Genomic DNA, 72,089 nt, shown 5'->3' on the forward strand with positions numbered 1-72,089 from the left:
CTCTTACAATAGTAATATGGTAAAAGACTAGTTCTTACCAAGGTTCATATTTTTAAAATTTAAGTTTAAACATATTTAAATTCATGTTTTAGAACTTTCACTTAATCTGGCCAAAGTCTTGTGAATAGATCTTTGGTGTTTTCCAGAAAAAATAAACTATTTGAATCCTATCACCATATTGAAATATTCTTCCAAAGTTTTAATTCCCTGTCATTTCTCCTCCATTTATCTGAAGCTGCTATTCAGAATTTTAAGTAATTCATTTACATAAGAATTCTTTTCTTAGCTCCAGACAGTGTGGATATTGCTATGCAGATTAAAGTGTATTCATATAAAGTCTTGAGGGAAAAAAAAATTAAAAAAGCAAAAAATAAATCCCCAGGAGCCAAAATCAGATTAAAGATCTAATAAGTTACAGGGAACTCATATGTGCTACAGCTGCTACAGAAATGTGAAAATATCATCAGGTAGAATGCAATTTAGATAAAATGTTCTACTGTATATGTATTTATTAGTTTTCTTTATCCTGGGATAGGAATTTACCATTTTATATATCTACTCCAAATTACTATGCATTTTGTACAATTTCTATGATTTGATTGTGCAAAGATAATCATACAGAAATGTAGTTTATCAAACAAAGGAATATGCAAAATGATTTCCCGCCTGCATAAAATCTCACTAGCCAAATATTTTTTAAGAAAAGACAATAAATCTGAAACAAAGAACCTAACATATTCTAGTCCTTTAAGCATTTTAAATTTTTCTAACCAAGAAAACAACTCTTGCTGAATTCCTTGTCAGAAAATCCAATAAAAATTTTATTAAAATGAACAGTCACTAAAATGAATGTTTAAAGCAAATACTTTGTATGATTTAATAAGAATAAAGCTTCATAAAAAACATTTTGGTTCCTCATTAAAAGATCAATAAGACAGTAAAAATTGTTTAGTGCAACACCCACTAATTAGGCTTTGAAGAATACTGTATGGTTAGAAGAAACCATTAATAGAAAAGCAAAATGAAAATAGATACTACTTTAGAATAACATTAAGATGAATAATGGTTTCATTATGTAGTTAAAACACATAACTTCAGACTTGATACATGGACCAAAAAGTTATGGAGCAACTATATATGAAAGGTTTCCTCAAGTGACCTAATTTCAAAACAAATAATGTTTAGAAGGAAAATTTATTCATGAACAAGGAAAAACCCTTACATTATGACAAACATAATAGGAAACACTCGATTTTGAATAAGCCTAGCAATATATTGTTAGCAGTCAAGCAGAAGTATAGCACTTAATTATTACAATAAACTCAGTCCAGTTTCATACTATCTTAGAGGAAAAAAAAAAAAAAACAAGAACACCTTTACACTGTCTCTTCAGAAAAACAAAGCAACATTGTAATTGGTAACCCTTCACAAAACTATCAGCAATGATCTGCATTTTGTCTAGAAATATATTTGAAAGACAAGTAAAAATGTTATAATAATATGAAACATACTTCTATAATATTGGGGATTTTTGAAAATAAAAATGGTATTATTTTTCAAAGTGTCTTTTAAAAACCATATAAATATGCTCCATGAATTATGATAAGAGGGGTAACATTTTTTAAAGTAAATACACATTACCCTTTTTCAACTTAGGTTTTGAACATTAAAAGTTATTTATTGTATATATTTGTATATATACTTAATATATATTGGATATAGAATGTATTCTTCATAACCCTGTAATGTGAGGATGTTTTATACTTCTGTTTCTATTTTGCTTCACAGAATGCTCTGACATGAGCATTACTGAGTGTATCGATTGCTACCTTGAACTGATTAAATGTTTACAACATTTCTTTTGACATATTCTCCTTTAATAACTTCTCTGAAACTAAAGGAAGATACATAAATAATATCAAAACTTAATGGGCAGTGCACACTTTCTAAGAAGCACACAGTGAGAAATCAATAGATTTCCTCTTTTCAAAGCTCTGAATCAATTATTTTAGCTAAAAAGCTATGCAAGCAAGAAATGCTAAATAAAGCATATGCTTAACTGCTTCCTATGCGCCTTACTATGCTCTCGCTTAGTCATCCTTGTATGGCATGAAGGCTCTCAACTTGTAAGAACAAAGTAAAAAAAATCCAACGCCTATAGTCTTCCACACCTCTTTAATAGGGGAACCCTCCCATGCTATCTTTGTTTCTTCTTAAAAGTATTTTTAGTATAAATTCTCCTACTGTCATTATCTCTTTAAAAAATTCAGAGAAATCTTCAGAGAAGACTTTACATGCCATATGCTAGACAGAAGTCTAATAACATATAAATACATATATATACCAAACCAAAGAACAAGGGCAATAATTAAACTAACTAAATAAATAACAACTACATAAAAAATGGTGAAAGAATATGGGCAGAGCCAACAGACATATGGAAAAAAAATGTTCAAAGTCACTGATTAGCAGAGAAATGCAAACAGAGACAGCAACATGATACGACTTCACTCTTGTGGAAATACTGTACATTAGAAAGGACAGTAACAACAAATGTCCCAGAGAATGTGGAGGAAACAGAACCCTCTACACTGCTGGTGGGAATGCAAATTGGGCCAAGCCCTGTGGAAAACAGACTGCAGACTTCAAAGAATGCTAGAAATGGATCTATGCTCTGACCTGGCAATTCCTCTCCTCCAGATTTATCTGAAAGAAACAAAAACATCTATGTGAAGAGACCAATGCATGTTTATATTCATAGCCTTACAGTTTGTAATATCCCCAAACTTGGAAACAACTGAGATTCCCAATGACAAATCACTGACAAAGAACATTTTGATAAATACACACTGCAGGATATTATGGAGCTGTTAAAAAGAGCCATATCCTATGCCACACCTTGGACAGAACTTGAAAGTATTATGTTGAGTTAGGTAAGCCAGAAAGAAAAGGACAAAGACCAGATGCTTTCACTCCTAGGTGGAAGCTACAAAGTAAGCACAGTAAGGGAAAACATAAGGTTAAACTTAGACAAAGGGTAGTGTATTATACCAAAACAAAGGGCTCTCAGGAAAGATGGAACAAGATGGAATGGAGGGATCCTGGATATCTAGTATATGATGGGAAACAGAGACTTAGGGAGTGTACAGATCTTGAAGGTATCAAGATAAATCAAGAGAAGATTGAATAACAAATTATCTGTCACAGGCAGAACTTAAACAAGGACAGAAAAGGAAACCACAAAGTAAAACATGGACTGGGTTTGGTGTATTGGGGAAAGAGGGCATGAAGAGGGCTGGAAGGGGTCATTTGTGGTGCTGAGGGAAAAGGACCTAAGTTGGTGGTGTTTTGCAGCTATCTCACACAGGGAGATGAAAAATTGTACCCATATCTCAACAACAATTGTACTGTAAACCATTAATCTCCCAGTAAAATTATTTTTTAAAAAAAAGGCCAAGATACACGTTTCCTCTGATTCCTCATAGCTGTTAGTGCAAAATTACTGAGGTTCAACCTTCTGAAAAATAGATGGAAACTCATGGACAGCCAGTTGCTGATAGAGATAAACACTACCAACCATAATTCTTACATTTCTCTATGAATAAATACAAAGTTCAACATGTTTAGAAGATCTCAGCTACCACAGGGAGAAAGAATTTGGGTACGATTCCAGACTCAGAACTTACTATACACAGTGGTTTTTAAAAGAAATCAAAAGCCAACAGAAACATGTATTTATAGAATACTTTAGTATCTCTGCCAGTATGAAGGTCCATGGTTTTTTGTTTGTTGAACTATTTATTGGTAGATAATACTCTGCCTCAGAGAGTTGATGACTGTGTCAAATCCACTTTTCTTCACAGCATTTCAAATTTCACATATGAGGATAAACATTAACTCAGTTAATATTTATTTTATTGTGTAAAAAGTAATGCCAGAGTTCTGAGACTTAGCTGTAGGAAGATTACAAGCAAAATTGTGATACTGAAAGGACACATTTTTTTTTAAATTTCTTTATTGGGGGAATGTTTTACAGTCAGCAGCAAATACAGTAGCTTGTACATGCATAACATTTCTCAGTTTTCCACATAACAATACAGCCTCCACTATGTCCTCTGTCATTCTTTTCCAGGACCTGTACTCTCCTCCCCACCAGTGTTAGTGACCCCATAGCATGAGACTGACAACAACAACAACAGCAACAAATGCAAGAGACTGGGTGCTAGGGACTATGGAGCAGCAGCAGCTGAGTTTCTCTCTTCTGCTCTCCCGGGTCAACTAGGAATACCAAAGAAGACCACCTGGGACTGCAACAAGGCAAGACTAGAACAACTTCAGGAATCCACCAAACTACCAGTGAGTGCAAACACATGTGGATCTTGGACAGGGAGGAGCCTAAGGAGAGATTGAGTGGCTGATAACAGTCCAACAGTTTACCAGTTGAGGCACCAACTCCAGTCTGCTTTACTAACAAAAAGAGTGCTGAAGGGAGGAGAGGACTCCCCTAAGACTCACCAAACGCAACTGTGAATCTCCAATGCTACTGCCCTCAGAGGCTGGAGCAGCAGGGGGGAGGCCCTATGCTGACATTTGGGAACTTCTGACTGACCAGGAAACTCAGGAGAAGAGCTACACCTCGGTGGCCTAGCAGTGGGGCTGTATAGTGAGAGCCTTTACACATTTTTCTCCTGATGAGAATATGACGAATTGCCTCAGAACCTACAGACTATAAAGGGGACTTGTTTAGAAACTCACAGGGCCCAGCAGTGCTGCCCGGCTTGGCAGAGAAGCTGAATTGAGCCTGGAGCTTTTGATCCTTGGGATGTGAGAGTATCTTTGCATAACCACTGTGATATCTCTCCCCCACCCTACTTTATCTCTTGGTCAGGAGTGAGTGATTAAGCTAAGAAGCCTACTTATAGTTTCACAGCCCTCAGGCCCCATAGCCTACAGGGAAGAAAAAGAACAAAAGAGGCTTTTAACAGCCTCTGTGCTTCATCACAGGGATTGAAATAATATTGAAACAACTGTTAATCTCCACAACTGAGGCTTTTAACAGCCTCTGTGCTTCATCTCAGGGATTGAAATAATATTAAAACAATTGTTAATCTCCACAACTGTGACTTCTTTAAGTATCTTATTTAGACACAAGTCAATCCAGGCAAAATTGAGCAGTAATTTGAAAAGTTCTGAGAAAGGGACCTCAGAACATACTATATAGAATGGTTAATCCAACAAGAAGAAATATTGGAGAAATAAAACTGACAAAACTGGGGGAAAGAAAGAGACCAGTAGAGAAAAAACTAAGCCGAACCTAGACTGGAGTTGGTGTATTGCACCAAAGTAAAAGACTCTGGAGTTGGTGGGGAGGAGAGTACAGATCCTGGAAAAGAATGAAATAGGATGTAGTGGAGGCTGTATAGTTATGTGGAAAATGAAAAATGTTATGCATGTACAAATTATTGTATTTGCTGTCAACTTTAAAACATTATCCCTCCAATAAAGAAATTATAAAAAGAAAATAAGAAAACCATACAAAAGATCAACGAAAGTAAATGTTTGTTCTTCAAAAGAGTGAATAAAATCAACAAACCTTTAGGCAAACTCACAAAACAAAAAAAGGAGAAGACCTGTGGTCATTACGACAGGTCCCCTGCATTGCTTGACACTGTGGTCTATTTACACAATCATTGTTTTGCCTGAGACCAGCCCTGCCTGCAGGGTATTGGTTTAATCTCCACTGTTTAGAACCTTCACAATAGCTGCTATGGAAGCTGCTACCTTCCTGCTCTCCTAGCCATTTCCTTTTCCCACTTGCCACTTCCATTCAAAAGATATAAAAGGCACTGTCTCTGATCAATAAAGGCATTGCATTGTGTTCCCGCTCAGCCACGAGTTCCTGTTGTCTTCTCTCCTCTGCGACAGAACCCTACATCTGGCGCCTGAACAGGGACCTAACCCACCCATTTCCCAGATAAGTATACAGCGTTTGGCTCTCTGCAGCCTCCTGTTTTATGAAGGCACTGTGATTCTTTTTTTCCCTTTTATTATTTTTCTGAGACCCCCCCCCCCCACCATGGATGACCTTCCTCCTTATGAAGAGGTCTCCCAAACCCTCTACTCTTTTTTCTCTATACAGATTTTATATCTCTGGGACATTTTGCTCAGGGCTGCACCCTGGATCCTCTTGACCATGGTCGCAGCTTTCAGGGGATATGCAGGGCACCCTCCCAAAAGGCTAAGGGACCTTGAGGTTGAGATCAAAGAGTTAAGGGAGATGGTCATTGCGCTTACCCAGCACTATACTCTAGAGAAAGCAAAGCCTGTCCCGATCCTGACCCACCCTAAGCCCTCTGCATTTTTCCCCAAGGCTCCCATTTTGGCAGAAACGTGTCCAGCTTCTCTGTCAGCCACCACCACTGCTTATCCGGTGACTTCCACTTCTGCGACTCCACACCCACTGCTACACCTCTATTGGACACAGAATACCTTTGCCGGATTTATGATGGAGCTTTTCCTCTGGAGCAAGTCCACACATTTCCAGTAAACATTGCCCCCAATAGACAAAAACCTCAGCATACAGCATACAGGAGTATATTAAAAAGATTATTCATCATGACAAAGTAGGGTTTATCCCACGGATGCAAGATTGGTTTAATATATGTAAATCAATCAACATGATCCACTACATCAATAAAAGCAAGACTAAAAACCACATGGTCATATCAATTGATGCAGAGAAAGCCTTTGACAAAATACAACATCCATTTATGATGATCAGAATGCTACAAAAAATGGAAAACTCCTCAAGATAGTGGAGTCTATATGTAGCAAATCTACATCCTACTCAATGAAAAACTGGAAGTATTTCCCCTCAGATCAGGTACTGGACAGGGCTTTCCACTATCACCATTACTATTCAATATAGTGTTGGAAGTTCTTGCCATAGCAATCAGGCAGGAGCAAGGAACTAAAGGAATACAGATTGGAAGAGAAGAAATCAAACTCTCCCTATTTGCAGACGACATGATAGTATACATAGAAAAACCTAAGGAATACAGCAAGAAGCTTCTGGCAATCATCAGGCAACACAGTAAGGTGGTAGGTTACAAAATTAGCATACAAAAGTAAGTGGCATTCCTCTACGTACACACTAAGTTAGAAGAAGTTGAAATCCACATATCAACTCCTTTTACTATAGCAAAAAAAACAATAAAACATCTAAGAATAAACCTAACCAAAGAAGTGAAAGACTTGTATACTGAATATAAACCCAAGCCCACTCTCAAATAAATGAGTGTTTGTACCAAGATACTCCCCGAATCCTCTTTCTTTATCATGCAGTCTCTAGAGCTGGTGATAGGGCCTCAGTAAGCTTGCCTCCTGGCTGGAACCACCCCACATGAGCCCCAGCACAAATACAAAAGTAAATTCCAAGTAGATCAAGGACTTGGATGTTAGATCAGAAACTATCAAATATTTAGCAGGAAATGTTGGCAGAACTCTTTTACATATAAATTTTAAAGACATCTTCAATGTAAAGAATCCAATTACAAAGAAGTCTAAGACAAGTATAAACCTATGAGAGTCAATCAAATTAAAAATCTTCTGCACAGCAAAAGAAATCAATGCCCAAACAGAGACCCTAAAGTAGGGATGCAGGTATCTCTGTGTCTCTCTCCCTCTCTGTCCCCCCACTTCTCAAATTTTGGCTGTCTCTATTCAATAAATAATAAATACAATAAAATAATATTAAAGAAACCTGCAAACACACAATGGAATAGGGCCAATTCATCCCAAACTGAGCAAGTCAAAAAAGACTTAAACCTCAGGATAAAACCTGCATTCCATGTACCTTTAATGTGCACACTTACTCCAGAATTCTGAGAAATAAATAAATATATCTTCTTTTTTTTAAATATTTATTTTCCCTTTTGTTCCCTTTTTATTGTTGTTGTAGTTATTATTATTATTATTGATGTAGTCATTGTTAGATAGGACAGAGAGAAATAGAGAGAGAAGGGGAAGACAGAAAGGGGGAGACAGACATGTGTAGACCAGCTTCAGTGCCTGTGAAGCAACTCCCCTGCAGGTGGGAAGCTGGGTGCTCGAACCGGGATCCTTACTCTGGTCCTTGTGCTTCGTGCCACGTGCACTTAACCCGATGCACTGCTCAACTACCTAAATATATCTTCTTTAAGCAACCTAGTTTATGGTATATTTTTCATGGTAGCCCAAGCTGAAAAACAGGTATCAACTGGTTGCAAAAAATATATAAAACCTGAAAATTGTGACTATTGTTGCTTTACTACCAGACAAAGGTTAAAAAAATAATAAAATAAAATAACTTATTACTTAGCAAAGTCTAAATTTAGCAGTTTCTACTTGTGTGCTTCTTTATTTAAATTAAAAAAATCGTTTGTGAGAGTACTTCAAATGCATGATGTAAAATCACAATAAAATTACAATAAATACAACACTTTTGCAATTGAAAAGGTAAATGAAAATTAGAATACACACATATACTCCCTTAAATTATTCTCATTTACAGATAATAATAATGAACATATTGAATAAGAGACTGAAATGAGAGTGGAAAACAAACTGTAACTGCACACGTAAACACTTAAAAGAAAAAATGATTCACACAATTAAATGATAATTTAAAACAAATTCATACCAAAAATACCAGTCTGTCTATAATCTGAACTATATACGAAAATAAACTTGTCATTAATTTGATTTAATAGAATTTTGTATTTTATATTTATTTATTTATTGGATAGAGACAGAGAGAAATAGAAAGGGAAGGGAAGAAAGGGAAAGTGGTAGAAAGAAGTACAGCACTGCTTCATTGCTTGTGAAGCTTCTCCCCTAACAGGTGGGGACTTGGGGGGTTAAACCAGGTCCTTGTGCATTATAATATATGAACTCAACTTGGTGTATCCCTGGACCTTGTCGTTTTAATGTAGTGAACAGCAAACAGTAAGCACTCATTCAATGTGTCATAGGTTTACATTTAGATTCTGGATCTAAAATTCACCAGATTTTGTCTAATAGATGTAAAGTGGCTGACTCAATTACAGAGATCACTACTACTTTCTTCTTGGGGGTAAATAAAGGAAAAGACAAATGCCAGCTGAGTTTGTCCTCTTTTCTAGGACCTATATTGAAAATAGATTTAAACATTCTAAACTCCAGTGAACTGATCAGAAGTGCAATTCATAGTTATCTCTTGGCAATAAAGGAGGCTGAGAAAAGTAAAGGTTCTGGGAGTAATGGAAAACAGTATATAGGTGGTGGGCTAGGCAGATCACATCAAGATTATGTCTAAATAATGACAAGAAATAAGAAATAAAGAAAAACAGAAAAATTCACTAGTATACAGAAAACTAAACCACATACTCTTAACTAACTAATGGCTTAAAGAAGAAATCAAAAGGAAAGTAAAAAAATTACTTGAGATAAATGAAAATATAAATAATAAACTTATGAGATTAAGTCAATACAGTTCTTAGAGGAAATTTTATTGCATATAAACTACAATCATAAAAAAACTCAGACATATCACCAGTAAATAACTAAACCGTTCTACTGGTTTTACACCTCTTACTCTCAGCCCTGCTACAAAACATAAAACTTCTGTTAATATTCAGTGCTTGGTTTATTTTATTTTATTTTTTATTTAAGAAAGGATAAATTAACAAAACCATAGGGTAGGAGAGGTACAATTCCACACAATTCCCACCAACCAATCTCCATATACCATCCCCTCCCCTGATAGCCTTCCCATTCTCTATCCCTCTGGGAGCATGGACCCAGGGTCGTTGTGGGTTGTAGAAGGTAGAAGGTCTGGCTTCTGTAATTACTTTCCCGCTGAACATGGACGTTGACTGGTCAGTCCATACTCCCAGTCTGCCTTTCTCTTTCCCTAGTAGGGTGGGTCTCTGGGGAAGCGGAGCTCCAGGACACATTGGTGGGGTCTTCAGTCCAGGGAAGCCTGGCCGGCATCTTGATGACATCTGGAACCTGGTGACTGAAAAGAGAGTTAACATACAAAGCCAAACAAATTGTTGAGCAATCATGGACCCAAAGGTTGGAATAATGGAGAGGAAGTGTTGGGGGGTATTCACTGCAAACTCTAGTGTACTTCTGCTTTCAGGTATATATTTTGCAGTAGTTTGTGGATACGTGTGAACATATGCTCTCTCTCACAGAACCTGGTGTATATCTAGGTTTTGGGACTTTGTTAGAAAGTGAACCACCTGGGATGGAATTGGAGAATACTATGAAAGGAAAGGTCTCACCCGAGTAATGAAGCTGAAGGGTTGTCATTCCACACCTAAAGTCTGTGGACACAGTCTGAGCTGAAGCATGTTGAGGTGGCAATCGTTGCATTGATTAGGTCGCGATCGGTATATGCAATATTATTTTATATGGATTGGGAGAGGCATGCGGGAAAGTGGGCCCTATCCTAAGATTCCAGGACTGGGGGAAGTAGAGGCTCTATAGTGGAGATGTGAGGTTCTGCTGTCTTAGGGTTCAAAAAGACAATGGATAGTTAATGTTATCATCACATTATTTGGTAATTGGGTTAACTTTGAAAAGTTTTTTTGTTAGAAAGCTGTGGTATATATACACAATGGAATACTATACAGCTATCAAGAACAATGAACCCACCTTCTCTGACCCATCTTGGACAGAGCTAGAAGGAATTATGTTAAGTGAGCTAATTCAGAAAGATAAAGATGAGTATGGGATGATCCCACTCATCAACAGAAGTTGAGAAAGAAGATCTGAAAGGGAAACTAAAAGCAGGATCTGACCTAATTGAAAATAAGGCACCAATGTAAAAACCCTGTGGTGAGAGGTAGACTTGCAGCTTCCTGGGCCAGTGGGGGGTGGGAGTGGGTGGGAGGGATGGGTCACAGTCTTTTGGTGGGGGGAATGGTGTTTATGTACACTCCTAGTAAAGTGTAGTCATATAAATCACTAGTTAATTAATATGAGAAGGGGGAAATTAATTGTATGTCTCAAAGTTTTTAAAACACAGACTGAGTCTTTTTAATTTATTTTATTTTAATAAGAGATAGGCGAGAAAGACACAGATACTTAAACCAGAGTGCAGCTCAGTTCTGCTTATGATGGTGCTGGGGATTGAACCTGGGACCTCAGAGCCTCAGGCATGAAAGCTCTGCATAACCATTATGTAGTTTCTTTAGCACCATGTAGGTTATTACTTACTACCTAATTAAGAGGAATTTATTCTGAGGTCTAGAAAGCACACTGAGGTCTGAACTCTCTAGTCTAAAATCTATCATCATTTCTTTGACTCTTTATATCATTAGATCTCATCTCAATTCTGACCAAAGCAATTCTACCATTTCTTGTATAGTCCATTGACATATCCAAGCTTTAAGAAATAACTTACAGCATATTAGGACTAGTCCCAAGAGGTCTTTCCAAGAATTCAGACATTGATTCCAAAGGATTTTATCACTTCTACATAAATATAAGAATTAATATAAAGGGGCTGGGTGGTAGTGGCACACCAGGCTTAGCTACAGTTCACAAAGACCTAGGTTCGAGCCCCTGGTCCCCCCCTGCAGGGGGAAAGCTTTGCAAGTGGTGAAACAGGTCTGCAGGTATGTCTTTATTTCTCTCCCTGTCTTGCTTCCTTCTTTCTCTCAATTACTGGCTATCTCTATAAATAAATAAATAAATAAAGATAATAAAAAAGAATAAATATAAAGATATACTTCTAGATTTATATTAAGATCCTCCTGATCTAGTGACCACAGAAGCCACATCTACTTGTGTCCCCAGTTTATTAGCATATCTGCTGTTAGGTCCTAAAATTGTTTCTCCATAGAAGCTGTTTTCCTATGAAGAGACTACACTTTCACTATCTGAATTGTGGTATGGTTTCTCTTTTGTTAAGCATTGCGAGAAAGAAGGAGTAAGAACTACTACTTTTGAAGAGGAAGAGTTTGAACTGCAGTTCCTCCTGTGAAGAATGCATTGCTCTTCTTTCTCTTGGGAAGGGAAATTTTTCGTTGGCATGGATTGTTCAGAGACCAAAGATTCTTAGATAGGTCCATCAGAGAAGTCAATATCACTTTTTTTCTTGATCCAGTTAATAAATTTGACATGAGGGACTAACATAGATAGCTTCTAAGTATATTCTGTATATTTACTTTGCTTCAGAAAAGATCATTAAAGATTTTTTTAATTTATTTTTTATTTTTTATTTAAGATAGGATTAACTAACCATAGGGTAGGAGGGGTACAATTCCACACAATTCCCACCACCCAATCTCCATAACCCACACCCTCCCCTGATAGCTTTCCCATTCTCTATCCCTCTGGGAGCATGGACCCAGGGTCATTGTGGGTTGCAGAAGGTAGAAGGTCTGACTTCTGTAATTGCTTCTCTGCTGAACATGGGCGTTGACTGGTCGGTCCATACTCCCAGTCTGCCTCTCTCTTTCCCTAGTAGGGTGGGTCTCTGGGGAAGCGGAGCTCCAGGACACATTGGTGGGGTCTTCAGTCTAGGGAAGCCTGGCCGGCATCCTGATGACATCTGGAACCTGGTGACTGAAAAGAGAGTTAACATACAAAGCCAAACAAATTGTTGAGCAATCATGGACCCAAAGCTTGGAATAGTGGAGAGGAAGTGTTAGGGAGGTACTCACTGCAAACTCTAGTGTACTTCTGCTTTCAGGTATATATTTTGCAGTAGTTTACGATTCGTGTGAACATACTCTCTCACACAGAAACTGGTGTATATTTAGGTTTTGGGACTTTGTTAGAAAGTGAACCACCTGAGATGGAATTAGAGAATACTATGAAAGGAAAGGTCTCACCCGAGTAATGAAGTTGAAAGGTTGTCATTCCACACGTGATCTCTCTGGACACAGTCTGAAGTGAAGCATGTTGAGGTGGCAATCGTTGTGTTGCTTAGGTTGTGATCGGCAGATGCAATATTATTTGGTATGGATTGGGAGACGCATACGGGAAAGTGGGCCCTATCCAAGGGTTCCAAGACTGGGGGAAGTAGAGGCTCTATAGTGAAGATGTGAGGTTCCTGCTGTCTTAGGGTTCAAAAGACAATCGATAGTTAATGTTATCATCACATTATTTGGTAATTGGGTTAACTTTGAAAAGTCCTCTTATTATGGTTTGCTGTACAGTATCCAGTATCTTGTGTATAGCTGTGCTATTGGTTGCTTCTGATCTACTTGGACTACGCTTTTGAGAGAGTCTTCATATCAATTACACAGCCTATATATTAAAAAGATTCAGTCTATGTTTTAAAAATCTTCGAGACATACAATTATTTTTCCCCCTCTCATATTAATTAACTAGTGATTTATATGACTACATTTTACTAGGAGTGTACATAAACACCATTCCCACTACCAAAAGACTGTGACCCATTCCTCCCTCCCACTCCCAGCCCCCACTGGCCCAGGTAGCTGCATGTCTACCCCTCACCACAGGGTTTTTACTTTGGTGCCCTACTTACAATTTGGTCAGGACCTGCTTTTAGTTTCCCTTTCCGATCTTCTTCCTCAACTTCTGTTGATGAGTGGAATCATCCCATACTCATCTTTTTCTTTCTGACTTAGCTCACTTAACATAATTCCTTCTAGCTCTGTCCAAGATGGGTCAGAGAAGGTGGGTTCATTGTTCTTGATAGCTGCATAGTATTCCATTGTGTATATATACCACAGCTTTCTCAGCCACTCATCTGGTGTTGGGCACCTGGGTTGCTTCCAGGTTTTAGCTATTATGAATTGTGCTGCTATGAACATAGGAGTACACACCTCTTTTTGATTGGGTGTTATGGAGATATCCCATGTTCATGGATTTGAAGAATAAATATCATCAAAATGAATATTCTCCCCAGAGCCATATACAAATTTAATGCAATACCCATCAAAGTTCCACAAAGCTTCTTTAAGAGAATAGAACAAACACTACAATCATTTATCTGGAACCAGAAAACACCTATAATTGCCAAAACCATAATAAGGAAAAGAAACAGAAATGGAGGCATCACAGTCCCAGACCTTAAACTATATTATAAAAATCATCATCATCAAAACAGTATGGTACTGGAACAAAAATAGGCACACAGAGCAGTGGAACAGAATTGAAAGCCCAGAAATAAATCCCCACACCTATGGACATCTAATATTTGATAAGGGGGCCCAAAGGATTAAGTGGAAAAAGGAGGATCTCTTCAATAAATGGTGCTGGGAAAACTGGGTTGTAACATGTAGAAGAATGAAATTGAACCACTTTATCTCACCAGAAACAAAAATCTACTCCAAATGGATCAAAGACCTGGATGTCAGACCAGAAACAATCAAATACTTCGAGGGAAACATTGGTAAAACAGTTTCCCATCTACACCTCAAGGACATCTTTGATGAGTCAAACCCAATTGCAAGGAAGACTAAAGCAGAAACAAACCAATGGGACTACATCATTAAAGATTCTTAAATATGCCTATAGAGGAAAAAATTGGAAGATGGCGGACTGAGAAGCTGCTAACAGCGAGTGCTCTGATCGCATATTCAGCAACGGTAGGATTTTCTGCCTTTAGCACGCCAGTCAATAAGGGGTGACACCAAAGAGGTGATTATAATTTAATTTGGGTTAAGAATTAGAATAAAGGTGACACGGACTAGCGGGGCTCCAGACTTCCAAGGCGGCGCCGGGCAAGGCGAGTGCGCCGGGCATTGTCCTCCGCCCAGGAAGGCGGCTCCTCCGCCGGTTGCAGAGGGCCCGGAGAGAGCACTTTAGCTCGGGGGCTTTCTCTTGGGAGTCTCCAGAGTCCACCGAGACCCTGAGGGCAGATCCAAAGACTTCTTGAGTATAGCTCTCATTGGATCAAAGGACTTGGAGCTAGTTTTCATTTTCGAGAAATCCTTTAAAAAAGTCTGGAGGGGGGGGGTTTCCCGGAAGATGGCAGACTGAGAAGCGGCTAGTATTTGAGCTCCGGACACATCTCGTGTAAACAATAGGATTTTCTGCCTTTAGCAGGCCAGCCAATAAGGGGCCATAGCGGTGACACCAAGGGGGTGACTATAACATAATTTGGGTTAAGAATTAGAGTAGGGGGAAAAAAATTCTTTTTTCTTCCTTTTAATTTTCAAGCATACATCCTTCCCACCCCCCACCCCCACCCATAAGCAGTCCCTGGGAGCAGCTCCTAGCAGGATACCCCATACCACCTAACAGGGTGTTTTTTTTTTTTTTTTTTTTTTAATTCACTGATACACATTTGGGAAGTTCCTTGCACTGCTCTTTAATTACAACTCTTCTTCTTATATTCTCCCTTTTTTCTCTCTTATCTCTCTTTTTTTTTTAATCTTGTCATACACTTCTTTCTTCTTTGCCTTTCTGAATTTGTGAATTACTTTGGGGAAGAAATCTGACTCAGAGTGGACTCTCTAAGTGTGTATCTCTGCTCTCGTTCCCTTTCCCCTCTTGTTACCCCTAGAATATACAGTGGATAGTAGATTTGCATAACTGTCTATTCTTGCTATCCTCTCTTTCTTTTCTCTTTCTTCACTGGGATTTGGTTACTATTTTTTCACGGACTGGAGAAATTTTTTTGGCTAACTGGTAACGATTAAACTCCTTCAATACTTACTTCAGTTGCTACTGTAATTCCGGAGGTTGGTGAGTGCAATTGTCATAAAGGTATTTAGTACAGTGTTACTTGTGCTCAAAACACAACAACTGAGGAACAACAGAGCATTAAAAAAAAAGAGAGAGAAACACATAAATAAAAAAAATGGGTAGATTAAAAACAAATAAAACTGCTACCCCAATGAATGAAGACAAGAGCCCAGAAGAAACCACAAATCAGTCAGAAGTAACCATAGATAAGAAAAGTATGCAAGCAATAATAAACTTATTAATCACAGAAATGAAAACAACATTGGAGGAAAGGAATGGCAGTATTAGGGAAACAACAGTTGAGACCCCCAAGGAAAATACTGATTATCTTGAGACAATTAGAGAACTGAAAGCTGAAATAGCTGTAATGAAGAAAAAAGCTGAGGCAAGGGAAAGCAGACTAACAGAAGCAGAAAACAGAATTAGTCAGACAGAGGATGAGTTAGAGAAAACTAAGAAAGAGGTGAAAGAGCTTAAAAAGAGATTGAGAGACACTGAAAACAACAACAGAGACATATGGGATGATCTCAAAAGAAGTAACATTCGTATAATTGGCCTGCCAGAGGAAGAAAGAGAGGAAGGGGAAGCAAACATTCTAGAGGAAATAATACAAGAAAATTTCCCAGACCTGAATAACAGAAAGGATATCAAGGTGCAAGACGCCCAGAGAGTACCAAACAGAATCAACCCAGACCTGAAAACACCAAGACACATCATAGTCACAATGAGAAGAAGTAAGGATAAAGAAAGGATCCTAAAGGCTGCAAGAGAGAAACAAAAAGTCACATACAGGGGAAAACCCATAAGATTATCTGCAGATTTCTCCACTCAAACTCTAAAAGCCAGAAGGGAGTGGCAAGATATCTATCGAGCCATGAATGAAAAAGGGTTTCAACCAAGGGTAATATATCCTGCTAGACTTTCATTCAAGCTAGATGGAGGGATCAAAACCTTCTTAGACAAACAACAGTTAAAGGAGACAACCATCACCAAGCCTGCCCTGAAAGAGGTACTAAAAGACGTCTTATAAACAAGAACATCACTATAATACTTGCAATATATCAGAGTAAACAAATTGTTTTTTAGAACAATGGCACTACCATACATTAAATCCATAATATCAATAAATGTCAATGGCTTAAACTCATCCATCAAAAGGCACAGGGTGGGGGGATGGATCAGAAAACATAACCCAACCATATGCTGCTTGCAAGAATCCCATCTGTCACAACAAGATAAACACAGACTTAAAGTGAAAGGATGGAAAACTATCATACAGGCTAACGGTCCACAAAAAAGGGCAGGAACAGCCATTCTCATCTCAGACACGATAGATTTTAAATTAAATAAAGTAATAAAAGATAGGCAAGGACATTACATAATGATTAGAGGATCAATCAGCCAAGAAGACTTAACAATTATTAACATCTATGCACCCAACGAGGGACCATCTAAATACATTAAGCATCTACTGAAAGAATTTCAAAAATACAATCAATAGTAATACAATAATAGTGGGAGACTTCAATACCCCACTCTCACACTTAGACAGATCAACAAAGCAGAGAACCAATAAAGATACAAGATAATTGAATGAAGAGATTGACAGACTAGACCTCTTGGACATTTTCAGACTCCTCCACCCCAAAAAACAGGAATACACCTTCTTTTCAAATCCACATAACACATACTCAAGGATAGACCACATGTTAGGCCACAAAGACAACATCAATAAATTCAAGAGCATTGAAATCATCCCAAGTATCTTCTCAGACCACAGTGGGGTAAAACTAACATTTAACAACAAACGGAAAATTATTAAAAGACATAGAATTTGGAAACTAAACAACATGCTCCTTAAGAACCACTGGGTCAGAGATTCACTCAAACAGGAAATTCAAATGTTCCTGGAAACTAATGAAAATGAAGACACAACCTATCAAAATATTTGGGACACAGCTAAAGCAGTACTGAGAGGGAAACTTATAGCCATACAATCACATATTAAACACCAAGAAGAAGCCCAAATGAACGAACTTACTACACACCTCAAGGACTTAGAGGAAGAGGAACAAAGGAACCCTAAAGCAACCAGAAGGACAGAAATCACTAAAGTTAGAGCAGAAATAAACAACATTGAAAATAAAAGAACCATACAAAAGATCAATGAAGCCAAATGTTGGTTCTTTGAAAGATTAAACAAAATTGACAAACTCCTAGACAGACTCACCAAACAAAAAAGAGAGAAGACTCAAATTAATAGAATTGTAAACGATGCAGGAGATATCACAACTGACACCACAGAAATCCAGAGAATCCTGCGAAACTTCTATAAAGAACTATATGCCACCAAGCTAGAGAATCTGGAAGAAATGGAACAATTCCTAGAAACCTATGCACTTCCAAAACTGAACTAAGAAGAACTACAAAATCTAAATGCACCAATCACAGACAAAGAAATTGAAACCGTTATTAAGAATCTCCCCAACAACAAAAGTCCTGGACCGGATGGCTTCACAAACGAATTCTACAAAACTTTCATGAAACAGTTAATACCCATACTTCTTAAGCTATTCCATAAGATTGAAGAAACAGGAATACTCCCTTCCACCTTTTATGAAGCCAACATCACCCTGATACCAAAAGCTGATAGGGACAGAACAAAAAAAGGAAAACTACAGACCAATATCTCTGATGAACATAGACACCAAAATATTAAACAAGATCTTGGCCAACCGGATACAGCAACACATCAAAAAGATTGTTCATCATGACCAAGTAGGATTCATCCCAGGAATGCAAGGCTGGTTCAATATCCGTAAGTCAATGAATGTCATTCACCACATCAATAAAAGCAAAGCCAAAAACCACATGATTATCTCAATAGATGCAGAGAAAGCCTTTGATAAATTCCAACACCCATTCATGCTCAAAACTCTACAAAAAATGGGAATAGATGGGAAATTCCTCAAGATAGTGGAGTCTATATATAGCAAACCTACAGCCAACATCATACTCAATGGACAGAAGCTGAAAGCATTCCCCCTCAGATCGGGGACTAGACAGGGTTGTCCACTGTCACCGTTACTCTTCAACATAGTATTGGAAGTTCTTGCCATAGCAATCAGGCAAGAGAAAGATATCAAAGGAATACAGATTGGAAGGGAAGAAGTCAAGCTCTCACTATTTGCAGATGATATGATAGTATACATAGAAAAATCTAAAGAATCCAGCAGAAAACTACTGGGAGTTATTAGACAATATAGCAAGGTATCAGGCTACAAAATCAATGTACAAAAATCAGTGGCATTTCTTTATGCAAACACTAAATCTGAAGAAGAAGACATCCAGAAATCACTCCCATTTACTGTTTCAGCAAAATCAATCAAATACCTAGGAATAAAGTTGACCAAAGAAGTGAAAGACTTGTATACTGAAAACTATGAGTCGCTACTCAAGGAGATAGAAACTGATACCAAGAAATGGAAAGATATCCCATGCTCATGGATTTGAAGAATAAATATCATCAAAATGAATATTCTCCCCAGAGCCATATACAAATTTAATGCAATACCCATCAAAGTTCCACCAAGCTTCTTTAAGAGAATAGAACAAACACTACAATCATTTATCTGGAACCAGAAAACACCTATAATTGCCAAAACCATAATAAGGAAAAGAAACAGAAATGGAGGCATCACAGTCCCAGACCTTAAACTATATTATAAAGCCATCATCATCAAAACAGCATGGTACTGGAACAAAAATAGGCACACAGACCAGTGGAACAGAATTGAAAGCCCAGAAATAAATCCCCACACCTAAGGACATCTAATCTTTGATAAGGGGGCCCAAAGGATTAAATGGTAAAAGGAGGCTCTCTTCAATAAATGGTGCTGGGAAAACTGGGTTGAAACATGCAGAAGAATGAAATTGAACCACTTTATCTTTCCAGAAACAAAAATCAACTCCAAATGGATCAAAGACCTAGATGTCAGACCAGAAACAATCAAATACTTAGAGGAAAACATTGGTAAAACACTTTCCCACATACACCTCAAGGACATCTTTGATGAGTCAAACCCAATTGCAAGGAAGACTAAAGCAGAAACAAACCAATGGGACTACATCAAATTGAAAAGCTTCTGCACAGCCAAAGAAACTGTTAAAGAAACAGAGAGACCTCTCACAGAATGGGAGAAGATCTTCACATGCCATACATGAGACAAGAAACTAATCACCAAAATATATAAAGAGCTCAGCAAACTTAGCCGCAAAAAAGCAAATGACCCCATCCAAAAATGGGCAGAGGAAATGAACAAAACATTCACCACAGAGGAGATCCAAAAGGCTAACAAACATATGAAAAACTGCTCTAGGTCACTGATGGTCAGAGAAATGCAAATTAAGACAACACTAAGATACCACCTCACTCCTGTAAGAATGGCATACATCAAAAAGGACAGCAGCAACAAATGCTGGAGAGGATGTGGGGACAGAGGTACCCTTTTACATTGCTGGTGGGAATGTAAATTGGTACAGCCTCTGTGGAGAGCAGTCTGGAAAACTCTCAGAAGGCTAGACATGGACCTTCCATATGACCCAGTAATTCCTCTCCTGGGGTTATACCCCAAGGACTCCATAACACCCAACCAAAAAGAGGTATGTACTCCTATGTTCATAGCAGCACAATTCATATTAGCTAAAACCTGGAAGCAACCCAGATGCCCAACAACAGATGAGTGGCTGAGAAAGCTGTGGTATATATACACAATGGAATACTATGCAGCTATCAAGAACAATGAACCCACCTTCTCTGACCCATCTTGGACAGAGCTAGAAGGAATTATGTTAAGTGAACTAAGTCAGAAAGATAAAGATGAGTATGGGATGATCCCACTCATCAACAGAAGCTGACTTAGAAGATCTGAAAGGGAAACTAAAAGCAGGACCTGATCAAATTGTAAGTAGGGCACCAAAGTAAAAACCCAGTGGTAAGGAGTAGACATGTAGCTTCCTGGGCCAGTGGGGGGTGGGAGTGGGCAGGAGGGATGGGTCACAGTCCTTTGGTGGTGGGAGTGGTGTTTATGTACACTCCTAGCAAAATGTAGACATATAAATCCGTAGTTAATTAATATGAGAGGGGGAAATCAATTGTATGTCTCACAGTTTTCCAAAAGACAAACTGAATCTTTTTAATATATAGGCTATTTATTTGATATGCGGTCTCTCTCAAAAGCCTAGACCAAGTAGATTAGAAGCGTCCAATAGCACAGCTATATACAAGATACAGGGTACTGTACAGCAAACCATAACAAAGGGACTTTTCAAAGTTAACCCAATTAACAAATAATGTGATGATAATATTTACTATCGATTGTCTTTTTGAACCCTAAGACAGCAGGAACCTCACATCTTCACTATAGAGCCCCTACTTCCCCCAGTCCTGGAACCCTTGGATAGGGCCCACTTTCCCGTATGCATCTCCCAATCCAAACCAAATAATATTGCATCTGTAGATCACAACCTAACCAAAGCAACAATTGCCACCTCAACATGCTTCACCTCAGACTGTATCCAGAGACTTCACGTGTGGAATGACAACCCTTCAGCTTCATTACTCGGGTGAGACCTTTCCTTTTATAGTACACTCTAATTTCATCTTAGGTAGTTCACTTTCTAACAAAGTCCCATAACCTAGATATACACCAGTTTCTGTGAGAGAGAGCTTATGTGCACACGTATCCATAAACTGCTGCAAAATATATACCTGAAAGCAGAAGTACACTAGAGTTTGCAGTGAGTACCTCCCTAACACTTCCTCTCCACTATTCCTAGCTTGGGATCCATGATTGCTCAACAAATTGTTTGGCTTCATATGTTAATTCTCTTTTCAATCACCAGGTTCCAGATGCCACCAGGATGCTGGCTAGGCTTCCCTGGATTGAAGACCCCACCAATGTGTCCTGGAGCTCAGCTTCCCCAGAGACACACCTTACTAGAGAAAGAGAGAGGCAGACTGGGGGTATGGACCGACCAGTCAACGCCCATGTTCAGCGGGGAAGCAATTACAGAAGCCAGACCTTCTACCTTCTGCAACCCTCAATGACCCTGGGTACATGCTCCCAGAGGGCTAGAGAATGGGAAAGCTACCATGGGAGGGGGTGGGTTACGGGGATTCGGTGGTGGGAATTGTGTGGAGTTGTACCCCTCCTACCTTATGTTTTTGTTCACTAATCCTTTCTTAAATAAAAAATTTAAAAAAAAATATGCCTATAGAAATTTTTCCAAACGAGCTTGGGGTATCACTTTATCTCTATCCAGTTCATAGATTTGGCATAAGGCATCAACAGAAACTACTTAAGTGTTCTGTTTATTTGATATTATTAAAACAAGTTATTTTCAAGTTATTTTCCTTGACATTGTACAATATGACTTCATCTAATGCTCACAGAGAAGCTTCTTAATCTTCAAAGGGAACTGAGTTGATTAAGAGAAGAAAAAAGAAAGACCTGATTTTGAGGATAAGATGAACAAACAACAATTTACCCAATGACTCAAATTTTTTAAATCCATCAATTCCTTTTTTCATGATAATTGTAAAATACCTTCTTTACAATGAGAAAGTAAAATAAAAGCAAATATGTTATGAGGAACTGGAAATAATAGTCTCAACATACTATTATTATTATTATTATTATTATTATTATTATTGAATAGAGACAGAGAAATTGAGAGGAGCAGAGGAAATAGAAAGGGAGAGAGACAGAGATAACTGCAGCTTTTCTTAACCACTCGTGAAGCTCCCACTGGACGTGGGGACCAGGGTGTGAAACCAGGTCCTTACACATCATAGTGTGTGCACTTAACCTCATGAGCCACTGCCTGGCCCCAATAACAACATTCTTTAAAAAGATGATAAAGGTTAGTGGAAAAATATGCTCACTGTTATAGGCTTAGAGACCAAAAACAAATTATCAAAATGAGAATCCACTTTGATCTGATAAGCTATGCCACACAGAATAGTTGTGCTAGACAACTGGAAAAATACATATAAGTAATGAATAATTCATAAAAATTTCAAATAAATATTAGCAATGATGACAGTCTCCAAGAAAAACAAAAACTATTAGTAGGATAAGTAATATTTACATACTTGTGATAACACCAATTCTGTATATTTATATAGGCAATCTTATTGTATAACTGTATAAGAAGTATGGGAAGAGTATTATTGGGTTTTGAGTAGAGCAGTCAAATAGTGAAATGAGTCAAATTATTTTTTCATTAAAAAAAATTCTTTGACTCATTTTTTATGAGTCAAAGAATTTTTTCATTAAAAAGAAATAGGTAGTATCTAAAATTGAAAATAACAAACAAGTAGAAAATAATTATATTCATCTGGAAATATGAATGCAAATACAATCATTACTAAGGAACTGAATAAAAGAACTCTGAAAAGTAGAAATCTTGAGAATATATGCAGGGGACAATTTTTCAATTGTGATAAAACTATTGGAAAACATAATAAGATATGCATATTACCACTATGACTATTTTTTTTAAACAAAAAGAAATTATTTAGGGAAGACTGCCTATTTTCAGTAAACAATTCAATATGATTATTACTTCATGAAATATCTGTTCTAAAATTAACCAGACTGACAAAATAATATCCATCTCTTTATTGTGAAACCCATAAAACAGTAGTGTGAAAAAATTTACAGTACAAGTGGATAAAGCTTTAGACTTTCAAGTATGAAGTCCAGAGTTCAATCCTTGGCAGCACATGTATTAGAGTGCTACCTGGTTCTTTCTCTTTCCACCTGAGTAAATAAATAAAATCTTTTAAAAAAAAGTACAGTGAATCACCTGTGAAATACAGATTTTTTTTCCCCATTTTGTGCTAGGAATCAAACCCAGGACCTCCTGTATGCAAAACATTTACTCCCTCACTGGGCTACAGCCTAATATTTATTTTCAACTATGACAGTGAGTAACTGCATACTCATAGATAAATTAGTCCCCAAAACAACATTACTTCATCTGTAAAGAATATCACAGAACTGATGTGAGAATTTAGTAAACAAGCTATTTAAAGCTCACCATTCTTTCTGGCACTGGCTACATGAGGAAAGGACTATTTATTACCTTTAACGAATCAGTTTTGTAAATTGCCAAAGTGGAATAATCTATTGGTGAAATTACTATTCTCCTAGTATTCATTAAGTTATAGTTAATAAAAACTAATCACTAACAAATAATTATGTTGAAACTGTCTGTTCTCATGATTTCCCAAATGACATTAATCACAGCATTAGTCATTTTGATGCTGTTAGCTAAGCAAGGCAATGGTCCATGCATGAAAATATCAATAACAAACTACAATTATTTAGGTCAAGTCTTCTAAAAAGAAAAAAGAAAAATTTAATAAATACCTTCAATCCACAGAAGAGACAGAGTATCTAAAGATTTTCCTAAACAAATTGATGCTGCCTTTGTGCCTCATTGTCACTCTATATAGGTATCATATGTCAATGTTTAGCAAATGTCACAGAGAAAAACTGTTGTGGGGTTTGGACTTCTTCAATGCAAGCAAAAAATAAGCAGGAAAAATGCATTCAGTGCCAGTACTCCAATATAAGTTAGAAACTAGGAACATAAAAAAGCTAGAGTGAAATGTAATATATGGAAATTGGTTTGACTAACCATACTTTCTGACAGAGAATAATGGTCCGCCTTCATTTATCTATTTGATATCATAAACTACTTATCTCTTCTGCAGAGCTGAAAGCACTTTCCACGAAGCAGATGGTGAATCACAGCTAAATCAAAAACTGCAACTGTTTTAAATATAAGGAGTGTCATTTGTCTTCCCCATGAGGACATTCCAACTAACAACTTTCCTTCCTTGTGACATTTGAGTGAAGATATCCCCTTTCTATTTTTGTTTTAAGTATTTATTTTCATGAGAGAAGGTAGAAAAGAGAAAGAGATCAGAGTTCTCTTTGGATCTAGCATATGATGGCGTCCAAAGTTGAAACTTGGAGCCTTCTGGGGCCAAGCAAGTACATTCTGTGTTCGAACATAGTAAGCTATAACCCATCTCCTTTTTAAAAAGATTATTATTAGTGAGATAGAAGAAATCTTGGATTCTAGCATATACTGTGCTGGAATTGAATTTGGAAGCCATTGCTTTAAAGACCCATGCTCTACCAACTAGGCTACCCCCATTGCAGCTCCATCATATTTAACAAAATGCTTAACAAATGACAGGAGAGGGGGAGAAATACTGGATAATATCATTCATATTTAGGATTCAGGAAACAAAGTAATGGCTATTACATGGTAAACTGTGTATTGATTCTTGGCCTATGTCTGCAAATCTGGGACCAGCAAGGAATAGGGGTGAGGCAGTAGAGGGCAAGGAGGCACAATGCCCTGCACTGGAGGGAAAAGTCATTTTGATCTCGGGCAAGATGGGATAGGACTCATATTGGGAGATATGAGTCTATTCTACTGAGACAATAAACAGACTTGTAAATTATTTCCTCAATAAAAATCAAATAAATGAATATTAACATGATCCATTTTTTTATCCAAAATTTGAGTTGACATTGTTACAGGGTAGAAAAACAATACAGAGCAGCAAATAAACAAGAGCTCAGATTTTTTTTTTCTGACTAAAAGCCATATGTTTGCATAACTGATTCCAACAAGCATGCAATTTACTTCACTATATCTAGCAGCCATTTTCTCAGCTAGAAAAGAGCAGGTATAATGCCTTTCATTCCTGGTTGTGAAAGCTAAATGAACTAACATGTTTAAATGTTCCAGCAGTTCTCTGGCAGAAATGCTCAACTAACAAATACTTTAATCAAAAAGAAATATGGCCAAGAATAAAAATCTTGAAAGATAAACTTATTTTCTTGATCAGTCTGATTTATCAATTTAATGTAAATATTTGCCTTCTGACCTCAGAAGCCAAAATTCTGCACATTTCTGTGTAACCAAAAGACAGTACAAACCTAATCCTACCCACTTTGAATAAATCACTCCATGATCAATAATGGCCCAGTGTTTTCTGTTACTATTATTAGCCCTTGTAACTGACAATGCAAATCTTTAAAATTAATGCCATCTTTCTTCATTCTGACTTTCAATTTCTATATTCATCCAAAACAGATCATTTGTCTTTGTTCTACTAATATACTGATTGAAAAGAGGAGACAAGAGAAATAAGAAGAATTCAGTAGGGAAAATAAGACCACAGTGAAGATAACTGCTAAAACTCAAAATCTCTCAAAACAAGAGCTGAATACAAGAAGGTGAGGTCATTTTTTTTCTTCAAAAGAAATTTAATGGTGAAATTTGAAGTCTATATGATATTTAGCAACTTAAAAGTTTCAAATTATTTCCATTTCCATAGAGTGAGAATGAGAGATAAGTATTCAATCCAAAGGCATGCAATGGAAGTGAAGATAGTAAGGTACATTACAGAAAGTAGCCAATGACAATTGATCAATAATAAATAGAAAACATGGAGAACTACTACTTCAGAATACAAATGCTGATCCAGATATTGCACAGAAAGCATATATTTTATGCTAATATCATATTCTATACTCAATAGCAAACACACCGATATTTTGAAAAGCTATAAAAGGAACTTAAATGAAAATGGACTTTTTCCTTTTGTCAAACTGTAGCAATAGAAATAATATTTGTAAGAGTGTATGTTCCTAGGAATTCTTTTTTTTAATTATCTTTATTGATTGGATAGAGACAGCCAGAAATTGAGACAATGGGGGATATAAAGAGGTAGAGAGACCGAGAGACACCTGCAGCCCTGCTTCACCACTCACAAAGCTTCCCCCCTGCAGGTGGGGGTTTGGGGGCTTGAACCCAGATCCTGTGCATTGTGACATGTGCGTTCAACCAGGTGAGCCATCACCTAGACCAAGTTTCCAGGAATTCTTCCATTTCCTCCAAGTTCTCTATCTTGGTGACATACAATTGTTCAAAGAAGCCTCACATGATTTTTTTTTTTTATTTCTGAGGTGTCTATTATGATATCTCTCTTACAATCTCATTTGCAATTCTTCTTCTTCTTCTAGCATTTGCCATTCTTCCGCAGCCAGTCAACAGCATCAGGTTGAGCCTGATGTAAAGTTTCTAGACCTCCTTTGAATCTGGAGAGGTGGCAGTCATTGACTATGTGGGTCACAGTCTGTCTGTAGCCACAGGGGCAGTTCAGGTCGTCTCTGGCTCCCCAGCGATGGAACATAGCGGCGCACTGGCCATGGCCTGTTCGATAGCGATTGAGGAGGGCCCAATCATAACGTGCTAGGTCAAAGCCGGGTTGACGCTTGCAGGGGTCTGTGATGAGGTGTTTGTTCTTTACCTCAGCTGACTGCCAACTCTGTTTCCAAGAGACTGGAACAGAGAAGTTCAGTGTAGGCATAGGGGACCAGATTGGGTGACGAGACATCAAGCGCTGGACACGGTAGGCGAAGATATCCGCGTATATTGGCAGGTTCGGTCGAGCGTAGACGTGGGAAATGAACTTAGATGATGCCGCATCCTGACGAATATCTAGCGGGGCGATGTTGCTAAGAACTGGCAGCCATGGAACCGGGGTGGAACGGATGGTTCCAGAAATTATCCTCATGAAGGAATATAATTTGGAATCGACCAAGTGGACATGGGGGCTACGGAACCATACTGGGGCACAGTATTCTGCAGTGGAATAGCATAATGCCAGAGAGGATGATCGTAGTGTGGAAGCGCTCGTGCCCCATGAGGAGCTGGCCAGTCTTGCAATGATGTTATTCCTCGCGCCCACCTTTGCTGAAGTTTTTATGAGATGTTTGTGAAATGACAGAGTGCGATCGAGAGTAACGCCAAGATAGACTGGCTGGGCTTCATGCCAGATTCTCGTATCGCCAAGCTGCACATTAAGCTCACGCGAGGCCGAGGCATGGTGTAGATGGAAAACAGATGATACCGTTTTTGCAGTGCTAGGGATTAGCTGCCAATTTTTTACAGTAATCAGATATCAGAGACATGTCTTTTGTGAGTGTTTCCTCGAGGATGTCGAACTTGGATGCCTGAGTTGTACAGCAGATGTCATCGGCAGAGATGAACTTCCTTGAAGAAGTTTCTGGGAGGTCATTGATGTAAATATTAAATAGCGTAGGAGCCAGAACAGAGCCCTGGGGGAGGCCACTTGAGACAGGTCTCCATCTGCTAGACTTGTCACCCAGATGCACCCGGAATCTTCTGTTTTGGAGAAGAAACGATATAGTGTTGGCCACCCATGGAGGCAGGCATCTTGAGATCTTGACTAGGAGACCACAGTGCCAGACCGTGTCATAGGCTTCTGTGAGATCAACAAAGACAGCACCCGTCTTTAAATTCTTCTGGAATCCATTTTCAATTTAAGTTGAGAGGGCCAGGACTTGTTGGCAGGTAGATCTTCCTGGGCGGAAACCAGCTTGGACGGGTGATAGGAATTTCTCTGTAAGATGAGAAATACGTGACAGAAGCAATTCTGTTTCTTTGAGTCATGCCTCCAACCCCCCCCCCCCCTTTCTAAATTAGTCTGGCTAAGGGTTTGTCAGTTTTGTTTACTTTTTCAAAGAACAAACATTTAGTTTCATTGATCTTTTTTTATGGTTCTTTTTTAAATGTTATTTATTTCTGCAATTTTAGTTATTTCTGTCCTTCTGGTTGCTTTAGGGCTCCTTTGTCTCTCTTCTAAGTTTTTAAGGCATGTAGTCAGGCTGTTTACTTGAGCTTTTTCTTGTTCCCTAGTGTGTGCTTGTATGGCTATGCATTTCCCTCTAAGCACTGTTTTAGCCGTGTCAAAAATTTTGATAGCTCATGTCCTCATTTTCATTTGATTCTAGGAACATTTGAATTTCACCCTTGAATTCCTCTTTGATCCAGTAGTTGTTAAGCAGTGTGTTGTTGAGGTTCCTTATTTTGGGACTGGTAACTTCTTGTGGTACAGTAAATCCTAACCATGGGATTTTCAAAGTAAACCAAGTTCCCAAATAACTTGATTATAATAGTAATTACCTATTACCTTCTTACAGTGTAAGACAGCAAGGAACCTTCCTCGTTCTCTATAAAGTCTGTATTTCTCCCATTCCTGGAACCTTTGGGGCTTTGCTCTTTTTCTTTCATGCTTATCTTGATCCATACCATTTGATACTACATATGCTGATCTCAACCAAATCAGTTGTTTCACTTTGGACTGTGTCTAAAGTGCTAGGCCTAGGATCAACCCTCCAGCTCCATCACTCTGGTGAGACCTTTCCCTGCTTATAGAATACCTTAGTTCCATTTTGGGTAGTGTACTTCCTAACAAAGTTACAGAATCTAGATATAGAGTAGGACCCATGAGATAGGGCACATGTGCACATGTATCCATAAGTTAGGGGAAAATATATACCTTAAAGTAAAATTGTGCAATGGTCTACAGTGACTCAATAAGTGCATAAAGACCTTAAAAAGACACCATAAAATGTTTATTCCAATAATTACTATTTAGCCCTAGATACCTTCATCTACTTTCTACTCACTTCCCTTAATCACTCTAAGTCTAACCCTGCCAGACAACATAAGGATTACACAAGCTGGATAAGGGCAAGAGACCAACATACTATAAGGATGATCCTTTTGGTAACTACCAGGTCACGCCATCTTCTGGGGTCCTAGTCAGGAAATCCTGAGATTCCTACATAATCATGATGGGCCTAGACCTCTAACAGATGGTCATCTCTAATGGGAACAACATCATAAACCCTCTTGTGTGCCTTTATTATACTCTGTAGAACAATTGTAGAAACTGTCCCACTCAGGGAAGTATCTAGTAACAAGCTTCAGTAGCAGTTCCGATGACTGTCCACAATTTGTATCTGTTCGACCGAAATGGAATGTGTCTGCATTACGAGTGGCATCACAAGAAGCAAGCAGGGATCCCTAAGGTGGAGGAGCAGAAGCTGAGGAATGGGATGCTCTTCTCTATCTGTTCATTTGTCAGCAAGATGTCCCCACTAGACATGAACGATGGCTTCCTGTCATTCCAAACTAGCCGTTACAAACTCCATTACTATGAAATGCCCACGGGGATCAAGGTTGTCATGAATATTGACTTGGGCGTGGGACCTATCTGAGATGTTCTACACCACATCTACAGTGCACTGTATGTGGAGCTGGTTGTGAAGAACCCACTATGTCCACTGGGCCAAAATGTGCAAAGTGAGCTCTTCTTCTCCTGGTTGGACTCCTACATCCACTCTCTGCCCTTCTTCTCTTCCTGGGCTGGCTGATTGAAGAACCCTACCTCACCCCTCAAGGAACCCCTGTCTGCCTAGGGGCCTGCCTAAACCACTCCACTACGAGCCCCCTAACACCGTCAGGAGCCCTTTCAGAGCAACAACCCTAAACCCACCCAGGTGCTCTCTGTCACAGGAAGCCAACAGGAGTCCCTACACCTCCAAACCAGACCCTCTCTCCAGTTTTATCCCCTACCTAGCTGCAAGAAATAAAAAATAAACTTTTGTCACCATAAAAAAAAAAAAAGAATCTGTCCCCCTCTCCAAAAGAATGCTAGATCAACATACTCTACCACTCTAAGAGTAGTCTTGAAATTAGAGCAGCCTAGAATGTTCCTAGCTATGACCATGGATTGTGAGCGCACAGTGACGGGGATGCAGAGATTACAAGGCTCCTGTGCTAAGTATAAATATGTTGTTTTCGACGGGTTATGTTGTTTTCGCCGGGCTGGCTTCACGGGCGGGTAACAGACGACCAGGGACTCATGGTTGAGCTGTAGGCAGTATCTCTTTATTCATGCAGGACGCAGCACAATCTAAGATGAGCTAAGCTAAACTCAAGGTACAGTACTCTAAAACTCACAATGCTGTCTTTATATATACTTCCCAAGTAGGGTGGAAACAGAATGTGACATAGAGAGGGTGGAGAGAAAAGTGACTGGCGAAAATCAGAGTGTAACAAGGAGGGGGCAGATTAGGCAAGAATCCTATCACTGAACCACCAATGCCCTGGAGGGAGTGCTTTATGTAAATGTAAAAGTGATTTATGTAAATAGACCAAAGCTTTGAATGGGATCAGTAAATCCCTATATAGGCATATGGTTAAGCAGAAGCCAGGGGGAGGTGGCATACTACCCAACATAAATATACATGGATCCTAGGTCAGATTGATGGAGATTATAATTAATGGTATTTATATACTCTTCTCATATTTGGGAGCTACTCTCTTCCCTGATCCAGCTTTCTAGTCCTATTTCCAACTCTGAAACCATCTTCCCAGACAATACTTTTAGCCTAGCTGCCTGTTATCTGTGGGACTCAGGCAAAAATCATAAAGGTATCGGCCTCTTGGAATATACCTAAAATAGACCTACTAGGTTTTTCCAAAAGGGAGACCTCAAATCTCATCTACACTGTTCTTACCTATAGGTTCCTGATTATTGAACAAAGTTTCTGCTTTATATATTAATCCTTTTCAGCCACAAAGTTGCATATGCTACCATGATGCCAACCCTACTCCATTGGGCAGATGATCTCACCAATGCTTCATGGAACCCCACCTCTCTAGAGTCCTACCCCACTTAGGAAAGATAAAAATAGGCTGGGGGTTGGATTGCCCAGTCAATGCTCATGTCTAGTGGAGAAGCAGTTACAGAAGCCAGTCCCCCCGCTTTCTGCACCCCATACAAATCTTTGGTCCATACTCCCAGATGGATAAAGAATAGGGAAACTAGGGAGTCGGGCGGTAGAGCAGTGGGTTAAGTGCACATGGCGCCTAGTGCCAGCATAAGAATAGGGAAACTTCCAATAGAGGGGAAAGTACATGGAAATCTGGTGGTGGGAAACTTATGGAATTGTACCCCTTAGCCCACAATCTTGTTGATAATTGTTAAATCACTAATAAATAAAAAAAAGAAATTACATTTGAAATGAATAGAAAAGTAAGCACATCTGGTAATGAGAGTCTACCAGATATGAATGGTTCTAAAATAACAATCTTTTTTTTTGGAAACCACATTAAAAATTGGTCCTTATGTTACCTGGAAATATGCTTGCTTTTCCTTGGGCACAATCTAAGGTTTGAGTTTGACATCACTGCATTGTGGGAAGTTTTAGTGCTGAGGTATCTATCCTTCACAACCTTTTTTCTCTCTGAAAAAATTCCCAGAAATCTATTTCTTTTGCTGTGTCCCTCCATATACATGAGAGTTTGCACGTGATCACACACACACACACACACACACACACACACACACAATACACTTTCCATACCTTACAATGAAAAACGACTGACTTAATTTAATACCATTTGCGCTTAACCAGAGCGCCACTGCCTGACCACCTGACTGACTTAATTTCCAATGGTTGATTCTTGGAAGTCTTCTAATTGTTGAGATCAAACATTAGCCAACTGACATTAATGGAGCAACAATGTAGGCAGGCAAGAAGCATGCAAGGATATGGCCAGTGCATACCTTGGGTTGATGGAGGTGAAAACTGGTTCAAGGAGCACAGCTGGAACAGTTGGCAATGAGTGTATGCTGTGTGCACACAGTGAAAGCATGTTCATCCTACACTCTGGGCATATCCTCTGGGAGGCTGAGAAACCAGGGGCTCTACACTTTCTGCAGAATATTATCCCATTCACACTGGGCACTCACAGACAACCTGGAAACAGCCCCAAGAAGTGAATCATTCCTAAAGGAAAGTAATGAATTATCAGTTAGGAGCAAGGACATCAACTTCCGCAAAGATCATTTTCTTTACTGGTCACCTAGGAACATCATAGCAAACTCCCACCAATGGGACAGCTGAAACAAGAGAAGAAAAGGAGAACATGGGGTGAAACATAGCCTACATGTAGTGTACTGTGTCAATGTAAAGGTGAGAGGTGGAAGGTGGGAATGAGAAAGAGTGAACAGGTTGAAATACAAACAAGACTTTTTTTTTTTTTACTCCTCAAAGTTATAGAGACTAGACTTCTGAGATAAAAGTAGGGTTAACTCTGCTGAAGATGAGGGAAAAATGTGTTTTCTGAATCTTTCTTAGCATCTGGTGCACTGCTGGTAGTTTTTTTTAACTTGTTGGTCTATGGATACATTTCCCTTATGCTGTCTTAATGTCCTTATAGTTTTTCTTCTCTTCACTCAGGGCTGACTTTCTTAGATATAAAGAGAAACAGAGACAGATACAAAGAGGATAGCACAGCATGGAAGCTTCCTCCAGTGCTGTGGAGGCAGGGATCAAACCTGGATGCAAGACAAAGAAGGCATACTATTCAGGTAAACTACCTTTCCCCTTTATAAAGGATTGTAGTCAGTGAATTGGGGCTTACTCCAATAACCTCATTTAAAATTTTTATTAGTAATTTAATAATGATTGACAAAATAGTGGGATCAGAGGAGTCTAATTCCAAACAATTCACACCAGCAGAGTTTCGTATCCCATTCCCTGGACTGAAAGTTTCCCTATTCTTTATCCCTCTGGGAGTATGGACCAAAGATATTTATGGGGTGCAGAAAGTGGGAGGTCTGGCTTCTGTAATTGCTTCTCTGCCGGACATGGACATTGTCAGGTCAATCCATACTCCCTGCCTGTTTCTATCTTCCACAAGTGGTATAGGGCTCTGGCAAGATGAGTTTCTAGGACACACTGGTGAGGTGTCTGCCTAGGGAAGTCAGGTTGGCATCATGGCTGCATCTGCAACTTTGTGGCTAGAAGACATTAAGATATAAAGCAGAATAAAATGTTTAATAATTGGGAACTAACAGTGAGAATATAGCAGGTGAGATCTGGCATCTTATGTTATGACCTCTGTAAAGGTTTATTGTATAGACAAAGTCACTGTCTGAGAAACTGGCATCACTTTCAGAAAGTGTTTGTGGAGGGATTAAATTCAAGCCTTAATAGTCTCCAGTTATACTCCAGAAAATAATCCTTCATTTGTGAGAAAGACCAGAATTGTTTTTTTTACATCATGAGTGAAAATTCACTACTCGAAAAGGAAACAGGAAAAATACATGCTGGATGAGAGACAGCACTGCATGAGAGAGGATAGACAAGAGAGAGAAGTCAGACACAGTGACCTAATGACTGTTGGAGACTGAAGGTTAAACACAAAAAGCAATGAATGTACTTTCCACCTTAATACAAATTACATGTCCCACCAAATTGCTGCTGGGACAGCAATTTAAAGAGAGGCAAAAATAGAATAATGTGTGTGGTGAATGTCTTAAAGTAATACACAGACAGAAGGCCTTAGCCTCAGAATCAAGTAGGCATTGCTCTGTAAATCTACTCCTCATCCTACACACAAGCTATCTTTACAAAGATTTGAAATCTGAGGTGCAATATGGGTAACCATAGCAACAACAATAGCAAATCTAGCCCAACTTCTACATATATTAAATGAAACCCCACTCTAGATCTAGTATAAGGAAAAACACATACACCCAGACATGAACATTATGTTCGATTGTGATATTCCAAACAAAATGTCTGCCCTTCATAAAAAAAATTATGAGGCATAAAATGGGGAGGAAACAACAAACTGATTCTGAAGAGACAAAATGATCATAAGAACTAGATTCAGATAAGACACAGATATCAAAGGAGATGACCGAAAATTACAAATAATGGTGATTAGGCCACTGCAAAAATGTGGACAAAAGTGCTGTTTTTTGGTATGTAAAACATAAAAAAAATTAAAATTTTATTGCTGAATGCTAGCTGTCATGCACAATGAAAATTTTAATCTTAAAAAAGTTTACAATACAATAAAGGAAAAAAAAGAGGAAGACAGTAAAGCAGCTAGGCAAGAAGATAGAGAAGGAGTAAGGAAGCTGACATGGTTGAATAGTATCATTGTAAATATTCACAGGAAGATGCCCTTAACTCTCAGTACCTCAGACTGACTGTTTCTAGAGAAAAGGCCTTCAAAGGATATTATGCTAAAAATGAGGTCATTATGGAGGGCATTAACCTATCCATTATGACTTATGCCCTTATAAAAAGCAAAGATTGGACAAAGACTATGTATACTTAAAGGAATGGTCATGTGAAGACAAAAGGAGAAGGAGGACATCAATAAGAATGGAAATCTCAAAAGAAAACAAATGTGCTGACCAAAGTAAACCATGTCTACTAGAGAATCTTTACAAGTAGACACAAGCCAAATGAAGAAAATAAAATCACCTCCCAACCTGTGGCACTGAGTCCCCACTGCAAATAATTTAATCATGGCAGCAGGGTGTTAGAAGGACAGAGCAGAGACATAGGCACTGCAGTCAGTGTGTATACAGTAAGTAGCAGATGTGTTTATATATAAGCACAGAGCCTATAATCTTGTGTTCTAAACACTGTTCTCCAATAGTGGGAGCTAAGGTTCTTTGGCTAAATAGCTAATTGCACAGTTAGGGCATAACAAACACAAAAGGAACTGATATTCTGTTGCCATGATGTAAATGCTTTAGTGAAAACTGTATGAAAGTATATCTTCAGAACACAAGAGCCACTATAGGGAAATCAGGTGGTAGCATAGGATTACGGTACTCAACTTGGCAGCATGAGGTCCTGACATAGATACCTTGCATCTTGTGGGCCAGAGTAATACTCTGGTTCTTTCTCTTTCATGTATTCCTTCTTCCTTCTATTAATAAATAAATAAATTTATTTAATGCAAATTTCACCATGGAAACAGTTGTAACAACTGGAGAAAAATAGATAAGTAAATAAATAAAATAAAAATAATGATTGCGGGTTAAGTGCAAGTGGCGCAAGGATCCCGGTTGGTGCCTCCGGCTCCCCACCTGTAGGGGAGTCACTTCTTAAGTGGTAAAGCAGGTCTGCAGGTGTCTATCTTTCTCTTCCCCTCTCTGTCTTCCCCTCCTCTCTCCATTTCCCTCTGTCTCATCCAACAACGACATCAGTAACAACAACAATAATAGTTACAACAATAAAACAACAAAGGCAGCAAAAGGAAATAAATAAATAAACACTAAAAATAATAATGATTGCGTTGAACTGTAAACCAAGGAATAGAATAACCATGAACTCATGCTGGTATAATTATGGAGTAAGTAAATAAATACAGACAACTCATTTGTGTAAAAGATAAATGCAGAAAAATTGATAAATGATTGATAAATGCAGAAAAAGTTAAAGTGGAAATATCACAATGAAAATATGACAGAAATAACTGCTGAAGGCAAGAATCTATCAGCGGATGCTTATATCAGAGAAGAGAGAAACAAGATATTTAATCTAAAAGGCTCTCTAAATCATTCAATAGTTACAAAAAAGAATGACGAAAAAATAACTGGAGATTTCTGACCTATCCCATATTAGACTATGGATTAGTACAATTGCTGATACAGAGCTATTATTCTCTGTGATCCCCGAAATGAAGTACCAAGAAAGAAACAGTATATTTATTCTTATCAATAGCTAAATATTTCAATAAGAAAATATCAGGCAAGCCCAAATTGAGAAACACTGCACTAAATAAATGACCATGATTCTCCCAAACTATCAAAATCTTGAGTCCAGAAGTTGACACAGCAGATAAAGCACTGGATTCTCAAGCATGAACATCTGAGTTTGATGCCTGGCCTTTCATGTGTAAACTTGATGCTTAGGCATTCATGCATATATTCTCCCTCTCTCTCTTCCTCCTCCCCTATCACATCCTCTCTCTCTCTCTCTTCTTCATTCCCCCTCTCATAAATAATTTAATCAAAATTATCAAAGTTTAAGAATGTGCATAGAAAAAACAACTATCTCAGATGGAAAACACAGGAGTCAAGATAACTAAAGGTAATATAGATGCTGAATTGTATCTAAAAAAATTAAAAAGGGGGATGGTGGTGTACAGGGTTAAGCACACATAATAGGAAGCACAAGGATCGGCTCCCCACCTGCAGGGGGGTCAGTTGCTTCACAAGCGGTGAAGCAGGTCTGCAGGTGTCTATCTTTCCCTTTCCCTCTCTATCTTCCCCTCTCCTTCCAATTTCCCTCAGTCCTTTCCAATAAAATGAAACAAATGGCTTCCAGGAGTAGTGGATTTGTAGAGCCAGCAACACCAAGCCCCAGTGATAACCCTAGAGGCAAATAAATAAGTAAATAATAAAAATGAAAGGCATAAACAATAACATAACAAAAATCTAAAGAAATTCTGGAGTAGGAGAGATATCTTGCTGGGTAGGCTGCACATAAAATAAAAATTCTATACCAATGAAAATTAAGCTTGATTAAAAATACTACTGCAATGGGCTAGAAACATATTGGAAACTAATTTGGACATTGCTTAAGAAATGAAAATGTGACCTTGGAAATATTGAAAACTTGTCAAAGAATTTTGAGAAAAATGACCTGCCTCTCCCAAGGGAAGATTATTTTGTCTTTCCTTTGTATGATTTGTGATTCTAAGAAGGAAGATTCTGCTAGATAGAGAATGAAAATTGAGGTTAAGGCAAGAGTAACAAAAGAACATGATGCATAAATTTATGTTTGGGGAATAAAGAATAGTGCATTTAAGTTGGGGCTTAGGCAGTGAAGGAAGAAGAGATTATCTTAAAAAGTGAGCAGTTTGAAAAAGTGTCCCAAACACTAGGAATGAAATAATTACATCTATTTGGAAGATAACTGAACACTACAGGCGCACTGGATTAAGGGGAAAACAGACTGCATGCCCATCAGGGTTAATAACCTGTCAAATTTTTCAAGATGATAAAATCGTGAAGAAAAGCAAAAGCTTTTAAGATAAAGACTGAAAATGTGTATGTGAGGTCCAGGGTAAAGATTATAGGTTAGAAAAAAAGATATCTGTTATAACTAAAGCAATAAAAATAGCTGTCATCAACTAGGATATTTTGCAGATGAAAAAGGAGACAAATGTAAAGTAAACTTTGGGAAATGCCAGCCTTTAAGTTAGTGGCAGGAAAGTGGAGACTGAAAAAGATTTTAAAAGCCAACTAAAACAGGCAGCACAAACTAACTTGTGAGAATGTTAAAGGTCAGGCTCAGCTGATGACCTAGCAAAGGCAAGAGGTCCTGAAGTGGTCATTCGATTTGGCGATTCTGTGCTTACAGACAATTTTAAAAGGACATCTTCAGTGTCTTAATTTTCTCAATTTCAACACTGAGACTACTTGGACTTTCATGTGTCTTCCAGCAATAACAATTCTGTTATCTTGAGTCTAGGTTCTTCATTTGATATCTAATATAAAATGTCTTAATTATGGTGGTTTCTGTCTGCTCCAACAGTGACTGATTGAATATTCATTTATTATAACCATAGAAATTGACCACATGTGCATGTCATTAAACTTGTGCCCACGAAATATGTAATATACATAAAACTCTGAGGATAAAGAAAAATTGCATATTAAGCACATGTAGCACAAAGTTCAAGGACCTGTGTAAGGATCCCCTCCTGCAGGGGAGTCACTTCAGAAGCAGTGAAGTTGGTCTGCAGGTGTCTATCTTTCTCTCTCCCTCTCTGTCTTCCCCTCCTCTCTCCATTTCTCTCTGTTCTATCCAACAAGGATATCAAAAACAACAAGAATAAAACAAGGGCAACAAAAGGAAATAAATAAATAAATGTATAAGAAAAACTGAATAACTACTTTGTTTTTCCTGAAAAGATCTTATCAAGAAACAGCATTCCAAGTCTGGGTGGTGGCACATCTGATTAAGCACACAAACACACATTACCATGCATAAGGACCTGGTTTCCAGTGATCCCTCTCCACCTGCATGGAGGAAACTTGATAAATGGTGAAGTAATTACTGAAGGTATCTCTCTCCTTCTCTATTTCCCGCTCCCCTCTTAGTTTGTCTCTGTCTTATCAAATAGAAAAAAATAGAAAAAAAAACAGACAATGAATCCCATCTATAACTGCAGTGGCAATAAAAAAATGTAAAGAAAGAATGATTCCAATAATCCTAACTGGAAAATTAGTACTTTTTTACTTGTTTTATGTGACAATGGATAAGAAATATATTTATCTAAATTTGAGATACTATTTATTTATTTATGTATTCCCTTTTGTTGCCCTTGTTGTTTTTCATTGTTGTTAATAGTTATTGTTGATGTCATTGTTGTTGGATAGGACAGAGAGAAATGGAGAGAGGAGCTGAAGACAAAGAGGGGGAGAGATGGACACCTGCAGACCTGCTTCACCTCTTCTAAAGTGACTCCCCTGCAGGTGGGGAGCTGGGGGCTCGAACCAGGATCCTTGAGTGGTCCTTGAACTTTGCGCCACATGCACTTAACCCACTGTGCTACCACCCGACTCCCAAAATTTGAGATACTTTAAATATCTTTCTGTAAAGTTATGACTTACTAGCAATGTCTGCTGATAGGTGAATTTTTTAGCCCTAAAATGTACTTAATTTATGTCATTATCATGTTTTTGAAGACATGAAGTATTTTTGAATCAAGCATTAACTCACTCTATCAAGTCAGTGATAGATTATAGTATCCTATTTAAAAATCCGATGTTTTCTACTCAATTTAGCTCAACATTAGTCATTTTCCTTTTTTAACAGGTTATAATAATTACTTATTAGTCTCCTTTATTACTGTTATAAACATATTCTGTATGTATACTACCAAGTGAATGGTGAATATTAAATATTCTACATAGAAAAAAACTGAAATTTTCTGTCTCAATCTTTGTAATGACTTATTACGTACATATGGCATAATTACTTTTGACACAAGTATCTACTTACCCTTTGTTGTCATCAGAACTAAAATATTAAGAGCTTCACAATACTTCTCTCTATTCTCCAGAGCATAGAGTGTCATAATTCTATTTATAAGTAAAGAACTTTGCTAAAAGTTATCATAGTAAAGTTTCCTTTTAACATTTTAGCTAAGAAGACAGTGGACATAAAGATTCTTTTAAAAAAATTAAAATGGGAGAACTATAGTGTTATCTACAAGGGTGAGGATGAGGACACAGACGTTTGGTGACAGGAGTGGTAAGAAGAAGAAAAAAGGAGATGTAGTGATATCATTCTTTAGTATTAATTTTATTTTAGCAGTAACATTTGGAATAAAAACCTACAATAAAAGATGTACACAAAGAAAGATTAAAATGGAAATTTAGTTTACCTCATGAGACACAGACTGCTTTAATCTTTTGTATAAAATAGGTAAAAAAAAATTTTTTAAGTTTTTAACTCTTGGTTTTATTTTATATGATAAGATGTAATTGTCTTTGGGTTTTATAAAAATATGATGAGAAATAAATATGAAAAGTAGCCTATAGTTCTCATTCAGTTAGTAGGGTAAACATCCTGGGTAGTTTATGGGATTTAATAGAGTAATAACTCATGACATTTATAATCAAGTCTAATGGCTAGGACTAGATTCCAATGGGGGTGTCTGTACCTTAAATTTGCTCTGTGAGTCAAGAATGTAGGCTCTGAGTGGGTATTACTTTTAAAGCCCAGCCTTCTTTTATAAAATATCTTAATTGATAACCTTTAAAAATTTACAGGGTGCACTCAAACATGTAATCTTTTAATTGATTTGAAAAGTTGGCAAGGCTTGTATTGCTATCCTAAGGCTCCCCTCTGGGTTAAGAATTTAGAGAAGGCTGTTGGTGTCAAATTTTCAATCCCTGCCAGGCCAGTTTGTTCCTCTACTAATATAAACTGTCAGTGTAGGCATTTTCCTTCCAGTTTGGGGGCCAAGCAGTAGTGCACTTCATTGAGCACATGCATTACCATGCACAAGGACCCAATTCAAACCCACAGTCCCCACCTACAGGGGGGTAATTCATAAGTGGCAACACAGCTCTGGGGGTCTCTTTCTTGCTCTCCCTAAAATCCTCCCCACCCCCTATTTCAATCTACCCTAGCAAATCAAAAAGGAAAAAAAAAAATGACCTCTAAGAACAGTGTATTCATAGAGCTCCAGTGATAACTCTGGTGGCAAAAATAAAAAAGTAAATAAAAATAAATGTATTGCCCATGATTAAACGTTCTTTACACTTATCTTCAATTCTATCTTTGAAAGCTGGCTCATTGGAAACCACTGGTTAGACTCACAAAAAAGAAATGATAGAAAGCTATAATAAAAGCAGTCAAGAACAAAAGAGAAAAATTACAGTTGAAGATGGGGAAATACAAAGAATCACGCATGAATATTATGAACATCTCTATGCAAAAAAATTGGACAGCATAGAAGAGATGGACACACTCCTAATATCACACCACCTGCCAAGCCTAATCTAAGAGGAAGTAGATAGCCTGATAAGTCAATTAAATAAGTCAATTACTAGTATAAAAACTGAATCAACAGTAGAAATCTTCCCAAGAATAAAACCCCATGCTCAAACAACTACACTAACGAACTTTATAAGACTTTCAAAGAAGAGCTAACACCAATACTCCTCAAACTATACCAGAAAATTGAAGAAGGACAATCACCACAAAACACATTCTATGAGGCTAATATTACTTTGATCTCCAAAGCTGGAGAAGACTTTACCAGAAACATTGATGCAAAGATCCTGCACAAGATCTTTACAAATCAAATACAACATATCAAGAAAACAATTTTCCAAGAATAAGTGGTATTTATCTCTAGGAAGCGGGCCTGATTGAAGTCCTCATGTCAATCAATATAACCCATCACATTAACAAAAATAAAGATAAATATCATGTCATCATATCAATTGATGCTGAAAAAATATTTGAGAAGACCAATGCCCATTTATGATAAAGAACCTCCACAAACTGGAAATAGAAAGATAATTTCTTACCATAATAAAGACCATTTATGACAAACCCACAGGTGATGTCATCCTCAATGGGGATAAGTGGAAAGCTTTTTCTCCAAAAAACTTGTACCAGTCAAGGATGTCCACTATCTCCCTATTATTCAACATAGTCCTTGAAGTCCTTGCCATGGCAATCAGACAGAAAATAGATAAAGGCATACAAGTTGGAAAGGAAGAAATCAAATTATCATTATGATGATAATATACCTAGAGAACCCCAAAGACTCCAAAAAAAAAAAAAGCTACTGGAAATAACAAATTCAGTTAAATAGCATGATAAAACAAATAATGCACATAAATCTGTGGCACTTCTGTATACAAATAAGGAGTTAGATACTCTAAAATTTATAGAAGAAAACATTATGGGGGCTGGGTGGTGGCATACCTGATTGAACACACATGTTACAGTACACCAGGACCCAGGTTTCAGTCCGCAATCCCCACTGCAGGGGGAAACCTTCACAAGTGGTGAGGCAGTGCTGCAGGTGTCTATCTATCTCTCTCCCTATCTACCCCCATCTTGATTTCTGGCTGTCTCTATCCAATAAATAAATATAATGAAAAAATAAAACAGTAATATTTTGCAGGATCCTCACATCAAAAATGTACTTCAAAGCTCAACCACTTCAGCATGGGGAATTAAAATATGAGTAAATAAATGGGATTATATAAAACTAAACAACTTCTGCATCAAGAACAAACTACATAAAGATATCCAGGCAACCCAGCAAATGTTTGGATATCATGCACCTGATAAGTGAATAATATCAAACATCTATACTGAATTGGTACAAATCTACAAAAGAAGCAAAATAATCCAATAAATAAGTGAGCCAAATAGCTAAACAGTTTTCTGAAGAAGAGATACATATAGCCCTCAGACATATAAAGAAATGTTCCACTTCACTTCTCATTACAGAAATGCAAATGAAAACTTCACTAAGATACCATCCTATGCTTGAGTGGCTTTCATCAACAAATCAGCAAATGAAAGAGAATAGTGAGGTTGTGTAAAAAAAATGGAACTCTGCTATCCTACTGGTGGGAATGCAAACTGGTGTAGCCCCTTTGGAAGACTGCATGGAGAACCAAATAAATAAAAATGGAATTACCATATGATCTATTGATATCACTCTTAGACATTTATCCAAAAAACAAACAAAAAAAACCCTCTTTCCTTTTACTGCTCTTTTTTTTATTGTTCTTGTCTTCTTTACTTCCTTCCTCCTTCTTTTGCTTTCTGAAATAACTGCTAATCATTTGTGAATTATTTTGGGGAAGAAATATTACTCAGAGTGGACTCCTGTGTGTGTCTCTCTTTTCTACTTCCCTTTCTCCTCTTGCTATCCCTAAAATTTTCACTTGACAGTAGAGATGCATAATTATCTATTCTTGATTTCCCTTTTCTCCTTTCTCTTTCTTTTTCTTTTGGATTTTGTTGCTATTTTTTCTTAGACTGGAGGTGCTGTTTGGATAACTGGTATTGGTTAAAATGCATCAATCCTTGCATCAGTTACTATTGTTGTAATTTCTGAGGTTGGTGACTGCATTTGTCATAAAGGTCTTTAGTATAGCATGGCTGGTACTAAAACCACAACAAATAATAAAAACAAAACATAAAAATAAAAAATATATCAATAAAAAAGGTTAAATCAAGAGCAAATAAAACTGCTACCACAATGAATCAAGACAGGAGCCCAGAAGACACTCCAAATCAGTCAGAAGTAACCATAGATAATAAAAGTATGCAAGCAATACTAAACCAAATAATCACAGAAATGAAGACAGCTATCAGAATTAGGGAAACAACAGATGAGACCCTCAAGGAAAATACTAGTTACCTCGAGGTAATTAGAGAACTGAAAGCTGAAATAGCTGAACTAAAAGGTCAATTAGCAGAACAAGATAATTCTATAACAGAACTGAAGAAAGAAATTGAGGGAAGGGAAAGTAGGCTAACAGAAGCAAAAAACAGAATTAGCCAACAGAGGATGAGCTAGAGAAAACTAAGAAAGAGGTAAAAGAGCTCAAAAGAGATTGAGAGACACTGAAAACAACAACACAGACATACAGGATGATCTCAAAAGAAGTAACATTTGTATCATTGTCCTGCCAGAGGAGAAAGAGAAGTAGGGAAAGTAAATATTCTAGAGGAAATTATAGAAGAAAAGTTCCTGGACCTAAACAACAGAAAGGATATTAATATTCAAGAGGTTGAGAGTCCCAAACAGAATCAATTCATACCTTAAGATACCAAGACATATCATCCTTACAATGAAAAGAAGTAAGGATAAAGAAATGGCCCTAAAGGCTGCAAGAGAAAAACAAAAAGGCCATACAGGGGAAAACCCATAATATTATCAGCAGACTTCACCACACAAACTCTAAAAGCCAGAAGAGAATGGCAAGATAGCTATCAAGCCCTGAATGAAAACAGGTTTCAACCAAGCATAACATTCAAAATAGATGGAGGGATCAAAACCTTCTATGACAGACAACAGTTAAAGGAGGCAACCATCACCAAGCCTGCCCTGAAAGAGGTGCTAAAAGTCCTCTCATAAATAAGAACATCACCATAATACTTGCCATATAGCAGAGCAAATTAAAAAATTATTGAATAATAGCACTATAATACATTAAATCCATAATATCAATAAAGTCAATGGCTTAAACTCACCCATTAAAAGGCATAGAGTGGGAGGATGTATCAGAAAGCAATCCAGCCATCTGCTGCTAACAACAATTCCACCTGATCCAACAAGACAAACACAGACTTAAAGTGAAAGGATGGAAAACTATCATACAGATTAATGGATCACAAAAAAAGCAGGAACAGCCATTCTCATGTCTGACACAAGAGACTTTAAATTAAATAAAGTATTAAAAGACAGACAAGGCAATTACATAATGATTAGAGGATCAATCAACCAAGAAGACTTAACAATTATTAACATCAATGCAACCAATGAGGGACCATCTAATAAATCAAACACCTACTGAAAGAACTACAAAAATACATCAATAGTAATACAGTAATAGTGGGAAACTTCAACACCCCTCTCTCACACTTAGATCAACAAAGCAGAGAATCAACAAAGAAATGAGAATTAAATGAAGATATGGACAGACGAGACCTCCTGGACATTTTCAGAGTCCTTCACCCCAAAAAAACTGGAATACAAATTCTTTTCAAATCCACACAACACATACTCAAGGATAGACCACATGTTAGGCCACAAAGACAGAATAAACAAATTCAAGAGCACTGACACCATCCTAAGTATCTTCTTAGACCACAGTGGTGTAAATCTAACATTAACAACAAACAGAAAATTACTAAAAGTCACAGAATTGGAAACTAAACAACATACTGCTTAAGAACCACTGGGTCAGAGAGACACTCAAGCAAGAAATTCAAATGTTCCTTGAAACGAACAAAAATGAAGACACAAGTTATCAAATTATTTGGGACACAGATAAAGCAATATTGAGAGGGAACTCATAGCCATACAATCACATATTAAACAACAAGAAAAATCTCAAATAAACGACCTTACTGCATACCTTAGGGATCTAAAGGAAGAGGAACAAAGGAACCCTAAAGAACCAGAAGGATAGAAATAACTAAAATTAGGTCAGAAATTAACAATATTGAAAATAAGATAACCATACAAAAGATCAGTGAAGCCAAATGTTGGTTCTTTGAAAACTTAAACAAGATTGACAAACCCCTAGCCAGACTCACTAAAAAAAAAAGGGGGGGGTAGACCCAAATAAATACAATTGTAAACAATAGAGAAGATATCACAACTGACAGCACAAAAATTCAAAAAACCATGCGAAATGCGAAACTTCTGTGAAGAACTGTATGCCACTAAGCTAGAGAATCTGGAAGATATAGAAGAATTCCTAGACACATATGCCCTTCCAAAACTGAACCAAGAAGAACTACCAAACCTAAATGCACCAATCACAGACAAAGAAACTGAAACACTAAGAATATCCCCAACAGCAAAAATCCTGGACCAGGTTCCTTCACAAACAAATTCTACAAAACATTCAGAAAACAGTTAATACCTACACTTCTGAAGCTTTTCCACAAGATCGAAGAAACAGGAACACTCCCTTCCACTTTCTACGAAGCCAACATTATCCTGATACCAAAAGCAGATATGGACAGAAAAAAAAAGGAAAACTACAGACCAATATCTCTGATGAACATAGATGCCAAAATATTAAACAAGATCCTGGTCAACCAGATACAACAGTATATCAAAAAGATTGTTCATCACTACCAAGTAGGATTTATCCCAGGAATGCAAGGCTGTTTCAACATATGTAAGTCAGTCAATGTAATTCACTACATCAATAAAAGCTAAATCAAACACCACATGATTATTTCAATAGATGCAGAGAAAGCCTTTGACAAAATTCAACACCCATTCATGCTCAAAACACTACAAAAAATGGGAATAAATGGAAAATTCCTCAAGATAGTGAGTCCATATATAGCAAACCTACAGCCAATATCATACTCAATGGACAGAAGCTGAAAGCATTCCCCCTCAGATCAGAGACTAGACAGGGATATCCACTATCACTATTACTCTTCAACTTAGTATTGGAAGTTCTTGCCATAGCAATCAGGCAAGAGAAAGAAATCAAAGGAATACAGATTGGAAGGGAAGAAGTCAAGCTCTCACTACTTGCAGATGATATGATAGTATACATAAAAAAAACCCTAAGAATCCAGAAGAAAACTACTGAAATTTATTAGGCAATATAGCAAGGTGTCAGGCTACAAAATCAATGTGCATAAATCAGTGACATTTCTTTATGCAAACACAAAATCTGGAAAGAAGACATCCAGAAATCATTCCCACTCACTGTTGCAGCAAAATCAATAAAATACCTAGGAAAAAAGCTGATAAAGAAGAGAAAACTTGTATACTGAAAACTGAGTCTATATTCAAGGAAATATAACTAATATCAAGAAATGGAAAAACATCCCATGCTCATGGATTGGAAGAATAAATATCATCAAAATGAATATTCTCCCCAGAGCCATATACAAATTTAACGTGATACCCATCATAGTTCCACCAAGTTTCTTTAAGAGAATAGATCAAAAACTACAATCATTTATCTGGAACCAGAAAACACCTAGAATTGCCAAAACAATCTTGAAGAAAAGAAACAGAAATGGAGGCATCACACTCCCAGATCTCAAACTTTATTATAAGGCCATCATCAAAAAAACAGACTGGTACTGGAACAAATATAGGCAAACAGACCAGTGGAACAGAATTGGAAGCCCAGAACCAAACCCCCATATCTATGAGCATCTAATCTTTGATAAGGGGACCCAAACTCTTAAATGGAGGAAGGAGGCTCTCTTCAGTAAATAGTGCTGAGAAAACTGGGTTGAAACATACAGAAGAATGAAATTGAACCACTGTATCTCACCAGAAACAAAAATCAAATGCAAATGATCAAGGACCTGTATGTTAGAGCAAAAACTATCAAATACTTAGAGGAAAACATTGGTGGAACACTTTCCCATCTAAACCTCAGGACATCTTTGATGAAACATCCCAATTGCAAGGTAGACTTAAGCAGAAACAAACCAATGGGACTACATCAAATTGAAAAGCTTCTGCATAGCCAAAGAAACTATCACACAAACAAAGAGAACCCTCACAGAATGGGAGAAGATCTTCACATGCCATACATCAGACAAGAGACTAATCACCAAAATACACATATAATTTTTGGATGGGGTCATTTGCTTATTTGTTTCTAAGTTTGCTGAGCTCTTTGTATATTTCTAGTCCTTTTCCCAGCCATGACATTATCTTCCCAGACAATAACTTGGATCCGCTGGCATACCAGATTTCAGGCTCAGGGAAAAAAGGAAAAAGAACAAAAACAAACAAACAAACAAACAAAATCTAGTATAGCCACAGACCCTTTGAAATTTAACTAAAATAAGCCTACTAGCTATCTACAAAATGGAGGAACCCCAACTCTTCATCTGCACTATTACAGCCATTAGGTCCATGACTGGTCAACAATTTGTTTGGCTTTGTACGTTAACTATCTAGTCAATTACCAGGTTCCAGATGCTAGTGTTATGCCAACCAGACTTCCCTGGGCAGACAACCCCACCAATATGTCCTGGAGCTCCCCTTCCCTAGAGTCCTTCCCCACCAGGGAAAGAAAAGATAAGCTGGGAGTACTGATTGACCTGTCAACACCAGTGTTCAGTGGGGAAGCAATTACAGAAGCCAGACCTTCCACCTTTTGCATCCCACAATGACCTTGGATCCACAGTCCCAGAGGGTTAAAGAACAGGAAAGCTAGTAGTACAGCGGGTTAAGCGCAAGTGGTACAAAGCCCAAGGACCAGCATAAGGATCCAAGCTGGAGCCCCCAGCTCCCTACATGCAGGGAAGTCACTTCACAAGCAGTGAAGCAGGTCTGTAGGTGTCTTATCTTTCTCACCCCCTTCTCTGTCTTCCCCTCCTCTCTCCATTTCTCTCTGTCCTATCTAACAACAAAAGTAACTACAACAATAAAAAGAAACAACAAGGGCAACAAAAGGGAATAAATAAATATAAAATATTATAAAAAAACAATAGGCAAGCTATCAGTGGAGGGGATGGGATACAGAGTTCTGGCCGTGAGAATTGTGTGAATTTGTACCCCTCTTATCCTATGGTTTTCTCATTTTTTCCTTTTTACATATAAAAAATTTTAAAAATAAAAAAATTTAAAAAATAATAAGTTATCATACTCTCACCTTGAAAAGACACTATAATACACTAACATACTAGTTGGCTTTATGTAAGCTTTTCCTAAGCTCTGCTATATAATTAATCTTCATCTGGAACTTCCTTTTCTCATAACTCAAACTTAGACATACTCTTGTACAGGATACATTAATTATTTGTGGGAAAGTGAGACTAAGATATATTTAAAACATGACAGTATGTTTAACATACTGTTTTTGTGTAACGTTCTAGATTTTCAAATTATTGATTTACTTGAGGACAGAGAGAGTGAAAGCATTTCTCCAACACATGCAATGATAGAAATGGAACACAGGATCTCATGCTTGTAAGTCCACTGTACCACATTTAAGGCCATCAGTATCCAAACTTTTATTCCTATTTATTTCTTTAAAATTTTTCCTTTGTCTATTAGAATCTGCTAGTCCTAATGATTATTCACAATTTCAAACCATTCTAGAGTATTACAAGTGAACCTATTAAAATTCTCTTCATTAAAGAAGCATTAAACAATTACACAATTATTTTGCTTTTGATTTGTTAACCAAAAGAATGTTAAAGCTATTTAAAACACAATTTATTTGTGTTATCATTAACTTTAAACTAAATTTGAGCAATGAACTGTGTAATAGCACTTCAGCAATGAATAGAGAATGAATACAAAATTTGTGATAAAGTCTACTTCAACACATTTTTTAACTTTATTTATTTGCCCCTAGGGTTATCGCTGGGGCTCAGTGACTGTACTATGAATCCACTGCTCCTGGAGGCTATTTTTTTCCACTTTTGTTGTCCTTATTGCCATTATTTTATTGTTGCCATTGCTGTTGTTGTTGCTGGATATGACAAGAAAGAGGAGGGGAATAGAGAGAGGGGGAGAGAAAGACACTTGCATAACTGCTTCATTGCCCCTGAAGAGAGCCCCCCCTGCAGGGTGGGAAATGGGGGCTCGATTCGGGATTCTTGCGCCAGTCATTGCATTTAGTTCTGTGTTTGCTTAACCCATTATGTTACTGCCCAGACCCTCCCCATTTATTATATTTGATAGAACAAAGAGGTATTGAAACAACGGGGAAAGTAGAGAAAGAGAGAAATATAGAGACCTGCTGGGAAATTGTGCAGACGCAGTCACATCTGCCATGTTGTCCCCTCAGGCTACTGCTAGTTCCTGCGAGAGTTGGGACATTCTCGGAGTGCCTGTTCCGCCATGTTGTGCCCTCAGGGCATTGTCTATTTCCCCGCGATATTTGGAGTGCTTTGGTTACTCCTCCCCCCTCCCATTCTCACGAGAGTTATTATCCTAACTTGGAGTGCTATGGTTACTCCTCCCTCTTCCCATTCTCATGAAAGCTGTTCCTATAAAAGCCCTTCTTCTTCTGCACCTCTCTCTCTTGCTGGAGCTTCACTTTGGTGTTTAGATGCAGGAAAGGTTACTGCGTGAGGCGGCCATTTTCGCTACCTCCATGTGGCCCAACCTGTTTCTCTCGCACCCAACTCTGAGGTGCCAGCGCAAATAAAGATTTGTGTTTCCTCCTCGCTCCGGACCTCCTCTCTCTCTTCTCCACGACCCAGAATGACACCTGGTGCCCAATGTGTCCCACACTCACACCTGTCCTGAGGTCCAGAAAAGCCGCCAAGGCACAGGTAAGTGTTGGTATGCATGAGACCCCTTCTGTTTCATTTGGTTTAAATCCCCCCTGCTTAACACTATTCTATTTACATAACCACTGTTAACAAGTTCCACCTCCCTCCAGGGCATTTGTGGTTCAGTGATAGGATTCTCGCCTGCTCCACCCCCTTCTTGTCACACCCTGATCCCTTCTTTGTCACACCCTGAATTTCACCAGTCACCTTTCTCTCCACCTTCTCTATGTCACATCCTGTTTCCACCCTACTTGGGAAGTATATATAAAGACAGCATTGTGAGTTTTAGAGTACTGTACTTTAGTTTAGCGTAGCTCGGCTTAGATTGTGCTGTGTCCTGCATGAATAAAGAGGTACTGCCTACAGCTCAACCATGAGTCCCTGGTCGTCTGTTATCTGCCTGTGAAGCCAGCCCGGTGAAAACAACATAGGCCGTCGAAAACAACATATGGCGCCACAACGTGGGACCAGACCTGCGCAACTCCCAGATAAGTGAAGACTTTGCCTACCTATGCACTATGGTCTTCTCTTCTATTTATGAAGAGGTTTGCCAAAGCCTCACCGGGAACTTTGGTTTCTTATGACTGGGATCATAGAGCTTGGGAGATGCACGGAGATTTCTCCTTGGACTTTCTGGATTCCCTCTCTCATGTTTCCCGAGGAAAAGGACTACATTTTGCTCCGGGCCACAGTTTGGTTCTTTATGACTGTGATCGTAGACCTTGGGATATGCATGGGGATTTCCCCTGGGACTTTCTGGACTTCTTCTCGAATGTTCCCCATGGAGAAGGACTACTCTAATTTGAAGAGCATTCTCCAGTACCCTGGCAGTTCCCAAGTATGGAGACACGTGGTTAGTTCTACTCTCCTGATTGGATTCTTTCTTCGATGGGAAGACACTTTTAAAAATGGGTGCCTGAAGCAATCCAGCAAGAACAGTCAGAAACACCCTAAATGGAATTTCGAGGAGCTTTTTGGACTAGGATGCCCTCCGGGGATTCTTAATCCTACATGGTGAGATCTTGATAATCTGGTTCAAGTTGCGTTTCATAAGAGAATGATTTGAATGACTGAATTTTTGTTTGACATTGACTTAAAAAAAAAAAAGCTAGACGCAGCCATGATTTCTAGAGACATCCAGAAACAATCCAAAAAGTTGTTTTTTTCCTCCTTTGATTTCTCTTTTACGTCTTGACATGAATCTGAAATGTTTAATCCTGAAAACTGTATGAGTTATGGGTGGGGCAGATAGTGCAATGATTATGTTAATTATTCTCATGCCTGAGGCTTTTAACCGTGGTTCTTCTGTTTACCTTTCCACATTTTATTGAGTTTAAACTGTTTAAACAACCTTAAAATCATACTAGAAAGGACTTCCAATTATAATGGAATTATCAATTATAGTAAACTTCTAATCTGCTACAAGTTCTGTTTGACAAGTAAGTGAATTTCAGCTGTCAAGTCTTCACATGAAAAAGCATCTACTCAAATAGAATTCCCGGAAATCCATTTGGACCCCTGTTCTCTGACATTACCCACAAGATGGAATGACTACAACACACCCCCGGAAACCAATGATGAGACCTGGCACGACCTGAAGAAACAGATTCACAGACTCCAAAGATCACTCTCTACAGAAAAGCAGAATTCTGGTGGCCAACATTCCCCATCGAGACAGACGTACAGCGTTTCATCCTCAGGCATTTTCTTCTGTGGTCAGCTACTTTAGACTGACACCTCCATAGGACTTACTGGTACACGCTGCTGTGTTTCTCAAAGACTAACTTCAGCCAATTGCCTTGGGACTTTATAGACCATGTCCCCTCGCCTGCAGGCTCTGTCCCAGAGGCAGAAAACTCCCCCTCCTTATTAGGTTATGCCCACAGAGGCATGAAGTGCCCCAAGAGGCAAGAGATGCCCACAGAGGCAGGAAACGCCCTTTGAGGCAAGAGATGCCCCCAGAGGCATGAAGCGTTCCCAGAGGCAAGAAATGCCCTTTCGCCTGCTAGGCCTTGCCCTTTGAGGCAAGAAAAGCTCCCCTTGGCATCACGCTGGTTATTGCTGTTCGCCTATTTTGTTTTCCATGTCTTATGCCAGTTCTTTTGAAAACACCTGTACGATATACGTTTCTGTTCACCCCACAATGGCCATTAGTTAAAAAGAAAGGGAGAATTGTTGGTATGCATGAGACCCCTTCTGTTTCATTTGGTTTAAATCCCCCCTGCTTAACACTATTCTATTTACATAACCACTGTTAACAAGTTCCACCTCCCTCCAGGGCATTTGTGGTTCAGTGATAGGATTCTCGCCTGCTCCACCCCCTCCTTGTCACACCCTGATCCCTTCTTTGTCACACCCTGATTTTCACCAGTCACCTTTCTCTCCACCTTCTCTATGTCACATCCTGTTTCCACCCTACTTGGGAAGTATATATAAAGACAGCATTGTGAGTTTTAGAGTACTGTACTTTAGTTTAGCTTAGCTCGGCTTAGATTGTGCTGTGTCCTGCATGAATAAAGAGGTACTGCCTACAGCTCAACCATGAGTCCCTGGTCGTCTGTTACCTGCCCGTGAAGCCAGCCCGGTGAAAACAACATAGCCCGTCGAAAACAACAGGTAAGTGGCAGCTGCCTGACTCTGCGGCCCTGCGTTTCCCCCCACCATGTGATTTTTTCCGTTTTACGAGGAGGTGTCCCAGACATTATATCCTTCTCTCCTGGAACAGGCTCTTGATCTCAGAGATGCTTTAATTTTCGCTACACCATGTGTTTTCATGGCTATATTTGTTACTTTCAAGATATGTACAAGGAGTTCTGCTGAAAGGCTAAGTGACCTTGAGGCTGAGATACAAGAGTTAAGAGATATGTGCTTATGATTTAAACGTCTTAAGTGATCTGCAATTAGCCCCCAAACTTCTGTCCCTGCAGACACGTGTTCAGTTCCTTCTGTGGCTTCCATGACCCCTCCCTCCATTGTCCCTGAAGACAAATGTTCGGTTCCTTCTGCGGCTTCCATAACCCCTCCCCCCACTGATATCTCATCATTAAGAGACCTTGTGGCTGAGATACAGGAGTTAAAGGATATGTTTTCAGCATTTAGAGATCTTAAACCTTTTGCAGTCTGCCCCAAGGGCTCCGTCCCTGTAGATACATGTTCAGTTACCCCTGCGGCCACTATGGCAGCTTCCACCTCTGTGACTCTTTGCCCCATGTCATCAAACCAAGTCCACACCTTCCCGGTAAATGTGGCCCACAATAGACAAAACCCTCAGGTGTGGCATCCATTCTCCTCCAAAGAACTGAGAGAACTCAGACAATCCGTACAGGAGGATGGACTTCACGCACCATGGACCAAGTCCATTTTACAGAACTTTTTCCAGGACCTTAACACTCCCCAGGACTGGAAATACCTGGCTTGTGCTGCACTCCCAGATGCCGTCTACCTGCAATGGAAGGCATGCTTCTGTGATGAATGCTCTAGAAAATCTCAGGAAAATAGGAACAAACAGATAGCATGGAATTTTGATGCATTGTTTGGAGTAGGAGAGTTTGAAACTGGAACTCAGCAGGCAGAAGCCAAGTTTCCAACCGGTTATTTTGAACAGGTACGCAAATGTGCAACACAAGCATGGGAAAGGTTAACCCCATCCACAGTAGAGGCCTCAGTCCCCATTAACTCTCTTTGCCAAAATGCTGATGAATCCATAGCGAACTTCATCTCCAGGGTGCGGTCAGCCTTAGAAAGATTTATAATCCTGAAGTCCACTCTCTCCTCCTGCATTCTATTGTCTGGGATGGCATGATTCCACAATTCCATCAGGCATGCCTTAGTCTTAAACACCTACACCCAGATAATTGGATTTTAGCAACACAGGAACTTACATCAGGCTCTTATGAGGCACCTATTGTGACACAGATTTATGCAGTTACCTCACGTAATCAAAATGGGGCCTGCTTTCGTGCAGTTGCCAAGGGCATTGGCGTAACCAATGTCCAGATAAGCTGCAACCACACCTCCAGTCAGGGCAGTCATGCCTCCAGTCAGGGCAACCACGCCTCCAGTCAGGGCAACCACGCCTCCAGTCAGGGCAACCCTGCCTTCAGTCAGGGAGCCAGAAGCCACAAACACCTTGTCCTAGATGTCAGAAAGGTTTTCATTGGAAGAGATTGTTGGTCCAAATTTCATAAAGATGGCACACCCCTGAATGGTACAAATTCGGGGCCTGAGATTTTGTGGACCACTCCTGTTTTAGAACGAGGTCACCCTTCTATGACAGTAAAGATTGGCAATATTCCTTTTAAATTTTTGATTTACACAGGGGCAGAAAAGACGATTTTAAGGCAAGCAGAGGTTCCCCAAAATTGGGAACTCCTCCTATGACCCTGTATACAAGGAGTTGGAGGGATGACCCAATCCTTTCTCACACGAGATTAGCTCATGTGGGAAGACCCTGAAGGGACTACCGGATACTTCCGCCCTTTGGTAGCTGATATTAGCACCAACATATTGGGCAGAGATCTTCTAGAATGTCTTGATGTTAGGATATCCACTGATGCCTCTGCAGAGCGTAACACCCGCTGCTGCGAGACCAGATCTAATCAGCACCCCCAATACTAACTGCCACTGTTCCTAACCAAACTCCCTGTTTAGACTGGCTTTCTAATGAGCCTGTCTGAGTGGAACAGTGGCCTCTGCCTAGGGATAAGCTAGAAATTTTCAAAGAGCTCGTCGAGAGCAGTTGTCCTTGGAACACATGCATTATTCTTGAAGCCCATGGAATACTCCTGTCTTTGTGATTAAAAAGCGCTCGGGAAAATAGCGACTTCTCCAAGATCTCTGTACGGTAAATAAAACCATGCAGGTCTGGGGCTGCCCTCAAAGGGGTTTGCCTCTTGCTTCGGCAATTCCCACAGGAATTCCAATCATAGCTATTGATATACAAGATTGTTTTTTCTCTATTCCCTTGCATCCACAATATTGTAAACGTTTTGCCTTCTCTGTTCCTTCTATTAATAACGGCAGCCCTGCCGATAGATTTGAATGGGTGGTGCTGCCCCAGGGCATAACCAATATTCCTACAATTTGTCAAGAGGCTGGTAAATATGCTCTTTCTCCATATATTCATAAGGGCATTAATGTTTTTCACTACATGGATGACGTCTTAATATGGGGAGAATTAGATACAGATTTCTGTGCCCTACGTGATTTTCTCATTCCTGAATTAAAGAAAAGTAGCCTTAATGTAACTCCTGAAAAGATAAAGCTAATTCCTCCAATATCTTTCTTAGGTTCAGAGATTTGTCTAACACAAATTTGTCCCTTAAAACCTAGTGTTACTTTTCCTCCTAACCTTACTCTTGTTTCTTTACAAAGTTTTCTTGGAAATTTAAATTGGCTCAGGCAGTATCTTTATCTGCCTACAAGCTGCCTCCAACCACTGTTTGACCTGTTAAAAGGAAATAAACAGCCCTCCTCAAAATGTAGGTTAACTCCTGAGACCTCCTTGGCACTGGAAAGGGTTAATCAGGCCCTCCAGGACATGCATCTTGTTCGATTCTCCTCCTCCTCTCTGGTAAACCTTCTAATCTTTAAATCCACCCCCACAGTAGTAGGGGCATTGTGGCAGAACCATGGGGTTCTCGAGTGGCTTCACATGCCAGTAGGCGGAGCTCCAAGACTCCTCAATGAGATAGACACATTAGCATTCATGGTGCGCCAAGGAAGAAATAGGTCTGTGCAGGTCTTAGGGAAAGAACCGGATTTGATTATTCTTCCCTTTTCTCTCACAGATACAGAGTGGCTCATACACCATCATTCCCGCTTTGCCATAAGCTTCGTGGGGTTTCCAGGACAAACAGATAACCATTTTCCTTCTAATACATTGATAGCTTCTTTACCTCTTCTGCCTCTACTAGCACCTAAACTTTTCTCTCGGGATCCCATTCCCTCTGCTCCTACTGATGGTGGAAAAAAGGGAGCTGCTGCCCTTATATATTACCTGGACAAACAATCCCCTAAACCTCTTTACTGAGCTTCCTGATAATTCCCCTCAGTAAAAAGAACGTTATGCTGTTTTCCTTGCATTAAAAGCTGAACCAGAATCCTTCAACCTTTTTTCTGACAGTGTGTATACTGTTAACTTACTTCCATGGATTGCTCATTCTTATGTGAAAATTGATGATAACCCACTTTCCCCTCTCTTGATTCAAATTGCCTCTATGCTCTGTTCTTGAACCCAACCACTGTATATTCAACACCTTCGTTCCCACAGCCTCTTCCTGGTTCCCTATCTGAAGGGAATGCTGCAGCTGAACACCTTGCCTCCACAGGAACTTTCGCAGTCTCTGTCTCTGATCCTACTGACTTCATTCCCTAACCCATGTTAATCTTAAAGGCCTTCGAGCTCAACTTCCCGATGTTCCTTTACCACAGTTGAAACATATCCTTGCTACATGCTCTTCCTGTGCAAGTCTCATAAAAACACCTGCTATTCAGACTCTTGGCGTTAACCCCCGAGGCTTAAAAGCTAATGCTCTTTGGCAAATCGATGTCACCAACATACCAAACTTTGGCAAACAAAAATATGTGTTTGTCTCAATTGATACTTTTTCTAAATTTATGTGGGCAACAACTCAGACAGGGGAAAGCTCTAAAAAGCTTATAAGCCATATGCTCTCCTGTTTTGTTGTGATGGGCTTACGTATTCAACTGAAAACTGACAATGGACCTGCGTTTACCAGCAAACAATTTAAAGATTTTTGTTCCCTCTGGAACATTATTCATACCACAGGCATTCCCTATAATCCACAGGGACAAGGCATTGTCGAGAGGTCCCATCAAACCCTTAAGGCTCAATTAAATAAAGATAAAGGAGGAATGTACCCCCCCCCCACTATCCAGCTAGCAAAAGCCTTAACTACATTAAATCTCTTTAATATTTACAATAATTCGGACCTACCTTCTATTATTCTTCACTGGCAAACACCATCTACTCTCCCATCTATTAAGGTCAAATGGAAAGACTCACTCGATAAAATTCGGAAAGGGCCTGACCCTCTATTGACCATGGGAAGATGTTTTGCATGCATTTTCCCCACATAATTCTCTAAACCTGTCTGGGTTCCTGCCCGCCATGTCCAACAATACCCGCATGATGGCACTGCTATCCCTAAAGAACAAGAAATACTACAAGAAGACTAGATGCAGGATACATCCCAGGATCCATAATATGACATGGCAGAACCTAGAAAATCTGGCTCACAGAGCCCTCTCTCCTACCCTTTCCCTGAATGTCTTATGTTATGACTGGCCAGTTGTGTTTTGTGAGTGAGTGTGTTGAATGACCAAAAATTTTTGTATGTCCCCTCTGCTCAGAGTACTCTAAATGTTAAAACCATTGTCACTAACATGCGTTAACTTTCTAAGTAACCTGAGTCTGTTTATCATCCAAAGTAAAAATGGTTAAAAAAAATCAAAATATATATTTAACCTAAATTGGTTTGAAGATCCTGCTGTAGAGACTGCTATGATAGGTAACATTAGATGACCTTCAAACAAAATCATAAAGATATTTAAACCAATTATAATCATCAAGGTATCAATTATAGTAAACCTCTAACTTGTTACAAGTTTTTTTTTTCACAAGTAAGTGATTACAGCTATCAAGCCTTCATATGAAGAATCATCTGTTCATATGGTAAGGTATTAAACTGTAAGAAGTTCCTCCATATTCAACCTATGTGAATGAACAACATTCACATATTCTTGTACACTTAACTGGTGTATCTTGTCTTGCCACCATAGGCCTGCCTTTGTCAGCCAACAATTTAAAGATGTTTCCCTTTATAACATCACCCATGCCACAGACACCCTTTACTACCCCCAAAGACATATGTCTGTTCTCCTGGACATCACATCCACTAACTGCTTCCCTTAGACTTGAGATATGATACCACCTCTTCATACCAATGGATACATTCCCCCTTCCTTACCTGTCTACCCTTAGTTGTGGGACCCTTGCTTGTTTTACTTCTTCTGCTCACAGTAGGTCCTATAATTCTTAACAAGCTCATGGCCTTTTTGCAGCAACAGATTGATGCTATAAAGATGCAACCTATACAAGCTCACTATCATAGGCTGGACATGGCAGAATATGGAGTTGCTGCAGAGCATTTTCCCCCCTCCATCAGAACATCCAACATGTAGAGGGCTGGCTAGCCAATGATGGGTAAGGGGAAAGTAGTGCTATCCAGTCAACCTAAGACAGGGCACCTGGTACTACTGGGCAAAAATGACCAGGTGTTCCAATGACAGGTAAGACGGAAGGCTGATCCCCAACCTAAGACAGGCACAGTCCACCGTGCCACAAAAATAAGTCCACCAAACATCAAAACATGATATAAGAAAGGGGGACATGTGGGGAGCCACATGTGCCCTCAAGGTTGCTATTGGCACGGCCATAGAGTCTTTGTTAAAAGATAAGTTCCTGGGAGTTGGGCGGTAGCACAGCAGGTTAAGCACACATGGTGCTAAGTGCAAGGACTGACATAAAGATCCCGGTTCAAGCCCCTGGCTCCCCACCTGCAGGGGGTTTCTTCACCATCTTCTTCTTCTCTCCTCTCTGTCTTCCCCTCCTCTTTCCATTTCTCTCTGTCCTATCCAACAACCACAATATCAATAACAACAACAATAATAATTACAACAATAAAACAACAAGGGCAACAAAAGGCAATAAATAAATACTAAAATATATAAGTTCCTGCTTCCCTACACCTTAGAGTCCTTGTTGAAAGATAAGTTCTTTCTCCCCATGAATCACGCAGGACCTTCCAGATAACAGCTGACTACCATGACAAATAATATAAAATAATAATAATAAATGAATAGGAAAGATAAATCCCCCAATACTCAGTTGGCTAAGGCACCAAACCTCTTGTTCTATAAAGCATTCAAATCAGATGCCCTGCTAACGACGAGAAGCAGATTGTGTTTCTTCCACAGGACTCCTGGAAAAAACCATCTGGACCCCTGCACACCCTGACATCACCCACTAGATGGCACGATTACAGTGGCACAACCCCCCCAAAACCCTAGATGTCACCTGATGCGATCTGAAGAACCTGATTCACAGACTCCAAGGACAGAACCTTTTTACTGCCTGTCTGCCTTTCCTGCTTCTGCTTTGACCTGTCATGTTTTGGCGGTTGCAGCTCACGCTCTACAGAAAAGCAGAATTCCACAGGCTGACCTTCCTCATGCAGCATTTCATCCCCTGCCATTTCTCCCGCTAGTCGCCTACTTTGGACTGAGACTTCTATCGGACTTGCTGGTATACCCTTTGGACACTTTAGACAATTTGACAGCAGCTTCCTTCCCTTCACGTTGCTAGTTTTTCATAGACTGACCCTGAGTAGTTCATAGACTTTACAGACTGTTGCCCTGGCCATTAGATAAAAGGAAAGGGGGAAATGCTGGGAAATTGTGCAGATGCAGTCACATCTGTCATGTTGACCCCTCAGGCTACTGCTATTTCCTGCGAGAGTTGGGACATTCTCGGAGTGCCTGTTCCGCCATATTGTGCCCTCAGGGCATTGTCTATTTGCCCGTGATATTTGGAGTGCTTTGGTTACTCCTCCCCCCTCCCATTCTCACGAGAGTTATTATCCTATCCTGGAGTGCTATGGTTACTCCTCCCCTTCCCATTCTCACGAAAGCTGCTCCTATAAAAGCCCTTCTTCTTCCACACCTCACTCTCTTGCTGGCGCTTCACCTCTCTCTTGCCAGTGCTTCACCTTCTTGCCAGCGCTTCACCTCTCTTGCCAGTGCTTCACCTCTCTCTTGCCAGTGTTTCACCTCTCTTGCCAGCGCTTCACCTCTCTTGCCAGTGCTTCACCTCTTTCCAGCGTTTCACCTCTCTCTTGCCAGCACTTCACCTCTCTTGCCAGCACTTCACCTCTCTTGCCAGTGCTTCACCTCTCTTGCCAGTGCTTCACCTCTCTCTTGCCAGTGTTTCACCTCTCTTGCCAGCGCTTCACCTCTCTTGCCAGTGCTTCACCTCTCTTTCCAGCACTTCACCTCTCTCTTGCCAGCACTTCACCTCTCTTCCCGGCACTTCACCTTGGTGTTTAGATGCAGGAAAGGTTGCTGTGTGAGGCGGCCATTTTCGCTACCTCCACGTGGCCCAACCTGCTTCTCATGCACCCAACTCTGAGGTGCCAGCGCAAATAAAGATTTGTGTTCCCTCTTCGCTCTGGACCTCCTCTCTCTCTCCTCTGTGGTGCAGAACAACAGAGATCTACTGTACTGCTTCACTGGTCCTGAAGCTTTCCTCCTGTAGGTGGGTGCCAGGGGTTTGAACTTGGGTTCTTTTGCAGTGTAACACATGCATTTAACCAAGTGTGCCACCACTGAGCCCCCTTCAATACATTCTTTGTTAATGGACCTTTCCTGGACAGAACAGATTATTATACTATTACTTTTTTTATTTCCTCCTTATTTCTTATATAAGATAGAAAGAAATTGAGAGGGTAGGGAACATAGGGAGAGAAATAGACTGAAAAACACCTGCAGCACTGCTTCACCACTAGTGAAGCTTTCACCTTTCAGATGGGGACCAGGTGCCTTGAACCTGTGATTTTGGGCCCTATAATGTGTACACTCAACTAGGTGTGCCTCTGGTTCCTATCTAATAATTTTAAATGGTACTAGAAATAATAATCACAAGACTATTGGGATAATTCAATATTACTCAGAAGTGTCTTGATAATAATAGATTTTTACAGCCCATTGAGAATTACATTACTAGACTTATTTCCACAAAATCTTCTATGGATAACTTTTCTAACTGCTCTAGTCAGACTGGGTGGAATTGGATTAATTTGCATTCTCTGAAGGAAAAGAAAAAAAGATTTGAAAAGGGAGTAATAATCAGCTAAAACTTTAACTCAAGTATGTTTAAAATATGTCAAATTGTGGTTTGGAGGTGGTGCAGTGGTAAAGCTTTGGACTCTCAAGCATGGGGTCCCAAGTTCGATCTCTGGCAACACATGTGTCAGAGTGATGTCTGGTTCTTTCTCTCTCCTCCTATCTTTCTCATAAATAAATAAGATCTTTAAAAAAAATGTCAAATTAAACAGTCCCAAAATATGCAACCATATACAAGCATTTAGCATGATTCTTTGACTTGTGAAAATGTCTCCTTCAGGAAAATGTACTTCAATTATCTAAGGTTCAAATATTAAGAGGAGAGAGCAACAAGGAATTAGCATAAAAAATCAACAAAAACTGAAGAAGGCTTTATGTTTTACATCTCTATTTTCTTCTCCTTCTTTGCACTCCATAAGTAATTTAAAAAGTATTATTTCATAGTAAATATTAAGACTAATATTTCTTTGATATTTTTTACTAACAATACCTTTGTCTCATTCCTCATATAACTTTAATGCATCTCAAACTTTTGCTGTCTGTTGACATATTTCAGTATTTAAGTTTCCTTTGGATGAATCATGATTATGTTAGGTAGTATCATATAAAGATGGAAGTGTTATGGGGGAAAGGGGAGCTGGCAATAGTTCTCCAACATTATAAAGTTTGTCATGCAACATCTCAACAAAAAACTGAGGAGAGAACATGGTTTTTCATGTATTTTAAACTTTATTCAGGAAAATTGAGAACATTCACATGTTAAGGCACTAGAGAGAGAGAATATGTGTGTGTGCGCGTGTGTGTGTGTGTGTGCGTGTGTGTGTGTGTGTGTGTGAGAGAGAGAGAGAGACAGAGAGACAGAGAGACAGACCATGTTACCACTTACATGATGGTCTGGCCAGAGAGAGAACAAACAGAGAGACTGCACAAGACCAGGAGTCTTGCTTTTAAAACCCAAGCCCTGCCTCCACCTTTCCAAGCCAACCTGTAACCACTCCTATTTTCTGGGTGGTACTACTGTACCCCTCCAGGTACTTCTTGTCCCTCAATATAAGTACCACAAAGATGGAAGGAAAATAATGACAGAAAGTTCAAGACAGGCAGGTGTACCTAAGGGAATAAATGGTTAGAACTGAAAGACATTAAAAAGCGAAAGTTCACAATGTCTTGTGGGAGGGATTTCTAATGAATTCTCTTTTCATCTTTGTAAATAGGCATAATTTCAAAGAGAAATAAAAATGCCAAAGATTAGAAGTTATTGTAGATGTCTTTTGATTAACATTTTATTAAGTAAGCAAGATAATTTATTGTTTGGGGTAATGAACTGAGAAAGGGGCAAGTTATAACAGCTTTGTATAATTAATTGCCTCAGGAACAATTGATTTACTTTAAACATTAGCATTTAGTAAAGTGTATTTCAGTAGATCCCATCCTGTGCAATTCTCATGGGGAGAAAAACAAAACAGTAAGCCTAAGAAACATAAGGTTTTATTTTATTCTTTGAGTTCAACAACATACTTATTATGTTTAACACTAAAAAAAAAAACCCTTGTATTTAACAAAAATATTTAAATTTACCTAATAATCATATGGCATCTTCAATGCATTTGGAATGAATTTATAACTGTTTGCAGTCAAAGCAATAAATAGTTTTCATCTGTTTGTTTATATTTTGAATCCTGTAAAACCTATTTTTATAGGTTTTAGCATCTTAACTTTGTCATGTCACTTGTAAATTAACATGTATTGGCCTGACTCAGAAGCCTGATTCAATTCCTTAGTGGAGACTTGAAAAAATACCCACTCATGGATTTCTTCTTGTCAGTGACTACAAAAGAACATCACCACTCTGTTCTCTCCTAGGGATAATAAAAAAAGACATAGGAAGGCCACCTGCTGATTGTTACAAAAAGACATTGTGTTGCAACATTCTGTTTGAAAACTCTTGTCAGCCAGTCCCAAATTCAGAAACAGTGGCCATAAATTAGGCCCTTCCCCCAGCTTAATCCTAAAATCTCTTTATTCTCCTAATGATACGCTTCTTGGTACTGACCTTTGTTTGTGGATCAGGATCATTAATCTTATTCATAAATAAACACTTCCTATTTATATATTACCTTCTGACTACTTCTATAAGATGCTAAAATCTTGGCCAATCATCTTGCTTTGACTAAGAAATTCCATGAGAAGCCACTGTCAATACACTGTCACTTGCATGAAATTCTTTCTGGTCCTATTCAACCCACAGTGACTTTGCCATGTGGACACTCAGTTGTCTCTGCTCTGACACTACATTTTGCTCTAGTTATCTGAGAAGTCAAGTCTTAAAATCTCTTGGATTTTATCACTACATGCTACATGTTCCCTTCTCCTCAGCCTCCCTGAGTGCTGATACCCTACAATGGATTGTATATTCAGGGAGTCATCCTCCATATTTGTGGTGACATAGTATACTGGCTACCATGGATAGAAGTCCCAGCACAGTGCTGAGGTCAGCCTTGGTGACAGAGTATGCAGTGATCTGCACAGGTGCATGGTGAATTGTGGGTGGATCCAGTCTGTGCTGGTGTACAAAGCATTGTGGGTGGGCTGAATAGACTTAAAAGTACAGCCAGCCAGAAGTCATTCTCTTTTTGGCTGCTTCTTCTTCTCCTCATCAGAAGCATCTCAGTGGAGGTGTGCCAGGCTACATCACCCATGGCTACTTCTGCTGGGAACTGAACACATGTGACTCTGCTAGCTGGTAAACTTTCAGAGGCCTCTACAGCCATGAGCAACCTTTACCAGAGCTGATAATTGTTTATCTAATGGGACTAAACTTTTGATAACTATACTCAAGACTTCATGGACCTAGTGTACTCTTAACCCTTGATGATAAGTGCTTATTTTTCCTTTTACCTGTTTCACCCTAATAAACCTTGTATTGTTTAAGCCAGTTCCCAGCTCCCGCTGTGAATCCTTTTCTGTTCAGGAGCCCCTAAACAAACCTCTTTTTAAGTTGAATAACAACACATATTCAGCTCTGACTTTCCTATGCTGTGTTGTCTGCCTTTCTGTGCAAGTATTTCTTCTGTCTTTGTTACTCCACACTGTACTGCATATAGCTTCCAAACTGCAAGCAAATAAAGTCAACTCTTCAAATATACAACTATCTATCTAAAAAAAGTTAGCAGACAGACTACTAGAGACAGTGAGACAGAAACAAACAAACAAAAAACCCTAAACACATATTATCATTTCACTACTGGGAATAGATTGTATAGTATGATGGATCAGAGGGAAAATGTCCTTTTCAAAATATAAAATCACACTTTAGCAACTTCAATATTTAATACATGTTACACATTTTCTATAAACTTTCATTTTGTATCTATATCACATATTGTTGTACATGTATTTATATGTATATACACACATATATACATGTTTATATTTATTCAACCCTTATGTTAACAGCTTAAACTACTGGCTAAATATTGTAAATTTTTTTAACCAAGGTTTAAATGTGTGTACTTGGATAACATTCTAAAAAGAAAAAATCAACAAAAGAACATAAGTGCACAAGAATTCTATGCGAAAGAATGTAGTCTTACATAACTCTACATATATAGACAGTCTTTAAGACAGAATATCATAATTTCATGGGATGTGTGATTTTACTCTGATGTTATTAACTTTGCTAAATATTTACATTTACATTGTTAAATATGTGTAGCATATAATTTACAAGGATTAAAATTTAATTAAATGTATTTATATATAAATTTATATATAAATTAAAAATATTTTCATAGTTTTAAAGCACTAAGTTCACTAATATATATGACAAAAAGATAAATAAATTGAAGAGATTGCTCTCCAGGAGCTTACATTCTATTCATCACTAAAGAAGAAAGTAAATCAATCATTCTAAGTCAACACAGGATTGAAAAAGTGTGATAAAACTAGGAGCTGGGTAGAATACACAAAAAAGAATAAACATGGCCTTGAGACTCTATATTTTTTTTCAATGATTTTAAGAATAAGAAGTTCTAAATGACTTTTCTATAATACCAAGTCTTTAATGCTAGAGCTGGGACCGGAATAAATTCTTTCCTGATACATCCTGGGTAATTTTTTCTTACTTCCTAATGTATAGTAGGAATTCAAATAACAGACACTTTTAAATACTGACTTTTAAAAATATAATTATTTTATACTAAATAAGGTCATTTCATAAATAAAACCATACAGGGGGAGGGGTAGATAGCATAATGGTTATGCAAAGAGATTCTTATATCTGAAGTTCCAAAGTCCCGGGTTCAATCCCCTGCACCACTATAAAGTAGAGCTGAGCAGTGCTCTGGTAAAAACAAGCAAAAAAACAAACAAAAAAACCTATATAAAATCATCCAATGCTCATTAAACCATAAATCAGTTTTTTATTCTATTTTAACAAATACACTATGGAAAAATGAGCTGTTTAGATATCTTAAAACAACATGCATACAATATGCACACATAAACACAGACACACCCTGAGGATAAAGAACTGGCCTGCAGAGAAGCATCTGATAAGGAAGGAGTACTACTTCTACAAGCTCAGCATATCTCCATTTGAGATGTTAATGAAGTGGAAAATTAAAAGAAATTATGCTTGGGTCTTGCAAGGTTTGCTAACCCCTTTAGTGCTTTAGTGCCTTCCTCCTCTTACCCATGCTGGACAATATTAGTTACACTATTTATACAGACATTTATCACTGTGTAAGGGTGGAAAAGTATAAAGTCATACTGACTCCTTGGCCCAATTGGCACCACAAAAAAAAAAAAACATTTATTGAGAATGGATCTTTCATTCAAATGTTCAGATGTGATTTAAAAATTCTAACAAAATTTATGTAAGTTTTTAATTAGTTATAGTAAACTATACGCTTTTAGCATAATGTTAACTGGATAAGGTAAAATGGAGCAGGAGATAAAGTCAAACTGTAAATAAATACATGATCGGAAATCTTTTCCTACCAAATTCAGTCTTTCTGAAATTGTTATGCAAGAAATTCCCAGACTAAGTTTGTAAGTGAAGCATCTGTAATTGGTTAGATTTAGCAAGCCTGATCAGAAATATCTGCTACAAACCGATGGTTATGCTCCTATCATATCTGGACCAGAGGATGATGATGCATGCCCATCCATACCACTTAAGAATTATAATAGAGTTTTGATTTATTAAAGCAAGTGCTGCATTTTTGTTGAATAGTTGGCTACTTTTCCAATATTACAATTGATTATTTATGTGACCTGAAAGAGGCTTGATCTCAAATAAAGTAGTGTTATTCAGGTCCTAAGTAAGATTTCCTTTAAAAAAAAAAAATCTTAAACGAAATTTCCAATAAAACCTTTAGAACTCTCTGTTACCATAGCAAAAATGAGTCAGAGATAGATGAAATGTGTGTTTGATTTCTGCCCGCAGGTCCCACACAAATTAAATAGCAAATGAGGGGTTGGGTGAAGGTGCACCTAGTAGAGAGCATATATTACCATGAACAAGGACCCAATTCAAACCTCCAGTCCCCACCTGCAGGGGGAAAGCTTTGTGAGCAGTGCAGCAGTGCTACAGGTATCTGTCCTTTTTTCCTCTCTGTTTCCCCTTTCCCTCTTGCTTTCTCTATCTTTATAAATCAAAAAAATAAAATATATTTTTTGAAGTAGTAAATGTAAGTATTATAAAGAATGCCCTATGGTGTTTATGAAGGGTAAACACAGACACCTTTGAAAGTGAGTTTATGGATTAGAAGGTAAAATGATGAATTATATATGCATATACATACTTATTTATATGGGTGTAAATCTAGAAAAATTCAGATATACCATTTCTGCTTCATGTGCTGTTAACGTGAAATTCTCTAGGGTTTACTAGGTATTTATTCCTCTCTAATTTCCTTATTTGGAATTCAGACATACATTTCATTCTTGTTTCATAATGTACTATCATTCAGCCATGATCACAATCCCATCTGCTTACACTCTCTGTCCAAGAAAAAAAACAAAAACAAATTCTATGTATTGCTTCTTACACTCCTAAATACACACACACACACACACACACACACACACACATCATGTATTCAACTTTTTTGTAATGCTGGTTTTTATTTTACAATAAATCATTCTGTTATATGTTACTTTTTAGTACTGTGTGTTGCTCATATATACATATAAATATACATATCTGTGTCTGCAATACTTATCAAGGTCCCATTGAATTTCATTAAGGGGATAGAACAAATGCTACAAGCATTATATGAAACCAGAAATAACCCAGAATAGCCAAAGCAATCTAGAGCAAAAATAAGACTGGAAGCATCATGCTTTCTGACATCTAATATTATAACAAGGCTTTAGTAATCAAAACCAGATGGCACCAGAATTAAAATAGATCCACAAAGACTAATGGAACAGATTTGAGAGTCCAGAAATAAACACTAACACCTATAGAAAGTTAGATTATGACAGGGACACAAGAACTTTCCATTGAGAAAGGAAAATCTTTAGGGCCAGCTAAATAGCTTTGCCATATGCTCAATCCAGCTTTGAGCCTTGTCTCCACCACACTGAAGAAAGTGCCCATGCTGCAGTCTCTCTCCCTCTCTCTCTCTTTCTCTCTCTCTCTCCCTTCCCCATTCTTTGTCTTTTTCAAAACAAAATAATAACAACAATGTAAGTCTTTTTAATACATTGTACTGAGATTTTTGAGTTGAGTCATGCAGTTGAACAAAACATGACCACCAAATCTCATTGTGCATAAAATTAATTCCAAATGGGTCAAAGACTTGGATGTTAGATGAAAAGATATAAAACATAAAGAGAAAACATTGGCAGAACATTCCAAGACATAGCCCTCAGAGTCTTCAGAGATTCAAGTCAACAACAGCAAAACAAGAGTAAAAATAAACCGAGGGTTATATCAAAGTTAGAAAGCTTTACCAAACAAAAGATATTCCATGAATAGAATAAGATCATTATATTTTATGCATCAGACAAAGGGATAATAAATAAACTGTATGAAGAAATCACAAAATGTAGCAACAACAAAGAAATCAAACTACTATGTAAAAATGGATAGATAATCTGAACAAGCTTTTCACCATATATGAAATTCAGATGGCTAACAGGCATTAAAAATCAAAACAGATAAACAACAACAAAAAATCTCTTGATTATTGTAGAAACACAAATCAGACAACAATGAAATATCTTCTCACATCTATAAGAATGGAAGTCACATTAACTGAGATAAGCCAGACAAATGTCAACTTGTCTCACTCCCAGATGAAAACTAAGAAAACACAAAGGGAAAAGAAGACACACAACATAAGATGAAACCTGGACTGGGTTGAGGTGTACTGCAGCAAAGCAAAGGGTTCTGGAAAAGGAGGAGAGGAAAGGCCATCAAGAAAGTGATGGAGAAACACTTGGGCGAGTGGTGAGAGCAGTACAGACACCTACCATGGAGAGATGAGACTGTACCAATATATCAAAAACTATTCTGTAAATCCCACCCTCCTTTTCTTCTTTCCTTTCTCTCTTTCTTGCCATCAGTGCCTCCATGATGAATCCACTGCTCCTTGTAGCCATTTTTCTTTTTCTTTTTTTTTTAAATATTTTTATTTATTTATTATTGGGTAGAGACAGAGAGGAATTGAGAAGGAGTGGGCGATAGAGGAGAGACAGAGAGACACCTGCGGCCCTGCTTCACCACTTGTGAAGCTTACCTCTCTACAGATGGGGACCAGGGACTTGAACCTGGATCCTTGCACCCTATAATGTGAGTGCTCAACCAGGTGCACCACTGCTTTCTTTGTCTTTTATCTTTCTTTCCCTTCCTTCCTTCCTTCCTTCCTTTTTTCTTTCTTTCTCTCTCTCTTTCTTTCTTTCTTTCTTTCTTTCTTTCTTTCTTTCTTTCTTTCTTTCTTTCTTTCTTTGCTTCCAGGTTTATTGCTGGGGCTTGGTGCCTACATCATGAATCCACAGCTCCTGTGGCTATGCTTCACCTCTTGTGAAATGACCCTCCTGCATGTGGGGAGCCTGGGGCTTGCACCAGGATCCTTGAGCAGTGCATTGCGCTTTGCACTATGTTCACTTAATGCGGTATGTTACTGCCCGACCCCCTCCTTTTTTATTTTTCTATTTCATTTGATAGGACAGAGAGAAATTGAGAGAGGAGGGGCAGACAGAGAGGAAGAGAGAAAGATATGATACCTGCAGATCTCTTTCAGTGCTCATATGGGAAGCTTTCCCCCTGCAGGTGAGCAGCTGGGGCTCAAACCCAGGTCCTTACACTTGGTAACATGCATGATCAACTGGATGCGCCATTGGCCAGCCAAGCTTATTTCTTTGATAAAGAACATTTTAAAGAAAAGAATGCCAATCATTAAAAAATCCAGAAGTAGGGTCAGCAAGACAATTCACTGGTAGTGTACTTCCTCTGTCATGGACATACCCCTGATTTAATCCAGCCTTATAGTACAAAGGGAAGTTTGTGGTGTCTTTCTTTCTGTCTGTCTATCTCTCATTCTTCTGTCTCTGAAAAAAATTTCATCCTGGAGCAGTGAAACCCCAATGACAACCAAACAAAAAATCTAGTAGGAATATAAAAAAGGAATCTTTCTGCTTTGCTGGTTGGAATGTAAACTAATATATTCCCCTATTGAAAAGAGTCTGGAAATTGCTCAGATTACTGGAAATGGATCTACCATACAATCTGGCAATTCCTCTCTTAGGTATCTATCCACAGAACATAAAAATACAGCTGAAAAAAAAAATCTATGCACACCTATGCTCACAGCAGCACCATTTGTAGTAGCTCAAATTTGGAAACAATCCAAATGTCCAATTACAAATGAGTGATTAATAAAGCTGGCTTACATATTCATAATGAAATACTATTCAGCTGTAAGAAATGATGAGATTTCTTTTTCACATCTTGGGTCGAATTTGAAGGAATCATTTTAAGTCAGATAAGCCAAAGGGAGAGGCACAGATACCTGATGACCTCACTCAAAGATGGGATTTAAGAAACAAAGACAGGGAAAATTTAGGGTGAAATTTAGATTAGCTGTGCTCTGTTGCAATAGGTCCTAAGATGCTACAGAGAAATCAAGGTAATGGAAGTGTGGGGGTCAAGTGCAATATGGTGGAAGATAATGCTGATTGGTAGTGTATGTTATGTGCAAGCATAACATATATATCACTGGGAAATTAAAAAAATACATATGTTTCCCCACTCTCTGAAGGGAGGCTGAGTCAGCCTACTCTACCCCTAGAGGAAGACTGGTCCTAGGAGGAGTGCCGCTTAGAATATGATTATAGCAATAACTATCTTATTCTTCAATAACTATCTTTTCTTATATTCTTCTATAGCTTCTTAACCCAACCCTAAGACAGCAGGAAGCTTCCGCTTCCACTATAGAGCCTGTATTTTTCCCAGTCCTGGAACCTCTAGGGTGGGGCTCGCTTTCCTGCGTGCTTCTCTCAATTCATACCAAATGATATTGCAGCCACTGATCCCAACCTGATCAATGCAATGAGTACCACCTCAGCATGCTTCACTTCAGACTGTGTCCAGAGACATCAGGTGTGGAATGTCAACCCTTCACCCTCATTACTCGGGTGAGACCTTTCCTTTCACAGTATTCTCTAATTCCATTCCAGGAGGTTCACTTCCTTACAAAGTCCCAAAACCTAGATATAGAGCAGGTCCTGTGAGATAGTGAATATGGTCACATGTATCCATAAATTACGGCAACTATATATACCTGAAAGCAAAAGTACACAGTCTGCAGTGAGTCAGTATAAAGTTCCTAATGAAATACTATCTAATTAGACGTAGATACCCTCCTCACCTACTTCCCATTATAGTTCTCTAACTTAGTCCAAAGCTAACCTTAGTAAAGCAAGGACTGCAAAAGCTGAATAAGGGCAAGAGACTGGAATATTTTAATGATGACTCTTTAGTCACTATCAGGCCACCCCATCAGCTGGGGCCCTAGTAAGGGAGTTTGGAGATTCCCAAATAGACATGATGGGCCTAGCCCTCAAATAAATCCCTCTCTCCATTGTTACTGGTCATTTCTATCAGGAACAACTCAATAGAACCCTTTGTGGGCCCCCATAGGACCTTGCCTTCAACTTATATCAACAGTGGTAGAGAATGTTCCATCCTCCGAAGGGAGGATGGACAACATACTTTATGCTACACCTGAAGATGGGTCGATATTGGGGCAGCTTGGAATGTTCCTACTCATGACTACAGAATGTGAGCTCAGATCTACAGGGATGCAGAGGTCATATAGGCTCCTAAGCTGAATACGGGCCCCAGATCACATCAAATCGATGGGGTTTATAACCAACAGTATTTATACCCCTTTCCCATATTAGGGAGCTATTCTCTTCCCTGATCCAGCTTTCTGGTCCTTTTTCCAGTCATGACATCATCTCCCCAGACAATAACTTGGATCCACTGGCATATCAGATATCAGGCTCAGGGGGAAAAAACAAAACAAACAATAACAACAAAAACTAGTATAGCCACAGGCCCTTTGGAATATAACTAAACTATGCCTACCAGATATCTACAAGATGGAGGACCCCCCAACTCTTCATTTGCACTATTCCAGCCTTTAGATTCACGATTGTTCAACAATTTTCTTGGTTTTCTATGTTAACTCTCTTTTCACCCACCAGGTTCCAGATACTAGCAAGATGCCACCCAGACTTCCCTGGGCAGACAACCCCACCAATGTGTCCTGCAGCTCAGCTCCCCCAGAGCCCCACCATACTAGGGAAAGAGAGAGGCAGGCTGGGAGCATGGATTGACCTGTAAATGCCCATGTTCAGCAGGGAAGCAATTACAGAAGCCAGACCTTCCACCTTCTGCATCCCACAGTGACCTTGGGTCCATACTCCCAGAGGGTTAAAGAATAGGAAAGTTATCGGAGCAGGGGATGTGATACAGAGATCTGGTGGTGTGAATTATGTGGAGTTGTACCTCTCCTATGGTTTTGTCAATGTTTCTGTTTTATAAAAATAAATAAATAAAAGAATCTTCCCAGCTATGACTATGGACTGCAAGCTCAAACTGCCAGGTTACACAGTCTCCTGTGCTAAATATGAATTCCCCTAGGTCAGTTCGATGGG

General features: G+C 38.7%; 1 pseudogene; it reads left to right on the plus strand.

Moving 5' to 3' along the window:
* The first annotated feature begins 29,584 nt into the window (after nucleotides 1-29,584).
* On the plus strand, nucleotides 29,585-30,469 carry LOC103127953 (trafficking protein particle complex subunit 1-like; annotated as a pseudogene).
* The last annotated feature ends 41,620 nt before the right edge of the window (nucleotides 30,470-72,089 follow it).

The sequence above is a fragment of the Erinaceus europaeus genome, chromosome 9, assembly GCF_950295315.1.
Source record: "Erinaceus europaeus chromosome 9, mEriEur2.1, whole genome shotgun sequence".
NCBI lineage: Eukaryota > Metazoa > Chordata > Mammalia > Eulipotyphla > Erinaceidae > Erinaceus > Erinaceus europaeus.